Genomic DNA, 72089 nt, shown 5'->3' with positions numbered 1-72089 from the left:
GCTTAACCTACTATGTTACAGCCCTGCCCCCTGTTCCCACTTTAAGTATCATGGACTGGGAGGTTTACTTTGTGAATTTTGAATGCGCAGGAAGCACCCAGTGATCTCACTAAGGCACATCGCTCTAAGGTAGAATCTGGATCATGTCATTCTAGGGGTAAGCACTGCTGGACAGACCACCATTAGAAGGCAAATGGTCAAGTTCTAGAAAAATGCAGAAGAGCTGTCTACTTGATACCAAGTGGAGTAGTTGCCACCCTTGAGCAGGCTTCCATAAAGGAACACACTAGGATGCTGCCTGTAATCCAAGTCAGTATGTAGAACATGTTGTACCCTACTGAAATCTTTCCACTTTTCTGTCTTTTTATCGTGAACATGAATTTTCTTTCTGCATCCTCTTTTTTTCTATACATTGCTCCATCATTGTCCAATGTCTGAACATGCAGATGTCTTCCAACCTGTATTCTTACTTTGGGATATTTCCTACGTTTGAGACATTACATGTACCATTTTTCACAGCTTATTTCCCAGAATTGGTAAGCAAAAATAACTGTTTTGTGTGTTTAATTTTGTATTCCAGCACTACTTAACTCAGTTACTGAATCCCTGATTTCATTACACCATCCCAGTAGCAGTTGTAAATGATGCCAATTGTATATCTTTCTTTTTAGTAAGTTGTATGTCATTTTTTGACAATATGCATGGAGCCAAGGCTCGGATAATTACCTGCAGAAGTTGCATTTTTTCTTCAACTTTGTGTCCAATCTTCAGCCATAACTTCTGTTATTGAATTCTGCAAATACTCTTTAAGAATGAAAACTGATTCTTCTTTTTGTTATGTTTGAGTTGTTTTGTTCTTTTTAACAATTCTTAGATCAGTTAGGTGACATCAAGTGTTTTTCTTCCATTATTCTAACTAGTATTACATCTTTTCAGGGACTATAAACTGAATTAGATTGTATACATCACTTTGGCATTATGTAACCTATTTAAAAATCCTGTTGGATTTACATTGTTTCAGATTTCAAATGTGAGAATTTATTTCAACAACAGTGTCTTACAATTTCATTTTTCTGAATTGTCTGGCAGTATTTGATCAATCAATTTAAGATGTTCCTATAGAAGAAACAGAATTTTTCCATTTTTCCTGTTCTCTACAGGAGTTGAGAAAAGAGTTCCTTTCCTATGTGAAAGTTTGGTAAAAGTCATCTTAAAATTGTGGAACACATATAAGTACTGGGAATTATTTTAATAACTGTGAGGATATTTGGATTTTTCAAATATTTCTCAATGTATTGGACAAGATTTCTATCAGGAAATTTCTGAATTTCTTCTGTGTTCTTCAATGTATCACCATTAAATGATTAATATGTTCTAATATTACTATTTTTAATATCGACAGAGACCTCTTCAGCTGTCTTTGTGTATACGCACACACACACACATACACCCACACACATAGTGTGATCTTATTTTCATAGTGTTCCATCTTGCCTGAGGTTCATAAATTTTGCTTGTTTTCTGATCACCAACTTGAAATTCTTCCAATTTTTATTTACTTCAGTTTCCTTATAATGTCCACATTTTACCTTCAAGAGCTTGTGTTGAATTTGCTGTCACTGACCTACCTTGCTATGCATACTTTCTTTTTTTAAAGACAGAATTACAGAGAGAGGTAGAGACAGAGAGAGAGGACTTCTGTCTACTGGTTCAGTCCCCAGATGGCTTCAGTGGCTGGTGATATGCTGATCTGAAGCCAGGAGCCAGGAGCTTCTTCCAAGTCTCTCATGTGTGTGCATTGGCTCAAGGACTTGGACCATCTTCTACTGTTTCACAGGACATAGCAGAAAGCAGGATCAGTAGAGGAGCAACTAGACTAGAACCGGGGCCCATATGGGAAGCTGGCACTTCAGGCCAGGGCATTAACCCACTGCGCCATGGTTCAAGCCCTGCTATGCATACTTACTACCATGTATGTGAGCATGTGTTCTTTTGATATAATTTTTATACATGTGTGTACATGTGTAAGCATATGAGTATTCCTGAAGATTTATGTTTAGAGCAACAGTGACTTTCTCAAAGCTTAAGGTTAGCACTCTTCATGATATTTGATGAGTATTATCCTCAGGATGATATACTCTATGATTTCTAAGACAGTTTTTCACATAACACACAGTTTGTTTAGGGTTGCCCTTTCTCACTCCAAGCATGCTACACTTGAATTTGGTGAAAACATTTTTATTTATACATGCACACAGAACAAGACATGATTTTCCTATACTGAATTAGTACATACACTACACTAATCCCACGAGTTATACTCTGCTGCCATAACCTTTCACTATCAACAATAAAACCTTTCACTATCAGCAATAAATATTAGAATAATACTAAATATGTGGTGCAAATTACTACTCATACAACACAAGAAAAACTGTAAAATCTTTATGATACATGTGATGATAGCAAAGTACTGCTTCATGGAACAAATCTCAGAAATCCCACACTGTTTAATGTGGTGGATATTCTCCAATTTCTGATTCTATTCATTTTTTACCATATATTTCACCATGAACTCCAACATGGTCAGCCTTCCTGTGACAATCATTCTTTCACATGCCTTCATAAATACATAGAGTAGAGTGTCATGTAAAGTTTTACCTTTTGAGAATTATTACTGATTATAAGGATTAATTTCTAAGTGAAGGTGGAAGAATTTTCTCAGCAGTCATATTCCACATCTTCTTCTTTCCATGGAGAAGTTCCATGACGCAGGCACTGACTGACTTACCTGTTAGATTGGAAATCTCAGTATCAAGACAAGGTATGCAATCAAATCAAAAGGTAGGCTTTCCTTCCAGAGGGGTTTTCCTGAATCCAGGGCTGCAACTCTCACTACATACCTGTAGGCAGCCTATGGACAAGACAAGGCCGATCTTGGCTTGTGGAATTCCTGGGATAAGAAAGTCACGTACTCCCATCCTGAAGGAGAATGTTGATCAAGAACACTCTGTTAAAATTATCTGTGTTACAGGAGGCCCGATAAGTTGTTTGCATATATTGTTATCTTTAGTGCCTCTTTGAGCTTCAGCTGGTTATGTATAAATATCGCTGAGACACTGGAATAAATGAGCCTTGATCAGCTCTTTGTCTTGCCTCCATTCTCTGCGCCCTTGTCCCTCTTTTCATTCCTACTCCTTCCTTCAGGTTCTGTTCGGCTGATGTGGCAGGCCCGCACAGGTGGCGCCTGAACAAGGACCTGAATATGGAGGAACTATGTGAGGAATGCCAAAAAAAAAGAAGGACGCTGCAAGCTTGGTAATGCGGAGGAGTAGGTAAGTACCCACTACCTATAATCCTCAGTAAGCAACAGCACAATATGGGACAAGCACAAGGAAAAAGAGAGATAATTAAAGCCATTAAAGGTTTACTTCAGATGCAGGGAATGGGGTTAAAGAGCAAACTGTAGAGCAATTTGTCAGTGCTCTGGAAAGGATTAGTCCTTGGTTCACTGAGGAGGGAGTTGTAGATGAGGAACATTGGCATTTATTAGAAAAAGGGTTGAATACCCATTTGCAGACTTTCAGTCAAGATGATCTTCCTGTTATGATATTTTCTTTATGGTCTCTGATAAAAGAAGCATTATCAGCACAAAAAGGAAAGGCTAGTGTTTGATCGGCTGTACAGAATCTTCAGGAAACAATTGAGGAGGCACGCAGTCAGATATCAGAGGCAGGAGAACAGCTCTCTTGTGACACCGTGCCACAGAAATTAGCAAACCCAGAAGAGAAAAGTGTAGAATATGGACCATAGGAAAGGGACACTCTGGGTCCTTTCAGACAGGAGCCATGGCCTGAAGCTTCCCATATATCAGTCAGTTGAAAGAGGAGGTTGAATGATTGGAGAAACAGGTTTTATTGGAAAAGGCCAAACAAGATTAGTTAGACAATTCCAAAGTCTTCGTAATCAACAGGAACTTTTCCCCCCAGACCTTTCTTATTCCCATTGCCCTCTTGTTGGGGTTGAACAAGTTATTCAAAATGCTGTAATGGCAGGAGAAGATGGGGCTGAAGTATTTTTGCATCTTTCCCTGTGGAGGAATATCAGCAAGATGGGCAGAACATGAGGAAACATACTCCCGTATCATTTAAAATGTTGAACGAATTAAAATTTGCTTGTGATTCTTTCAGCCCTATAGCCCCATATACAATGACATTGCTACAAAGCTTAGAATCCATGGTACTTGCATCAGCTGGTTGGAAGACCATAGCTAGAGCATGTCTTTCTGGGGGAGATTACCTGGTATAGAAGTCAGAATTTTTTGATCAATGCCACAAAACTGCTTGACTTAATGCTCAGGGAGCTAATGTTGGCTGGACTTTTGATATGTTGGCAGGGCAAGGGGCATATGAGGATATCTTAGCTCAAATAGCACAGCCCATTGCTGTTTTTCAGGAGACAGCTGTGGCTGCACACCAAGCTTGGATCACTCTCCCCTCAAAAGGAGCAAACAAGGGAGAGTCACTTTCAAAGACCATACAGGGGCCTGATGAGACATATGCTGACTTTGTTAATCTCTTGTTGCAAGAAGCAGGAAAGATCTTTGGGGATCCACAAGCAAGAGTGGATTTTATAAAACCATTGGCTTATGAAAATGCCAATGTCCCATGTAAGCGGGCTATTCATCCTTATAGAAAAAAGACAGATTTGGATGGGTATATTAATCTATGTGCTGACATTGGACCTTCTTGTACTCAAAGATTAGCCATGGCTGCCTCTCTGCATGGTATGTCATTACAAGAATCAGCAAGGAGAGCTATGCCCAATAAATGAGGGTGATTTGAATGTGGGCAGTATGGACATGTGTGAAAAAAATTGTCTGAAAGTTAAAAATCAAAATAGGGATCTTCCTGGGATTTGCCCCCAGTGCAAAAGGGAAAGGCATTGGGCCAAAGAATGTCACTCCAAAACTGATAAATAAGGTAATTCATTAAAAGAACAGAGTTCGGGAAACTAGAGCAGGGCCAGCCCCAGGCCCCAGCCTGACAGAACTGACAAATCTTTGGGGCCATGACATTTGTTCAACAAAACACCTTAAATCAGTTGGTACCTTGCAGTTAGCCACTAGGGGGAGTGCAGGACTGGACCTCAGTACCCCCACCTACACAGACCTAATGCCCAAAATGGGAACACTGGCCCTCCCAATGGGTATCTGTGAGCTGTTGCCTAAGGGATTCTTTGGGCTTCTACTAGGAAGAAGCAGTACTATTATGAATAGATTGCAAGTATTCCCTGGGGTTATAGATGGAGATTTTATGGGGGAAATAAAAATTATGGCACAAGCTAATGGTACTGTTGTCACACTTTCTCCAGGACAGTGCATTGCTCAGCTGGTCCTTCTTCCTCTTGCCCTCTTGCCTTATTTGGAACCACATTGGCAAACTCTCATGGGGAAGGAGGTTTTGGGTCTTCAGATGCTTATTGGGTCCAGCCTATAAGAAAGGGCAGACTGGAATTTCAATTGAAATTCAATGAAATGAAATGAAATTAAATTAAATTAAATTGTTCTTAGGGTTACTAGATATGGGAGCTGATGTTTCTGTCATTTCTGCAAATAAATTGGCCTAAACGATGGAAAAAAGAATTAACTATGACTCAGTTATGAGATATTGGTCAGAGTCTGGGGTTAGAACAAAGTTCTGAATTGTTGGAATAGGAGGATGAAGCAGGTAATGCTGGAAACTGTCGCCCCTATATTTTAGCTTGGTTACCTGTTAATCTATGGGGACATGATATTCAAACTCAAATGGGGGCTTTAGAGTGTAGTCCAAATGAGACTGTTACCATTAACATGCATCAAAAGGTCATTTGCCAGGTAAAAACTTAGGCAAACAACAACAAGGTATCACGTCTCCAGTTACTTTAACTGTCAATCATGAACGGAGAGGCTTGGGTTTCCCTTGATGGCCAATGGTCAGCCTGTGTCCCATGCAGAAAAAATAAAATGGAAATCGGATAATCCTGTATGGGTGGATCAGTGGCCTTTACTGCAGAAAAAGACAGCTGCTACACAGATATTGGTGAAAAATAATTGATAACAGGACATATAGTTCCTTCTAATTCTCCTTGAAATAGTCCTATTTTTGTTATCAAAAAGAAATCTGGGAGATGGAGGTTGCTTCAGGACCTTAGGGCAGTTAATGCTACTATGGAACTTATGGGGGCCTTGCAACCAGGTCTACCACTGCCTACTGCTATTCTAAGAGACGCCTATGTTACGCTAATAGATCTAAAAGATTGCTTTTATACAATACTTTTACATCCAGAAGATTGTCCCTGATTTGCCTTTAGTGTTCCATCAGTAAATTTTTAAAAATCTATGAAAAGATATCAATGGAGGGTTTTACCTCAGGGAATGGCCAATAGTCCTACTCTGTGCCAACAATTTGTTGATGTCGCTCTTCAAAAAATTCGTGAAATATATAACAATTTATATATTGTACACTATATGGATGATATTTTGTTATCTGGCCCCGAGGAACCTCTGGTTATACAATGTTTGACAGAAATGAGAGAACAGTTATCTGCCTTTGGTCTTATTATAGCCCCTGAAAAAATGCAACTTCAATATCCTTATCAATATCTAGGCTTCTAATTGTATACACGAAAAATACTTCAACAAAAAGTGACCTTACAGTTGGATTCTTTCTGGACTTTAAGTGATTTTCAAAAACTTCTAGGGGATATTAATTGGCTTTGTCCCCATCTCTGCCTCACAACAGGAGACCTTAAACCTTCATTTGATATCCTGAAAGGAGATAGTTCTCCTACCTCCCAATGAGTGCTTACTCCTGCAGCATGGCTGGCCTTGGAAAAGGTTCAACAAGCCTTATCTCAGAGCTTTGTTTCTGATATTGATTATAATCAGCCTTTAATTCTTATTATTTTGATTACAGATTATTTACCCTCTGCTCTGCTGGGGCAAGAAGCTCCTTTACTTTGGATATATTTACAGGCTACCCCTAAAAAGAATGTCATACCATATTATAATGCAATAGCTGAGATTATAGCTAAAGGGAGATTAGAATGTAGAAAGATATTTGGGATAGAGCTGACATGTGTATGTCAACCATATACTGACAAACAGCTGATTTGACTCCTGTCTTTCGCCAAAGATTGGCCTCTTGGATTATCTTCTTTTTCAGGACAAGTTCATAATAACTATCCAGCAGATAAAGTATCACGGTTTTTATGACAACCTGTGTATTACCACAAAAAACAAGTTTTCAACCTTTAGAGAATGCTGCCTTGATATTTACCGACGGTTTCAACACTGGTCAAGCTTCTGTAATTCATGATGATCAACATACTGTTATGAACACCACTTTTTCATCTCCACAGCTAGTTGAATTAGCTGCTGGTCCACTTGCATTGCAGTCTACTTTGGATGCAGTGGTTAACATACACATCAATATCAAATATGTGTTCCTATCGGTTCCTCAATTATAAACCTGTTCATTTTTTCCTGAATCTTCTGCTGCTTCTACTTTGTTTTCTCACATTTCCACTATCATTCGAAAGTGTACTTGCCCTTTCTTTATAGGTCATATGTGAGCACATTCTGATCTTCCTGGACCTTTGGTAGAGGGCAATCATTTGGCAGATTCTGCTTTTCATGTATATTCTATCAAAATAACAACATAATATCACACTTTACATCCTTTAAATCCTCATACATTACGTTTAAAACATAAAATTGCTCAAGAACAAGCTCAACAAGTTGTAAAATCCTGTTCTACTTGCTCCATCCTGTTACCAGTACCTTATTATGGAATTAACCCTCGCAGTTTGTTCCCCAGTCAGTGATGGCAAATGGATATCACCCACTTCACGGAATTTAGTAGACAGAAGTATATACATGTTTCTACCAATACTTGTTCTGGATTTATTTTTGCTTCCTTACATAAAGGTATGCTACAAAACATGTTATTGCCCATTGCTTGTAAGCTTTTGCTTCCTTGGGAACCCCAAAATAAATCAAGATGGATAATGGACTTGCTTATATTTCTACTTCTTTGAAAATTTTTGCGCAACCTTTTTTATATCTCATGTTACTGGTGTTCCTTATAATCCTCAGGGTCAATGCCTTGTTGAACACACACATAATACTTTAAAGCAATATTTAAATAAAAAAAGGGAGAGTTTGGGCTTTCTGCCCATTCTCCTAACAAATGGCTCTCACATGTTTTATTCATTTTAAATTTTCTCACATTGGATAAAGATGGTCGTTCTGTAGCTGATAGACACTGGCATACACAAACAGCTGCAAAAAGAGCAATGGTGAAATGGAGGGATCCTATCACCAATCAATGGAATGGACCTGATCTGGTACTGGAATGGAATGTGGGCTCCTAATGGATGGGGTTTTTTTAATGCAGTTAATATGCTTTTACATCATTAGCCCTTGATAATTTCTGCAACTGCTCATTGGGCCATGTGACCCCGATGCTGACATCGGCAATGTTCATTACCTGAGAACTGCGATGACAATGTCATCCTAATCAGAGAAGACACTGCCTTTACCATGGCTATATCGGTAGTAGGAGTTCCTGGATTGGCTTATGGAAATAATCCTGGACTACGAAGGCATGCATGTCTGGTGACCAAAATAATCAATCTTACTGCTACTGCACTATCCAGTATAGCTGAAGAATTGGATCACGTTTGCTCAGGAACCCTTTTCTACCATGCAGCTATCAATTACTTGCTGTTGAAAGATCATATATGCTGTGAATCTGTGCCTGGGGGGTGTTGTTTTAACATTACTAACAATGTGCCATATACAGAGTCTGTTATTGATAAATTTAAGAGTGAAATACAACATATGTTCATTAACAAGCCCCTATCATTTGGAGAGTTTCAGAGGATCCATTGGTTATTAATGTTGGCTGGACCACTACTGCTTTTCCTACTTTGTATGGGAAGTTTTCCGTGTGTTTTACAACTTACGTTAACTTCACTACAGTCTATATGGACTGAGATCCATCATTTAAAACTTCTTGCTAAACCTCCTTTGTAATGAAAATAATTGATATTTGGCCAAATATCTTATCAATCCTTGACTCTCACCTAATGCCTAGCTGGAATGATCCTCAGAGCTGGGTAAGACACTCAGAATCCTGTACCAACCTAATACAGGGCTCTAGGCCAAGTCGCCAGTTACCAATGATGGTAAGTACAGAGATGACTGAGGGCAACCTAAGACAGAGGCCATTCTCAATAAAATAAAAAAGAGGAGATGTAGGCAGCCTTTGGACAAGTCAAGGCCAATCTTGGCTTGTGGAATTGCTGGGATAAGAAAGTCACATACTATGTACTGCCCAGCTGAGGCGCCCAGTGGTGACCTGGTGCTGGGGCTCCAGCTCCTCCAGCGGGGCTTGGCATGAGGCTGGCGCGGCTGCTGTGCAGAGCCACCGTGGCCGGCTCGGGCCCGGAGCTGCATGCCATAGGCCCCCGCAGACACCGCAGCCTTGCCTCGGACTCCGGCTCCGGCTCCGGCCCAGTGTTGGCGGACAGCGGCATTCTGGGCCAAGTCGACTTCTACATGCTTCTCGCCATCCCTGCTCTCCATGAAGCAGTTCCTGGACTTCGGATCAGTGAATGCTTGCGAAAAGACTTCGTTTATGTTTCTGCGGCAGGAGCTGCCTATTAGATTGGCAAATATACTGAAAGAAATAAGTCTCCTTCCAGATAATCTTCTCAGGATGCCATCTGTTCAGTTGGTGCAAAGCTGGTACATCCAGAGCCTTCAGGAGCTTCTTGATTTTAAGGACAAAGGCGCTAAAGATGCAAAAGCTGTTTATGACTTTACAGATACTGTGATCCAGATCAGGAACTGCCACAATGACGTCATTCCCACAATGGCTCAGGGAGTGATTGAATACAAGGAGAGCTTCGGGGTGGATTGTGTCACCAGCCAGAATGTTCAGTACTTCTTGGATCGGTTCTACATGAGTCACATTTCAATTAGAATGTTGCTCAATCAGCACCCCTTATTGTTTTGTGGGAAAGGAAGTACATCTCATCGAAAACACATTGGGGCCAGCACTGCGGCTCACTAGGCTAATCCTCTGCCTTGCGGCGCTGGCACACTGGGTTCTAGTCCTGGTCAGGGCACCAGATTCTGTCCCATTTGCCCCTCTTCCAGGCCCACTCTCTGCTGTGCCCAGGGAGTGCAGTGGAGGATGGCCCAAGTACTTGGGCCCTGCACCCCATGGGAGACCAGGACAAGTACCTGGCTCCTGCCATTAGATCAGCATGGTGCGCTGGCCGCAGCACACCAACGGCAAAGGAAGACCTTTTTATCTGTCTCTCTCTCTCACTGTTCACTCTGCCTGTCAAAAGAAAGAAAGAAAGAAAGAAAGAAAGAAAGAAAGAAAGAAAGAAAGAAAGAAAGAAAGAAAGAAAGAAAGCACATTGGAAGCATAAATCCAAACTACAATGTAGTTGAAGTTATTAAAGATGGCTATGAAAATGCTAGGCATCTGTGTGATTTGTATTATATTAACTCTCCTGAACTAGAACTTGAAGAATTAAATGCAAAATCACCAGGACAGCCAATAGAAGTGGTTTATGTACCGTCCCATCTCTATCACATGGTGTTTGAACTTTTCAAGAATGTAATGAGAGCAACCATGGAACACCATGCTGACAAAGGTGTTTAACCCCCCTCCCCATTCAAGTTCATGTCACACTGGGTAATGAGGATTTGACTGTGAAGGTGAGTGACCGAGGAGGTGGCGTTCCTTTGAGGAAAATTGACAGACTCTTCAACTACATGTATTCAACTGCACCCCTACCTTGCCTGGACTTCCCGCGCAGTGCCCCTGGCTGGTTTTGGTTATGGATTGCCCATATCCCGTCTTTATGCCCAGTACTTCCAGGGAGACCTAAAGCTGTATTCCTTGGAGGGTTATGGGACAGATGCAGTGATCTACATTAAGGCTCTGTCCACAGAATCCATAGAAAGATTGCCTGTGTATAACAAGGCTGTCTGGAAGGATTACAACACCAACCACGAAGCTGACGACCGGTGTGTCCCCAGCCAAGAGCCAAAGGACATGACAACATTCCACAGTGCCTAGTTTAGCTGGGGACAAACTGGCTTTTGTGTTAAATTTGGAAGGGATGGTATTCAGAACTACATTATACCAAATACTTCACATGTCATTCTTGCAGAACAAATGGAAGCTGAGTTCCACTTGTGCCTGGTAAACCTCCTAAAGATGAATCTCTACCAGTCAATGGGGCATACTTTTAAACACCTGTAGTTTTGGTCAATTTTTTCTTTCCATAGACTTCAGAAGTGTGCATGTCTGGGTTTCTATAGGAAGCTGTGTTTTTTTTAAATACTTTTAATTTATGTATGCTAGAAGCATTTTATAAATACTGAGTGTAGTTGGTTAGCCATCTTTCTGTGATTTGGCAGTATTCCTGCTATCCTTTATTGAGTAGTGACAACTGAAATAAGATGGTGACCAACTACAAATATACCATGTAAACCTAGGACCAGCTACCTTTCACTGCCTACATGCATTTGTTAGCTCTGAAATTAATTTATAATCTTAAATTTTTGTAAAAGATTGTGATGACTAGTTCCCTGTGGATTTAAGCCAAGATCACGGGCAATCTTTTCCAGTGTGCTGGTGATCAATGTAAGGGAAAATTTTATATTAAACATGACCTGGCAGTTGCTAAAATTATAGAGAAAAAAATTGAAGACAGAGCAGTAAATCCTTGAAATGGACCTAATCAGTTGACTGTTGGTGATCACCTGGGCAGCTTTTAAGAAGTTTCTCCAGGTCCTGCTGCAGACTTGCTGGATCAGCATCTTGTGGGCAGGAGCCCAGAGAGCTGTTTTTAAAACATTTCCTAGGTGAGTCAGATGCTAGTCTAGTTATGATACTACTTCTGTAGAGTGCATAGTGATGACAGTGTAGTTGACAAAGTAACAGCAATCTTTATGGTGGTTTCCACCTATTTCAAAGTCAGATTTCTGGACTCCAGGAGAGAGAAACTGAGTCTAGGCCTGGTGCAACTAGAAGAGTGATTGGAGACAGAACAGAGTGATTGTAAGAAAAGAGACAGATAACCAGAGTCAGAATCATAAATGCATTAAGTATTGACAAAGAATGCCTATTTTCTAAAATACAGATTTTTTTCTTTAACCAGGGAAAAGTCAACCTAGATTTATGAAAATCCTTTGCATCCATGTGGTAATTTGTAGTTTACAAATACTTCGATATATCATAGTCGCTCTGTTGGTCTTCAAGGCAGCTAGCAGGTGCACCACACTCATTTTCACACAGAGCCTGACCCAAAGTTGCATAGGATTAGAGCAAGAGCTGTGTTGTTAGTTGTACCTTATCTTTTTTAAAGGTGATAGATGCCCTGAAAATAAATTTTAAAGCAAAATCTAAACATTTAAAGAAAAGCACGCCACTTAAATGGGAGAACTGTATTTATCTGGAAAATGACATTGAGTTGAAACACTTTCTTTTGATCACACAAGGTTAACAATTCTGTATAAACCTGTAGGTTGGAAGGGCTGTTAAAGGGCACACAGTCTACCACCCTCACTGAAGAAATGAGGACCTGCAAACTCAGAGGTGGTATCCTTTGTCTAGGGCTTCTTATACCAGCGAATCTGACCAAATGTCGGAAACAGGTATCTTAGGCCGGCGCCGTGGTTCACTAGGCTAATCCTCTGCCTTGCGGCGCTGGCACACTGTGTTCTAGACCCAGTCAGGGTGCCGGATTCTGTCCTGGTTGCCCCTCTTCCAGGCCAGCTCTTTGCAATGGCCAGGGAGTGCAGTGGAGGATGACCCAAGTGCTTGGGCCCTGCACCCCATGGGAGAACAGGAGAAGCACCTGGCTCCTGGCTTCCGATCAGCGCAGTGTGCCAGCCACAGTGCACCAGCCATGGTGGCCATTGGAGGGTGAACCACAGCAAAGGAAGACCTTTCTCTCTGTCTCTCTCTCTCACTGTCCACTCTGCCTGTCAAAAAAGAAAAAAAAAACAGGTATCTTACATAAGCTATTGTTCCTCAATTATGGATTCTTTGAAAAACAGTAGAATATACTGATTTATATTAGTTTGACATGTTACAATTTTTTGGCTTTAAATTAAGCTTGTAATGATGAAATTTTTAGACTCTTTTGAATCAAAATGTTCACTTTCTTTCCTAAATGAGACATTTGTAATAACTAACTTAAACCTGACATTTTTACTGATAAAATATTTCCCCCTCCAAGAAAGTTTGTCCTCTCTTAAGAGCTAAGACATGATATTTGCAAAGGAAAAGTGAAATTATTTTCCTTTAGCATTTTTTAAGCTTTATACTTGGTTATTGTGGTAATGGACAGACGATTACATGCAAAGTATTCTGGTATATCTTTTACCAGTTGGTATCAAGCCATCTGAGCTATCTGAGAGGTTTTTCAAGATTCTTAGCTGTTTTGAGCACCAGGATTAATATGCAGTATGGATATAAAATGTTTCAAAGGACAGAAAGTGGACACCCACTAATTGTTAGAACCCAAGTGAGTAATGTGCCAACATTTTTAAGAAAGTGATAGAAAAAATATTCTGTGCTATACTTAAGTACTGGCTGCCTTTGGATGTCTTCATACTTAAAAGTGATCACTTTCTTGCACTGTGAAATTTTTACATGAAGATGTTAAAGGGGACGTCTACCTTCTTATTTTGTAAAATGTTTTCTATAAGGCAATAAACAAAGCATAGACCAGCAAAAAAAAAAAAGTCACATACTCCCATCCTGAAGGAGGATGATGATCAAGAACACTGTGTTAAAATTATCTGTGTTACTGGAAGCCTGATAAGCTGCGTGTGTATGTTGTTATCTTTTGTGCTTCTTTGAGCTGTAGCTGGTTATGTATAAATATCACTGAGACACTGGAATAAATGAGCCTTGATCAGCCTTGTTGTCTTGGCTCCATTCTCTGCACCTTTGTCCCTCTTTTCATTGCCACTCCCTCCTTCAGGTTCTGTTCCACTGGTGCAGCAGGCCAGCACAAGTACTAATAAATAAAAGTATCAGTGAGGCATTATTTGCACATACCAACTCAGGCCACCTGTTAAGATCATCAATGTGAAGGGAATAATATTGTTATAACTGGCTAGTATCCATCATCATAAAAGTGGAGGGCTCTGCGGACATAAGCCTACAATACTGTATCACACGAAATGCTTGGTTGCACAAATCATGTGGTCCATTATTATGGATTCTTGGAATCCATTGGCTTAAATCATAATGCAAAGATCGATGCCTTAACATCTATCTTCTATCAAAGATCTATGTACTCTCTTCCTACTGACTGCATTATTAAGGTAGAAGCCAGTTAGAAAGTGAGGAACATTCAAAAATTGGTTTCAAATAAAATTATGCTAGACCTAAAAAATATATTTAGGCCTGAATAATCAGAAAGGAAAAATATTTATCATATTTTACTATGGAAGGAAAACCTAAGGGAGGAGTCAGAATAACCTATATTTTGAAATATCTATATTTAAGTAGTTGTCTGAACACAAAAATGTTAACCGTCTGTAATGAAACATATACTGTCTTGGTCTATCTTTTATTTTCCATTGGATTTTTTCTAAAAAAAGCATTTCTATGGACCCAAAAACAAATGCCTTGCAGAAAAGTTGAGCAGAGCAAGAGGAAGAGCTCAAATAAACACAAGGGTGTTCATTTCACGGTATCAGTTGGGAGACAGTGTTTTGCCGAGGCTTATAGGATTTCTGAGCTGATCATAGTGGAGAAGAAGAGAAGACAATACCCTCTCTTTTCTTCTATGAGGAGAAGCAGTCTCTCATCCCACAATTCAGAGATAGGTGAAAAAGAAATGTGATCACGAGACCACAAATAAATTATCAACAAATTCTATGTGAGGTAAGGGATGGACAGGCCAGAGACACAGAATTTTATCTCACCAATTATCTAGGCATTTGTCTAACCATTTTCAGAATCCTCAAGAAATAACTAACAGGACAACCACAGAAAATATAAAGAAAGCAAAGGACACTTACACTTGGCATATGAATATGGGATTATTGATGCTTCTGTTAGTGATGTATCTATACATGGGGGGATCAGCAATCACCATATCTCCATCATTATGAAGGCTGTTTTGTAACTCAAGAAAGCACAAACTATCAACCAGTGAATACACAAGGAAGGGAACCTGCAGTAGGGGAATGAGAAAAAGCAAAGGAAGCATTTAGGAAATCTGTACAAAACCCTAGAACTCAATTGTAGAGGAACCTTCAGTGCTAGGCAGGTACACACACCTATTGTATTTTTCTGCATTCATGTATGCACATCTGTGTGTGTTTCTACTGGACGGGAGAGCTGAACCAATGCTCTTCAATCTAACTCCTTTCTGCCAAGCCACCTCCTCTTCCATGGGGTATGGAATCATTCTTCCCTGGGGCTCTGCAGCTGAGGTCTTGTGTCCAGGTGAAAAATACAAGATGAAAAACCTAATTTTGGCCCATCTTTTCTACCCCCAGGTGCTTTGATGATATCAAAGTCTATGGATAGCAAGATCCTAGAGACAAACTGCTATTAAATATGACACGAATAGACTGCCTCACAGGGTGCAATGGGGGCTGTCAGGTGAGAACCTGGAGGGGCCAGTCTCAGTCAGCACTTAGCCAAGAGCATTCCAGCATCAGATTCCCCAAAGGACAAAAGAGGAAGGGGCAGCCCCACACACCCAGTATCCAGGGCAGGCACAGAACATTTCCTTGTTTCCCACACAGATCTCATAGGGATCCTGTGCACAGAGAAACCCACAAGTACCAGGTTCCCAAGTACTGTGGCCCAACTCATCACTCTCAATTCAGAGATTCCTAATCAGTACATCAACATCAATCTATCTTGGTGTTCACATATCCATGTATGACACCTATCCCGAATGTTCTAGTATCCACACTAACTCCATGAAGATTTACACCTACAACCATGGGTATTTCTCATTTAAGCCCTTATGAGGCCATGGGAGCTAAGTGCCAAAGTCTCCATTTTTACCCTAAAGCAGAGAAATCAGCTGGAAATCATCTCTAGTCTCAGCACGATAACCACCAAGGGCAGGAGAACACCCTACAGATATCTATGTATCTGGAGTGCAAGTGGTTTTCAGGAATACTCTCTAGAATACCATCATGGAGAATACATGTCATTATTCCACTGCCAAAACTTGTGGATTGTGCAACAAAAAAGCAAGTTTACCAAAGTAAACTAGAAACTTTAGGCAAAGTGATGCATCAACAGTGGCTCATCAATTGTCCATTTTATCCTACTATCCTACTGTCATGAGATGTTATCAATAGAGGATAGCTAAAGGAGTTGGGGACACATAAGAAAATTCTAGTATTCTGCTCAAATACTTTGTAAGTTTAAACTGCTGTAAAACAGAAAGTCTAATAATTTTAATATAAACAGATTTTTCATCCAGTCACCACTGGTGCCTTGCCTTTAGTAAGCATTGAATTCAAATAGTTCAATTGTCTAAGAGCCTTCCATTTTCTATGAATAATTTGAGGTACTCTGGACATGTTGCATACATACTCTAAAATATCACAGAACTATTAAGTGTTAATCAAAGCTGTAAAATAACTTAAGAACCTAAAAACATGTGATTTGATCATCTACTGAACACATGGAAGAAATGATCACTCTGTATTTCCTAAACATAATCAAAGTAATACATTTACATACACACGTATTACACAATTGCTTTAAAATGCAAAGGAATCAAATACAAATTGACTTGGATATTAGACAAGGCATCTGCTAATGGCTACTCATACACAATTGAGTATGACTCAGGAAGTTTTCCTATGTTCTGAGACAACCCCATAAAGTTATGGTATCTCACACCCGAGTGCTTCTCAGGCTATAGGAGCTGAAGACACTGTTGGAGGGTTTGGGGAGAAAGAAGTAATTCTATGAGGAACTATCTACTGTGTTGGAGATGATGAGGACATTTGTAATTTAAGATACCTCAATTGGGGAAAAAGCTCTCAAAAGGAGGTTGGAAATAACCTGTTCTGATGCTTTTCCACTTTTAAGAATAATGAAGAGGAGCCAAGATGGCGGTAGAGCAACAAGATGTTCTCAGTCTCAAGGTGGAAAATAGTTAATTAGAAAAGGTGATACAGGCTGGTGACAGAACCACAAAAATTTTGAGTGGAGAAGCCCAGGAGTCTAGCAGAGATGGAGCAGGACCACACTGGGAAGCAAACAGCCACTGAGCCACAGCAGATGTGTGAAGAAGAACCCAAATGGGGTAACTGATGTGACACCATCCCCTCTCCCTGGGTGTACCAGGTGAGATGTAAGTTTATGATTCCCCAGACCTGCAGTTAGCAGTGGGCAACTGTTTGAAATTCCCAGAGGGAAGTTATGGGAAAGGACAGAGAACTAGGGCATACTCCTGCCCACCTATATCTCCCCCTACAATCAGACTGGCAGCCAGCTGGGAGAAGCCATAGTGTCTGTTTACATCTCTGAAAATAAACACAGTGCTACTATATTTACCTTCTGTGTGCATGTCCATTGAATGTGGGGCTACTTCACTGCACACCTGCCACCCAGAAACAAGGATAACAACATTTCAGAGTACTTTCCCCCACCACCACCACATGAGCTATATGACAGTGAGAAGTTCTAAAGACTGAAATCCCTAGTTCATTTCACACACCAGAGCGTGGCCAAAGTAGGCAGGACTTAGTGCACCAGAGCCCTTCTATCGGCCGCCATCACCATCCAGAAGGAAGCAGGACTTTCAGAAGTGGAACTACATATTTCCACTGGCAACGTAGACACATAGCAGAGGGAAATCTTGCCACAAGCACCAAGACACATATTAAAGAGGAAAGAAATTGGAAGTGCTGAAAAACAAGGGGTTAAATTTTAATAAAAATAAGGAAGATAGTATTAGCCCTAGAATGAAAGATTACATCTGCTCTTCATTAATAGAAGCAGAAGAGCAAGGGATTGAAGATATTCCAGAAACAGAATTCAGAAAACTAATCATCAGATTACTTAGAAGCAATAAGAAACACATTCACAACCTAAATGAAATGTGCTCCCAGGAAACTGAGATATTGAAGAGAAATCAGAATGAAATTTAGATGTGAAGAATTCAGAGAGTATATAACAATACAGTGGATAGTCTCAAAAAAATCCTCAAAGAGAAGAAGAAAGAACATCAGAACTAGAAGCTCTCCTCAGTAACACATAAAGAAAAGATCATAAAATGTGCCCAAGAGAAATGCCAAATCACATTCAGAGGGAACCCAGATAAACTCACCCCAGTCTTCTCATCACAAACCCTACAGGAAAGGAGAGAATGGCAAGACATATTCCAACTCTTAAGAGAAAAAACACGGTCAACCCAGATTACTATACCCTACAAAACTCTCATTTATGAATGCATGAGAAAAAGGATCTTTCACAGCAAATAGAAGTTGAAAGAAACTTTAAGTACATGCCCAGGCCTAAGTAACACGCTCAAACATGTGCTACACACAAACACAGAAACAGGAACATCACTGCAAAATGACATAATTAGCCAGCAAAAGAACAAGTGAAATCCAAAGTACATAAACAGAACGATTTACAGAAAAATGATAGGGCAAAGTCGGTACATAACAATAGTACCACTGAATGTAAATGGTCTCAACTCCTCAGTTAAAAGACACAGACTGGATGAATGGATTTAAAAAGAAAACTCATGTTTGCTGCCTACAAGAAACACATCTTACCAAAAAACATGCTTGCAGACTGAAAGTGAAAGGATTGAAAAAGATATTCCATGCCAACCGAAACCAAAAAGAGTTGGAGTGGCCATTCTAATATAAGACAAAATAGGCTTTAACACAAAGACCACCAAGAGAGAGAAAGAAGGACACAATGTAATATCAAAGGATCAATTCAACAGGAAGATGCGATCATTATAAATGTATATGCACCTAACTATAGGGAACCTGGCTATTAAAAAAATGTTAAAATATTTAAAGGGAGATATAGATCCAAATACCATAGGAATGGGGGACTTCAATACCCTACTCCCAGCAATGGACAGATCAACAAAACAGAAAATCAGTAATGAAACATCAAACTTAACACCATAGACCAAATAGACCTAGCAGATATCTACAGACCTTTTCATCCTACAGTTGCAGAATACACATTCTTCTCAGCAGTGCATGGAACTACATACTAGGCCATAGAAAAAGTCTCAGAAAATTAAAAAGAATTGAAATCATACCATGCATCTTCTCGAACCACAATGGAATGAAGCTGGAATTTGGCAACACCACATCAGGAAGATCATTCACCCAGACCAAGTGAGATTTATCCCGGTATGCAAGTATGGTTCAACATTCACAAATCAATCTATGTGATACATCACATTAACAAATCAAAGAACAAAAACCATACTATTATCTCAATAGATGTAGAGAAAGCATTTGATAAAATACAACACTCTTTCATGATGAAAACTCTAAGCAAATTTAGTCTAGAAGGAACATTCTTCAACATAATTAAGGCAATTTATGACAAACCCATGGCCAGCATCCTATTGAATGGGGAAAAACTGGAAGCATTCCCATTGAGATATGGAACCAGAAAAGGATGCCCACTGTCTCCATTGCTATTCAATATAGTACTGGAAGTTTAGCCAGAGCCATCAGGCAAGAAAAAGAAATGAGAGGGATTCAGATTGGTAAGGATGAAGTCAAAATACCCTTATTTGCAGATGACATGATTATATATATAGGGTAACTGAAAGACTCCACAAGGAGACTACTGGAACTCACAAAAGAGTTTGGTAAAACATCAGGATATAAAATCAATACACAAAAAACTGCAGCCCTTCTATACACAGACAATGCCAAGGCTGAGAAAGAATTTCTAAGATCAATCCCATTCACAACAGCTACAAAAAAGTAAATACCTTGGAAAAAATTTAACCAAGGAGGTAAAATATCTCTATGATGAGAATTACAAAACTCTCCAAAAAGAAATAAAAGATGATATTAAAAAATGGAAAAAACTTCCATGTTCATAGATCAGAATAATCATCATCATCAAAATACCCATTCTTCCAAAAGTCATTACAGATTCAATGCAATACCATTCAAAATACCAAATACATTCTTCTCAGATGTAGAAAAGATGATGCTGAAATTCATTTGGAAACCTAAGAGGTCTAGGATAGCTAAAGCAATCTTATACAACAAAAATACAACCAGAGGCATCACAATACCAGATTTAAAGACATACTACAAAGCAGTTATAGTCAAAACAGCATGGTATTGGTACAAAAACAGATGCATAGACCAAAGGAACAGAATAGAAATGCAGAAATCAATCCAACAATCTACAACAACCAACTTATATTCATTCAAGTAGCTAAAACCACTCCCTGGAGCAAGAACAGGGATTTCCACATGTAGAAATATGAAACAAGGCCCCTACATTACACCGTACACAAAAATCCATTCAAAATGGATTATAGACCTAAATCTATGACCCAATACCATCAAAGTACTAGAGAGCATTGGGGAAACCCTGCAAGACATCAACCTAGGCACAGTGTTCCTTGAAAAGACCCCAGAGGCACAGGCAATAAAAACCCAGATTAACAAGTGGGATTACATCAAATTGCAAAGCTTCTGTACGGCAAACAAACAGGGAAGTAAAGAAGCAATGAACAGAATGGGAGAAATTATCTGCAAACCACACAACTGATAAAGGATTAATAACCAGAATATATAAAGCGATAAAAAACTCAACAATAGCCAAGCAAACAACCCAGTCAAGAAGTGGGCAAAGCATGTAGACATTTCTCAAAAAATGAAATCCAAGTGGCCTACAGACACATGAAAAAATGCTCAGGATCACTAGCCATCAGGGACATGCAAATGAAAACCACAATGAGGTTTCATCTCACTCTAGTTAGAATGGCTCTCATACTGAAATCAATAAACAACAAATGCCAGTGAGGATGTGGGGAATAAGGTACCCTAATTCACTGCTGCTGGGAATGCAAACTGGTAAAGCCACCATGGAAAACAATTTTGAGATACCTCAGAAATCTGAATATAGCCCTACCCTAGGATCCATCCATCCCACTCCTTGGAATGTACCCAAAGGAAATGAAATCAGCAAATAAAAGAGACATCTGCACCTGTATGTTTATTGTAGCTCAATTCACAATAGCCAAGATATGGAATCAACCTAAATGCCCATTAACCAAAGACTAGATAAACTATGGAGCCGGTGCCACAGCTCACTAGGCTAATCCTCCACCTGCGGTGCCAACACCCTGGGTTCTAGTCCCAGTTGGGGCATTGAATTCTGTCCTGGTTGCTCCTCTTCCAGTCCAGTTCTCTGCTGTGGCCCAGGAGTACAGTGGAGGTTGCCCTAAGTGCTTGGGCCCTGCAACCACATGGGAGACCAGGAGAAGCACCTGGCTCCTAGCTTCAGAACAGCATGGAGCACCAGCCACACTGCTCCAGCTGCATTGGTCATGGGGGGGGAGGGTGAACCAATGGAAAAGGAAGACCTTTCTCTCTGTATCCCTCACTGTCCATTCTGCCTGTCAAAAAAAGAAAGAAACTATGGGATATGTACTATATGGAAAACTATTGGCAGTTTAAAAGAATGGAATTTGGTCATTTACAACAAATGGATGAATCTGGAAAATATCATACTTAGTGAAAGAAGCCAGTCCCAAAGGGACAAATGTCATATCTTCTCTCTGATCTGTGACAACTAACAGAGCACCTAAAAGGAAACCTGTAGAAGTGAAATAGACACTATGAGAAGCAATTACTTGAACAGCCCTTTGCTTGACTGTGGAGGGAACACTTATTATTTCATTTTATCTATTTCTTCATTCTTTTTTTCTTCTCTACTTAATACCATTAGCTAAACTCCTTACTTAACCTAGAATTAATCATAAATGTATTATCAATTGAAAATCGATTCCAGTTCAAAATAAGAATGGGAATGGAAGAGGGAGGAGCTGTACAGATCAGCACACATTCACACAGACGTACACCTAATCGTGAAGCTAAAAGTGTTCCATGGACTCCAAATCCCATTTAGCTGGGTGGCACTGTTCCCATCTTATGTGTAAAAGTGATCATATTAAGAATCAACTTGATCATGTACATAGGAATATCAGACAAAGGGATCACATAAATAAGAGCAAGTGCCTGATAATAACAATAGACAGAATTACAAAGAAGGGAAAGTTCCAACATGGGAAGCAGTCCACACAGCAGACACATAGAATGACAAACACCCTAAACAGCACTCTGACCTCAGAATCAGCCCCTGAGGCCTGACTGAAAACGGGATGAGAGAATTTCAGGCATGCAAAGCCAAGACATAGTGGCAAAAATGGTTCTGCATGAAGGATCTCTGTGAGTGAGACCCCAGTGGAAAGAAAATGCCATCAAAGAAGGATGCACTTTATGCTGAAGGGAGCATAGAACTTCCACTTCATATATGCCCCTGAATAAAAAACTGACAGAGTTTGTGAATTCAAAAGGCTTCCATAACCTTGGCAGCTCATGTCAAGAGCCTCAGGTGATCACTGACATCATAGCTAAGAGGTCAGTTGTTAAATCAACAACAGAAGTCACTGTGCACTTGCTCCCCATGCTGGACCTCTGTCCTTAATGTGTTGTACTACAAGAATTAAGGGAAAACTTGTCTTCAAACTGTGCTTCATGTCGTGTGTGTCTGTCTGGGTGCAAAGAGTGGAAATCTCTCTTAGTAAAGAGTAGGTCTTCTACATATGAAGTCAGTTGAAAATGAATCTTAATAGAAAATGAATGGGAGAGGGACCAGGAGTATGGGTGGGAGGGTGGTAAAGGGGACAAGGAACACTATAACCCTAAAAGCTGTACATATGAAAATTTGTATTCATTAAATAAAAACCTTGAAAAATAAAATAAAAATAAAAAATAATGGAAACTGGAGGTGGGCTGTGGTGTAGTATAGTAAGCTTCTACAAGCAGTGCTGGCATCCCATATGTCAATGGCTTGAGTCCTGGCTGCCCCACATCTGATCCAGTTCCCTGTAAAAGCAATAGGAACAAAACAGCAACAAAGTGAACATCCAGTTAAGAAATGAAAAATGACTTCAACACTCATTTTTCAAAAAGAAGAAACTGAAATGGCCAAAAGCACTTGAAAATAATGTTCAGGACCACTAGCCATCAGGGAAATGAAATCAAAACCACAATCAGGTTCCACCTCACCCGTCAGAACGGCTTTCATACAGAAATCAACAACCAACCTATGCTGGAGATTTGCGTGAAAAGGTACCCTAATCCACAGGTGGTGGGAATGTCAACTGATACATTCATTGTGGAATACAGTATGGAAATCTCTGAGAGCTGAAAAGAGATCTGCCATATGACCCAGACAACTGACTCCTAGGAATTAACCCAAACAAAATGAAATCAGCATGAAAAGAGGTCATCTGTACCCCCATGTTTATTGCACCTCAATTCAATATAGCTAAGTATGGAATCAACCCGGATATCCATCAACTGATGAGTGGATAAAGAAACCATGGTATACATACTCTAAGGATATTAATTAGCAGTAAAAAAAAAAAGAAATCGTGTCTTTTGTAACAATGAATTACTACAAGGAATTATCATTTTGTCATAAAAAATGTAAATACCTGCAATAATGTGGAGGCCCCTTGAAAACACCATGCAAAATGAAAGGTTACCTAAATCCACAGAGTCCAATACTTCATTTATATGAAACACTCAGGACCATTAAGATTGCTGGTTGTGTAACTGGCAAGACAAGGAACTGAATGTGAGAATTAATGAATAAGGAACCTGATTTGTAGTGATGAAAATACTTTAAAATATGACAGAGATAATAGTTGCACAGTAGAGTGAAAGGTCTAAATGTCATTAGATCACTTTAAAATTGTTATTTCTTTTGAATTACTTTCAGATCAAGATGTAAAATCACTTTCTTTTGTCTGGTATTGGCAAAAGTAAATCTAAAGCCAAATCAATAATAAACACAAATGAGCAGATGGAAAAGAAGTCTGCATAATCACGTCTATGTATAATGAAAACTTGGTGTATGATTATCACATCATTTCAAATCCATATGAAATGGTATAAAATTAAGGAGTTTCAGGACAATGCATTATACACATGAAAATGATTTAACATGTCTAATATTTGCACTGAAATATTCCAACTCTATTATAAAGCTCACATTAATAGTAAATGAATAATGAATGAATAAATACAGTAATGAATAAATAAAAACAGCAAACAGGGGCAGACGCTATGGCACAGCAGGTTAGCATCCTTGCCTGAAGCTTCCCCATTTCATATGGGGTCCAGGTTAGGACCCGGTGCTCCATTTCTCATCCAGCTGTCTGCTACAGCCTGGGAAAGCAGAAGAAAAAGGAACAAGTCTCTAGGACCCTGCACCAGGAACCCCTGGCTCCTTTCTTCAGATCAGTGCAGCTCTATCCAACGTGGCTAATAGGAAGTGAACTGAACAGATGGAAGACCTCTCTCCCTCTGCCTCTCCTCTCTCTGTGTAAACTCTTTCAAATAGATGAATAAATCTTAGAAAACAGCAAACATGTAACTCATTTTATTAAAATATGAATATTACAATGTCCACCAGGTGACAATGAAAACACACAAATGAAAAGCAATGAAAAGTTTCAAGGAGAGCATTTATCTGAGATCAGTTTGTGTTTGTGAACATGAAACCCAGGCTGAGAAATTTATACACAGTATTATTTTTGAAGAGAGGAGGATTGGGACAAGTGTGAGTGTGTAGTGGATATAACCACCACTTGTAATTATGACATCCCATGTGGGTGCCAGTTCATATCCTGGCTGTTCCACTTGGAATCCTACTCCCTGTTAATGATCCAAAAAAGCAGTAGAAGATGGCCTAATATGCTGACACTCAAATGGACAACTGAAATGATCTTGCTTTGACATGAACCAGCACTGGGCCACAGCAGATATCTTCAGAGTCTATCACCAGATGGAAGGTTTCTCTGATTATCCCTTCTTTTTCTGTAATTGGTGCTTCAGAACAAAACCATTTTAAGAGAAACATCAACAGTTCATAAGAAGGTTACATTCTGCAAGTTATTTTATAACATCAGAATGCAAAATCGCTTTTATAAATCTTAATCTCTAACAACTGAAAACTGTGAGAGCCTTAAGAGCTACACTTCAGAACATCTGTTTCCTTGGAAATTATTCTATCCCTGAATCCTTTCAAAGCATTCTTCTCAGGTCTGAAGAGAATAATGTAGCACTTTGGAACAAAGATGCAGCCCAGGAGCCCCACGCTGGAGGCCAAGATGGAGAAGACCTCCACAGCCACCATGACCTTCCCCTTGGTGCTGTGGTAGACAGGCAGGAAGGTCACCCAGACACTGCAGAACACCAGCATGCTGAACGTCAGGAACTTGGCTTCATTGAATTTGTCAGGCAGATTCCTGGCTAGGAAAGCCACAGTGAAGCTTGCCAAGGCCAAGGAACCCAGGTAGCCCAGGACACAGTAGAAGGCAGTGACGGAGCCCTTGTTGCACACCAGGATGATGTGGCCATGCTCAGAGTGTGCATCTGTGTCAATAAAGGGAGGAGAAGTCCCAAGCCAGAAGCCACAGAGAGCCAGTTGGATCAGGCAGCAGATGGGAATAATGGAGTTAGGTAACCCTGATATCAGCCAGTGTCTCATCCTTCTCCCTGGGGCAGTGACCTTGAAGGCCAGAAGCACAGTGATAGTTTTGGCCAGGACTGTGCAAACAGCCATGGTGAACACCACTCCAAACATGGTCTGCTGGAGGATACAGGTGGTTGTGTTGGGATGACCAATGAACAGTAAGGAGCAAAGGAAGCAGAAGATGAGGGCGATGAGCAGGATGTAGCTGAGACAACGATTGTTGGCCTTGACTATGGGAGTGTCTCGGTGCTTCACAAAGACCCCAAGAACAACAGCAGTGAGGACAGAGAAGCACAGAGCTGTGCAGACTAGGGTCATCCCCAGGGGCTCTTCAAAAGACAGAAAGGTCAGTTTTTTGTAGAAGCACTGGTCTCGCTCTGTGTTGGCATACTGAAGATCTGGACACTTCACACACTGGTCCATATCTGGTGAGAAATGTAATTAACATCATCTCAAGTTCAGTTATTCCTGATTCACAAGTACCTTCTAGAATACCTAACGTGGCTAGTTTAGGCAAATGGTCCTTATTTGATGTGAAAGAGAGCATATAAAATGACATATAAAATTATTGGTGATTATTTATGTCCATCTTCCTCATGTTAGCCAGTTAATACTTCATCTTCCTAAGTACCTTACATAATGATGAGTACATGCTCTTTTTCTCCTAACAAAGCCCTAAGGGCTACTCTCTGAACCTATTCATGGTGCTTTAAAAGCATACCTTAGCCTGTGTTATTTTAACACCACAAATTTCTTCTTCATTGTTTCTTTGGATTGGGAACTGATGATCAAGGTGCCAGAGGGTTCCATGTGTGGTGAGGGCTACTCTGCCCTTATACAGGGCATATTCTGCTGCATGCTCACTTGGAACAAGAGCAAGCAGAAGCCCTCAGTTTTTAAGTTTTTATTTAATGATTGCATTTTTCATACATTCACCTTTAGGAATATAGGGGTTCTTTTCCCTATACCCACCCTCCCACTCCCACTCCCATCACATTTCCTTCTCCCTCTTCCTATACCATCTCCTTCTTCATTATGGTTCATTTTTAGTTTGATTTTAAATACAGAGGACCAACTCCATGATAAGCATAGATTTCAACAGTTGGTATCCACACACACAGAACACATATAGAGCACCGTTTAGGAACAAAATTTGAAGTCAATTCTCATAGTACAACTCATTAGGGACAGAGGGCCTACATGGGACTAAGTACACAGTGACCTCTGTTGTTACTTTAACAATTAACATGTTTATGTATGTATGATGTCAGTGATCACCTAAGGCTCTTGCCATGGTCTGCCAAGCCTATGGAAGCCTTTTGTGACCAGAGACTCCATCGGTATTTGGACAGGGTCATACGCAAAGTGGTTGCTCTCTCCTCTCTTCAGACAAAAGTACAACCCTTTTTGATGACCCTTTCTTTCAACAGAGGTTTCACAGAGATCCTCCATGTAGTCTATTTTTTGCTGCAGAGTCGTGGCTTTCCATGCCTGAAATGAGCCCTTTTTTTAATGGTGCTATTCCCTCTGTACTCTCATGGCCTATTCAACCACCCAATGGTTGCAGTCTTTGTTTTAATGAGTATTCATTTATTTATAATTTACATGAAAGTCAGAGTTTCAGAAGGAAGAGGAGAAGCAGAATGGAGAGAGAGAGAGAGAAAGAAGGAGAGGAGGACAGGGAGAAAGGGAAAGAGGGAAAAAGTGGAGGGGAGAGATCTTCCCCCAGTGATTCACACCCCAAAAGACATTAATAGCTGGAACTGGGCTGTTTTGAAGCCAGTAACTGGGAGTGTCTTCTGGGCTTCCTGTATTGGTGTGAGCTCTGAAACTTGGGCCATCTTCAGCTGCTTTCCCAAGCATCAGGAGAGAGCTGCATTGGAAGTGAAGCAGCTGGGACTGAAACTCCTGACCAACTGGGATGCTACCATCCCAGCCAGAGGCTTAACCTATTATACAACAGCACCGGCCCCAGGTTCCCACTCTTAAAATCATGGACTGGGAGATCTAGTTTGTGAATTTTGGTTGCTCAGAAATCACCTAGCAATCTCACTAAAACATATCTCTTTAAGGTAGAATCTGGATTATGTCATGATAGGGGAAAGCACTGATTGACAAACCACCATTAGAAGGCAAATGGTCAGGTTCTAGAGAAACACAGAAGAGCTATACACTTGATACCAGCTGGATTAGTTTCCACCCTTGAACGTTTTCATCAAAGAACACACTAGGATGGTGCCTATAATCAAAGTCAGTCTGTAGATCACCTTGAAACTTACTGGCATATTTCCACTTTCCTGTCTTTTTATCCTTGAACATTAATTTTCTCTCCAGCCCTGTCTGTATCCTCTTATGTTCAATATATTGTTCCATTGAAGACTGATGTCTCAACTTGCAGATTTCTTCCAATTTTTAGTTAGTCTTACCTTTGGATATTTCATACTTTTGAGACATTACAAGTGCCATCTTTCATAGGTTTGTTTTCCAGTATTGGTAAGGAAAAGTACCTGCTTTGTACAATTTTGTATACCAGATCTACTTAATTCAATTACTGATTCACTGATTTCTTTTTTTTCTTTTTTTTAACTTTTATTTAATGAATATAAATTTCCAAAGTACAGCTTATGGATTACAATGACTTCCCCCCCAATAAGTTCCCTCCCATCCGCATTACACCATCCCAGTATCACTTTAAATGATGCCACTTTTAAATCTTCCTTTTTAGTAAGTTGAATGTCATTCTTTTTTGACAATATGCATGGAGCCAAACCTCCTGTGTAATTTTCTGTAGAAGTTGCGTTCTTTCGTCAACTTTGTATCCAATCTTCAGCTGTAATTTCCATGTTTTGTAGCATTCTAAAATACTCTTTAGGATTGAAAGCTAATCCTTCTTTTTGTCATGTTTGAGTGGTTTTGTTCTTTGTTTACAATTCATAGATCACTTAGATTTTATTAACTATTTTTCTTCAGTTATACTAATTAATATTGCATTTTTCATGTACTATAATCTGAATTAGATTTTATGAAACTCTTTGGGCATGATGTAGCTTATTTAAAAAATACTGTTGGATTTACATTGTTTGAGATTTCAAATGTATGCATTTATTTCAATAACAGCATCTTACAATTTCATTTTGCTGATATATCTAGCAGTATTTGATCCACCAAGTTGAGATGTTCCCATAGAAGAAACAGAATTTTTACATTTTTCCTGTTCTCTATAGGAGTTGAGAAAATATCTGAAAATTGTTTATCACAATTCAAGTATTGGGAATTATTTTAATAACTGTGAGAATATTTGGATTTTTCAAATATGGCTCAACATATTTCATAATATTTCTATCTGAGAATATCTGAATTTCTTCTATATTTTTCAATGTATCAGAATTAAATGATTAATAAGCTCTAATATTAGTATTTTTATATCTAAATAGACCTCTTCAGCTCTCTTTTTGTATACACACACACACACACAGAGTAATCTTATTGTTCGCACTGTTCCATCTTGCTGAGGTTCATAAATCTTTCTTGTTTATGATCACCAACTTTAAATTCTTCCAATTTTTACTTACTTCAATTTCCTTATAATGTCCACATTTTACCTTCAAGGTCTTGTGCTGAATTTGCAGTCATTGACCTACCTTGGTATGCATACTTATTTTTTTTTAAAGACAGAGTTACCAAGGGAGGTAGAGACAGAGTGAGGCCTTCCATCTGCTGGTTCACTCCCCAGATGGTTGCGGCAACCAGAGCTGTGCTGATCTGAAGACAGGAGATTCTTCAGAGCCTCTCATGTGTGTGCAGGGGCCCAAGGACTTGGACCATCTTCTACTGCTATCCCAGGCCACAGCAGAGAGCTGGATCAGAAGAGGAGCAGTTGGGACTAGAACTGGCACCCATATGGGATGCTGGTGCTTCAGGCCAGGGCTTAAGCCCACTGCGCCACAGTGCCAGGTCCACTATGCATACTTATTACCGTGTATGTCAGGTTGAGTTCTTTTGATATGAATTTTATAAATGTGTGTACATATGTAAGCATAAGAATGTTCTTGAAGATTTATATTTTGAGCAGCAATGACTTTTGTCAAAGGCTAAGATTAGCCCCATTTATGATATTTGATGAGTATCATCCTCAGGATGATATACTGCATGATTTCTAAGGTAGTTTTTCACATAGCACACAGTTTGTGTAGAGTTGCACTTTCTCACTCCAAGCATGGTACACTTGAATTTGGTGAAAGGAGTTTTACCTGTATAAGCACAAGGAACCCAGACATGAGTTTTCCTATACTGAATTAGCACATCCACCACACTACTCCCATGGACTGTACTCTGTTTCCAAAACCTTTCATTATCAACAATAAGTTTCAAAAAATTAGAATTATACTAAATATATGGTACAAATAACTACGCATACAACACAAGCAAAAACTGGAAAATTTTTATGATGCATGTGATGCATAGTTCTGATTCATGAAATAAATCTTAGAAATGCCACACTGTTTTATGGGGTGAATATTCTCCAATCTTGGTTTCTATTCATTTTTTACCATATGTATATCAGCCTGAACTCAAACACGGTCAGCATTACAGAGACATTCAGTGTTTTATATGCTTTCAAAAATAATATAGGGAGTGTATTGTGGAAAGTTTTATCCTTTTGTGGATTATTATTGATTATAAGGAATAATTTCTACCTGAAGGGGGGAAGACTGTTCTCAGCAGTCATATTCCACATACTTTCTTTCCATGGATAAGTTGATAATTTAAGAAACAGGTGGTAACTTCTCCAAGAGGCAGGCACTGACTTACCTGTCTGATTGGAAATCTCATTCTCAGGACAAGGTATGCAATCAAAACAACAGGCAGGCTTTCCCTCAAGAGGGGTTTTCCTGAATCCAGGGCTGCAACTCACACTGCATACCGAGCGTGGAGTCTGAGAAAAATCAGATGAGTGTTGGTCATAGTTCAGACTATAACTTAAGGTCCAAGTAGAGGGTTTTCAAGTCCTGCAAACTTATTCACTGAAACTGTAAACATCTGTTTCTGACACAATGACAACATTCAATTTGATTTTCTTAAATAGATTCAAAAGATGTGGTGGAAAATGTGTGTGTACTGTCCATCCTCAGACACTAAAAACGTAAGAAAGTATTTGCATTGGAAGTGGAGTGGTTTAATGTCTCTAAGTGTCTTTTTAATAAGCCATCCTGCACATACTCCCTTAGCAGTTGGGGGGTAACAATGTGTCGTGTGAACCTTATGATCAGTCCAACTTACCTCTGTAATTCCTGTGGCCCACTCTATCAAATTCTCAGAGAGAGACAACTGTTCACTCTGTGAAACGTATGGGGAAAACCACCCTACTTTAACCTTACGTCCAAAACCATATGGAAAATTCCAAAAGTTGAGAATGTCGTATTCAGCTTCCAAATTTTTCCTGTGATTCAAATTCACTAGGTCACCAGCTGGATTGGTAAACTGGAGATTCTTCAGAAATGGGTGCAACTGAAAAAATGCATCATATTCTCATGAAGACTGCCAAGCAATAACACATGAAACCCAGGTAAGAGAAAACCTCTCTTTGTCTGTAATCACAAATGAATGATAGAACCTGTTTAGAACCACCCAATGAATTGAAGTAAAAAAAAATAAACCTGATGAGAACTACATCAAGGTAAGTATGATTTCACTCATTTTTCTACAAAAACAAGTGGAATCAAAAATATCTAGCTGTGAGATTCAGACCATTTCCAACAGTGCAGTCCAAGCTACCAACACTCATTTTCTCAGTGTACCTTGGACAACTATCTGTAATAACGTTACTAGAATAAAGAACTGTGCAAATTATATGAGATCCCTTATGTTCATTGTAGATGAACATCCTCAGTAACATTTGGACCTGGAAATAATTACTGTACTGCTGAAGTTGAAAATGGAATAACACAGTCTAGGTATTTCACATGTCAAAATTAAATTGACAGAATTGGAGAGTATTTTTAAGTCACAGCACTGATGCTTATCCAAGAGACCTGCCCACTTTTCATTGGAGCCCTTTTGCTAATGACAAATTACAGGCAGAGGCTCATTTTTATCTTGTGTTTTGCAGAAAGGTTCCCAAGCTACTTGGATTGAACACCTGCAGAAACTCTTAAGGGGATCACTTCAGGAGTACATGTCAATAATGGAAACCAAGTCACCTGCCAGGGAGAAAATGCCACCTTTGACCCATTGTTCACTGGCTGCATTTCTAACTCTTGTAGAAGCATCTCATGTACACTGTGGGCCACAGCATACACAGCATTGTATATGTTGTAACTCCCATCACTCATGCTCATATCAAAATGATGTGGAGGCAAGGATTCCAAGGAGGCATTCAGTGGACAGTTCTGCAAAGTTTTACAGGATGTCCCAGTAACTGAGCAATTAAAAGCCAGCGACCAGAATCTGGAGAGGTAAGAGTCTTCGGGGTACTTGGAAGGGTTAGCTCTCTGAAGAAAGTTTTTGAAACCAGAGATCTCACTATGCTGGTGTGAAAAAATGAGAGTCCCATGGAATGAGTTGAGCAGGAAAGGTTTCTCAGAACTGGCAAAATCCCATTGTGAAGTGGTGACCCAGACTTTCCATGTCATTAACTGCCCCCATGATTGAAAGCTGGCGCCTATGAGTGACTCAGTGACACAGAAAAGAATCACCACATTTGCTGATGATTTTAGGATCTGTATATGAAATGTACTTTGGAATGAAGAAAGTGACTCTACAGTGGCTGGGATCAATTCCACAAAGTCTACACAGATGCCATTCTTCTGTAACTCTACTTTCAAATCAGACATAAACTGAATACCTTTTGGGAGGTCTGAGATGGCCAAACCCACCCAGGTCCACCCAAAATGGAGCATCAAGGAGGCCATGCCATGGGCCAGAGAAGTGTCTTTGGGTGCCAACTGATAGAGGGAAGGAAACTGACCACTGTCACTCAGAAGAGGTTCAAAAGGCCCAAGGGTCAGCTAAGGGAAAAGGCAAGAAATCTGTGTAAGGTTATTGTCATAGTGTAAAACATTATTCCTGAAAAAATTAAGCAGATAACGGAAGTGTCAGATTTTAGAATATTTAATTTTTATCATTTCCCAGTACATAAAAGCTTCCTAGTTCATGAATCATTAGACTCACAGGTTGCAAAAACATTTCTCCTTTTTACTCACCCACACTTCTTCTTCAGAACAAATGTGGCTAATCCACAAAATCTCTGCACGTCTTCTCTTTAGATCACATACTGTGTCAAATGTATAAGGTCTCTGTCATTTTAATTTTTGGATCTAAGTAAGGCACCTAAGATGATGTACTTTATCCCACTTTTTCACTACACACTCACCTGTGGAATTTTGTAGAGTTCCAGCAGTGTCCCCATTTGGACAGCAATGCTGCTTTCTGATATTACAGCAACAGACTTGTTCTGTTTCCTACATGTGTAATTAGGAACGTGCTTTTCCAGTCCCACAAGCCAGATGAAGGGGTTCTCCATCACAGTCATATGACTGTGCATGACATTATAGAGACCAAATCCCAAGGTCATGTTGGGTAAAAGATAGGGGTTTTTGTTGATCTCTTCAATAGCGAAAACCAAGGCCAGAACATACTGGTAGTTTTTGGACTGAAACCTGCATGAAAGGCACAAGGATCTTTAAGGGAAAATCCTCCAATCCAGATTATCATCAATTCTGTGATTACTGTGAGAGATGGAATGGTCATGGCCAAACATTCATATGTTCTAATCCATATGTGTAGATTTGCTGAGTACAGAGTGTGAACTGTTGTATTTGCAGGACAGTTGTCCTCACCAGAACCAAAGCTGCTACCAACTTTTACTGGTTTCCAAGCCTAAATGATTCTGAAAAATTAGATCTGCTTTTACATCATAATGTCTTGGGCATGTTATCCCATGGTTGTCCATGTAGCCAAAGAGCATGATCTTATTTTTGGATGCAAACCTCATCAATTTTAATCATCTCTGGCAACAGCTACCTCTTCTAAGTGTTTGTATTTGATATCTAAAGTAAATGCTACAACAGGCTCTGGAATGCCCTCTCTAAAGTTCATGCACACCTAGGAGTACACTCCAGTTGTCAAAGAAAGCATGACAAGGAAACGCATATCATCTTTAGCACCGCCTCTAAATGTTTCCTACATCCACAAACTACAATGATTCTTCATCTTACCACATCATTAAGTGCTTCTTGAAATAGCAGTCATACGATCATAAGGCTGCAGGTTGTAAAGGGAAAAGAGAGTACCTCAATTGAAGGCTATGTGTTCAAAAAGAGGGATGATATCACAGTACTGAGAATGGTAGATGGGAGTCTGTAATTGATCCTGAAAAATCTCTTCCCCATCATACTTACCCATCAACCAGCATCACAAGCCAAGAAAATAAAATCGAATTCAGAGATTGAAAGAAGGGAAATAGTGAAAAGGGAGGAGTACTTTAGAGAAGCTGGAAACACTCCCTGGGTGAACATGAATCACTGGGCTACGAGGCACCTGATGCTTTACAATTAAGCCAGTCATGCATTTAGAACACTAAACATATGTGAAAGTAAATCATTATGAGTGATATCAGTATTTACTCCAAACCGGCCTTCTTCACTCACGTTTTCCTACAATATTGAATATAAATAGCCTTACATGTGAAGGAAATGATGCATTTCTACATTTCATTATGAGTGATATCAGTATTTACTCCAAACAGGCCTTCTTCACTCAACTTTTCCTACAATATTGAATATAAATAGCCTTCCATGCAAAGAAAATGATGCATTTCTACTTTCTAGGATCTGACATTTCACAAAAAATGCAAATGAGGAGCCCCTTGTATTTATTTCTGATGTCCTGTGTGTTAATTCCTTATGAATAGACTAGGTCATGTACACTGCTTGTTAAGGGTCACGTGTTCTCCAGAGGAAGTGACAGTTTTTCAGTTCTTGGTCCTTGCTGTAACATAATATGGATATATGTATGCATATTATATATGTATTCTCTCTATATATCTATACATAGGTATACTATAACCATGCACACAGTAGCTATATATATAGTTTTTTATGTATATATAATTTGCATACATATTTGCTATCCAAATATGTCATTCATTCTTTGGAGAATGAGGAAATTTGAAAATCATTGCTATGAATCAAATAAAATTCAGTTTTGTATTTCATATATCTGTTTCTCTCCTCATTACTATGACACTTCCATTATTCCGCATCCTCTAAATTCTTTCTCCAGCTGCTGCCTTGTACCAAAATGTCTAGACGGCTCTTGGACACACTGGAATTTGTAAGAGTTTATCTCTTTTATGCTGTGTTCTTTATCTCTAAAAACAGTTTATCAGTAACTGTTGTATATTTTAAAGTTAGTGAATCTAACATTGGAGGGTATAGCACCTAAATCTATTGACAGTTCAGTATTTCTTGTTTTTCCAAGTATCATCAACAAAGATATTTTCCCTGAGTTTATTAAGATTTGATTATGATCTCCAGTTTGCATGGCATACATCTTGGAGGAACATAGCCTCTTTTCCTACTACTGGAAATTCACTATTTCCTCGTCTCCATCATTAAGGGTACACTTAAATGATGTGCTGCATGCATAACCAGGGGGAATACTACTACTAATGAATAAATATTTCATGAATTGGACCCCATGTACACATATCAAATTAGGTGAATTTATAAAAATCAATGTGAAGTGAGTAATATTGCTACACCAAGCTAGTATACATTAGATTTTTTTCAGCAGAGATATTTGGACAAATGCCTAAAATACTTAATCAGTTGCATCACCTTGGTGGCAACAACTATACTTCTCAAATCCATTGGCTTTAATGATACTGAAATGATCTATGTCCTAATACCTACCTTCTACCAAAGTTCTATGCAGCTGCAACCTACTTCCTGTAGCCTTACAGTAGAAAACAATTAGAAAATTGTCACCCTCATAAACAGGTTTGAAGAAAACAATTCCGCTGTCCTACAAGATACTATATTCTGCATGCATGAAATTTATATATGCTATATATGTATATGAAATATTTATATTTAGTTACAAATAAAGGATCTTCAAGAGGGGCAAAAACAGAATAATCCCCCTTAAGAAATCTATTTTGCCGAGAAAAGGCAGAATCAGGGAAACACTGTAAATGTAGTAGATTACAACCATTGAAATTCTTATAAGTATATTCATCAGTAAAATATAATTATTATATTTGTGCAAAGGTGTTGCCCTGAGATTACTTTTACATAGAAAAAAATTTTGAATCTTTTCTCCTTTACAACTGTAGAAGAAATGAAGTGTTCTCATGGCCCCAAATCTAGTACGTAGCAGAAAAGAGTGTGAGCACATGTGGAAGAGCTCATGTAACTCAGTTCATTCATTTCAGTGCATGGGTTCTGTAAGAATCTACTACTGAGGCACAATAGGCCCCGGAGCTGATGAAGGTGGACAGGGAAGGATAGGAGGATACCGACCAGACTCTGGTTCCCCCTCTGATGAGACAACATTTCCCTGAGCCATCCACGGTGCCAGGCAGAAAGAGATGTCTTCCTCATGCCCCAAATCAATTACCAGCAGTTTTTAGGAGGGACAGAAGATGGACAAGGCAGGGATACAGAACATATTTGCCTATCCATTTGCAGACCCAATAAAAAGTAGCTAATATGTAAATAAATGGAAAATGGTTATGGCAAGGAGAACTTACCATCTGAATCTGCGATATTTGCTGAAACTTCTCTCAATTCTGGGAACATCATATGTGTAAATGTGCAAAAAAGCAGCAACCTCAATATCTCCATCCTTGTAAAAACTCTGTTCCATCTGGGAATAGCAGTCGCGACCATCCTGACATGTCACAAGGAGATACAGCTGCAGAAAGAGCACGAGAAAAATCAAAGAAAACATCTGTGAAAAACCCTATGAGACAAGAGCACTGGAACATGCAGGGTCATGCAGGTGGAAACATAGTGTGTGTGTGTGTGTGTGTGTGTGTGTGTGTGTGTGTGTGATTGCTTGAAACAAGTCACTTTAATACTGCTCCATCTGACCTCTTTCCACCAGCTGTCCACTCATCCATGGGGGAATCTGATACTTTTCTGCCCCGAGGCTCTGTAGTTCAGGTCTTCTGTCCTGGTGAAAAACACAAGTAGAAAAACATGTTTGTGAATCATCCTCTTCACCCAGGTGCCAGGATTTCCTCCAAGTCCATGGATACAAAGACTCAAGGGAGAGACTCCTGCTAGTTACATTTGGTCCAAGGGCTTTGTCAATAAACCACTCCATGAACTTTTGGCAATTATGTACCAGGATTGCATCAGAGGGCATGGAGGGAGGCATCAGGTGAGGCTTTCAGTAAGCTTTCAGACCAGAAATCTCCAGTGTCACACACTACAATGACTCAAAGTGCAACAGGGCAGCCTCCCTCAAGCAGTGTTCTGGGAAGCCACAAATCACTTTGATAGCACATAGACTCCAAACCAATCCTGTTTACAGAGATTCCCACTAGGACATGTGGTTTTCAATCACTGTGAAACCAGTAATCAGCCTGAATTCAGATATGTCCATTCTGCATTTCTAATCACTTCATCTTTAGTTGTAAAACATAAAAAACTTCCACGTTGCTGTTAACCATGGTAATCCCATGATGATCTGCTTTTGCACCTACAACCTTGGTTGGTGCTCACATGAGAACCTGGGACTATTTGAGTACTTATACCTTTTTTACTCTAAGCAGACAATACCAGCTGGAAGTCACCTCTTTATTCCCACCACCACAAACACCAAGGGCAGAATCATGCATGCAGACACCTGTACTTCTTGAATGCAAGTGACTTTCAGGATGCTTATGTAGGACACCATCAGGGCAGCTAGGTACCATTAAACCTTTGCCAAACCACAGACTGTACAAGACGAGACTGAACAAAATGGATATCATGTCCTATAGGCAATAATGAGTGAAAGGAGCCAAGAGCCACCATAAAAAAATGGGGCTCCTGAGACAAACCGTTCCAGAGACGGCCTTGGGAAATGGGGAGTAAACCAGTTCACAGAGAAAGCAGTCAGCTACTAACCAGAGATACACAGAACACCTGCCTTGTAGATAAGCCCCTTCCCTACGCTTGCTCAAGGTTAACTAAGAAAGCTGCAGGGCACGTAGCCACCCCTTTCTGCTCTTCAATGACCCCCTCCCCTTATCCAAGCTTCCGTTTCTCCTCCTCCTCGACGACCTCCTCCCCTTGTAGTTGCCCAATAAACTTACGCCACCCTATGGTATGTTAATTTTGTGGTTTTGCCCTTTAAAAACTGTGTGAGATAGCTGCTCGGGGCTCCTCTCACTTGCTTGCTGCTTGCAGCAATAGAGGGCCCATTTGTACAAATGAAATAAAATTACCTCCTGCTCTATTGCATCGTCTGGTCCGGAGTCTGTGTTTCTGGGGTCGTCACAAGAGGACACCGCTTTTGGGGTCCTACATTTGGGGGCTCGTCCGGGATTTGGGGGACCCCAGACTCCCACACTCCATCGGCCAGATGGAGGTAAGTTTGCTTACTTGTGTATCATTGTAACTGTGGTTTGTACTGTTTGTCCTTGTCTGCCAGGACGACGTGGAATCCGTCCTGGGGCGCCTGTACAGGCTCAGTACTGACTGGACCGAAGGGGGAGACAGACGTGTCCTGAGGCCCCTGGTCCAACCCTGGAGGACGCTCCAGTGGTGGTCTGGGAAGGAGGGAAAGAGGGCGTTTCCCTTCTTCCAGGGGAGAGCCTGGCCAAACGGCCGCTCCCTTCTGAAATTTTGGTTTTGGTTTTGTCTCGGTCTGTTGCTGCGCGGCTTGTGATTTCAGACGTGTCCTGAGACCCCTGGTTCAACCCTGGAGAACTCTCCAGTGGTGGTCTGGGAAGGAGGGAAAGAGGGAATTTCCTTTCTTTCAGGGGAGAGCCTGGCCAGACTGCCGCTCCCTTCTGATAGTTTCGGTTTTGTCTCGGTCTGTTGCCGCGCGGCTTGTGATTTGTGTTCTGTGTGTCGCTGTTTTTGTTGTCCTTTATCTCTTACTGTCTCCCCCATCTGTTTTTATTGTTGTGTTTGATTGCTAGATGTATACTTGTATGAAAAATGTGTATTGTATTCTTATAATGTGTTAATTATGTCTACCTCTCAATGCAACTCTAGGGCCAAATGTAAGGACAAATTTTTGGGCTGGAGAGGCTTGTACCTAGATTTGGCTCTGGTAACCAAGAAACTTTGCTGCCGAATGACCTTCTCCTGCTCCTTGGGAGCCTGGCCAGTTCCCGGGGAGGAGGATAAAGGAATGTTTTCTGATAAACAGGTGGGCATGCTTCATGTCTCGGCTCTCTGGCCAAGACCCGAGATGGGACGCACTGCTTGCCTAAAATCTTGGCAATGAGCCACCCTTGTCCTTGGAGGCTTTAGGGGGGAGCCGGAGCAAGCCTCTGTTGCTGCTGTTTCATCCTGGGGGAACACGCAGTCAAGCTGAATGTTAAATGTGCCCGTAATGATTACATGATCAATTGGCTACTGTGATTGAGGTGTTCTGTGACAGTCCCTTTAATAAAAAATTAACAAAATGAATTAATAACAGGACATTCAGGACCTGACGCTCTGCTTGGTATGTCATTACAAAAATCATCAAGGAGGGCTATGCCTGATAAATGAGGGTGCTATAAATGTGGGCAACAGGGACATGTACAAAAATTGTACAGAAGTCAAAAATCAAAATAAGGTTCTTCCTGGGATTTGCTTCCAGTGCTAAAGGGAAAGGCATTGGGCCAGTAAGTGTCACTCCAAAACTGATAAAAAAGGTAATTCATTAAAAAACAGAGTTCAGGAAACTGGAAGCGGGGCCAGCCTCAGGCCCTCCCTACAGGGATCAGTGGACCATCTTGCTATAGTATCATTAAAGCAATGGAGCCATGTTTATTGCAACATTCTGTTAATCTGTGCTCCTTTACCATCTTTCCTGTAAATAATTTTAGTGTGCACTACAAGGCTTGCAGCGTATTTCTTGCAGATTAAAGGTAACTAAGTCTGTGCACAGCAGACAGCTAAAAAGTAATTTACTGTCACAAATTGGCGTAGTTGGCAGGATCTGCAAGTATGCAAAGCAATGCCTTTCTTTAAAAGAAAAACTGAAGTTGCATGTATAACCTGTGATGTTCCTGGCTGAAAAGACCTTCAGTTCGCCTCTTTGGTGAAGGAATGGGCTCTCTGCTCAGAATCGAGTGAGAATTGGGATGGCAAGTTACAGAGTGCACAGCCTCAACAAGTTATTGAGGTTTTGCTATCAGTGCCGGTGGAAAAGGGGGATGAACTATAGGCTTTGGGGAGGTGAGAATGGATTTTGTTATCTGCATACTGATGCATGTGTAAGCAATTAAAAAAATAAGTACAGGATAAATGTAAATTGGGAAAAAAAATGCTGCCCTTTAGAGTCAAACTGCTAGGTAGTGGTAAAAAAATTATATCAAGCTCCTGTACTGCTGCCAGGGCCAACTAAGGTTATTCAGTGTAAACAATACAGAATTCCAGGTGGATATGAGAAAATATCTAAAACAGTAAAAAAAATTATCTTAGTGCTGGAGTGATGATTCCCATAATCACTAAAAGAAATTATCTAATTTGGCATGTTAAGAAATCAGATGAAACCTGAAAAATGACTGTGGATTACAGGGAATTAAACAAAGTTACTCTCCCATTGACTGCTACAGTCCCAGATACCATCATTTTAATGTAAAAGGTCACAAACATAAAAGCGTGTTCTTAATAAGAAAAGTTAAAAAAAAGAGATACTTTTAAAAGGATATGATTTGTAAAAATTGTTTATCTTAATGGCTGGTTTATACTGGAATGGAAAAAAGGGGTGGGGGAGAAGAGAAAGGTTTGAGCAAGTTACAGAAGGTGTGAAAAAGTCGCAAAATGTTATGGAAAGAAGAAATCTTTGGTTATTTTCTTTGACATAAAATCAAAATCTAATCCTCTGTTAAAGCAATGAGTTAAAGTAATCTATTATGTTCTCTTAATGTCTCTGTTAAATTCTAACTGCTTAAAAACAGCTGTAAAAAGAGCGGTGGTGAAATGGAGGGATCCTATCACCAATCAATGAAATGGACCTGATCCAGTACTGGTATGGGACAAGGGCTCCTAAGGGGTGGGTTTTTCCATGTAACCAACATGCCTTTCTGCAATTGCTCCCTGGGCCGTGTGGCCCTGATGCTAACATTTGTATTTACAGCAGCGGATAGAGCACGTCAGTGGCATGCTTTACCTGAAGACTACAATAACAACGTCATCCTAATAGGAGAGGACACTGCCCTTGCCATGGCTGCATCAGTAGTAAGTGTTCCTGGACTGGCTTTTGAAAATAATCGTGGACTATGAAGGCTTACATGTTTGGTGACCAAAGCAATCAATTTACTGCTACTGTGCTATCCAATATAGCCAAAGAATTGGATCAAGTTCACTCAGGAGTGCTTTTAAGCCATGCAGCTAACAATTACTTGCTGTTAAAAAGATCATTTAAGTTGTAAACCTGTACCTGGGGGATATTACTTTAACATTACTAACAATGTGCCATATATAGAGTCTGTTATTGATAAACTTAAGAGTAAAATGCAACATATGTTTATTACTAACCCACTATTCATTTGAAGGGTTTCAATGGATTCATTGGTTATTAATGTTGGCTGGACTGCTACTGCTTTTCCCACTTTGTATGGGATGTCTTCCGTGTGTTCTGCATTTTATGCTGACTTCCCTATAGTATGAATGGACTGAGATTCATCATTTAAAACTTCGTACCAAGCCTCCTTTGTAATCAAAATAATTAATATTTGGCTGTATGTTTCATCTCTCACCTAATGTTGGGCTGGAATGGTACTCAAAGACGGGTAAGACGCTCAGCATCCTGTACCAACCTAAGACAGGGCTCTAGGCCAAGCTGCCAGAGTTACCGATGACGGGTAAGGACAGAGATGACTGAGGGCAACCTAAGACAGAGGTCATTCTCAATTTAATAAAAAATATATATATATAAAAACCCATGGCTGGCCATGGGCCCACATGCTAAGGCCTGGCTTGCTGATCATTGGCATTAGTCCTCATGCAACAGTATCAAGCCCTGGCCACCAGTGACCGTATTGAAACCCCTCATTAACGGCACACAATTTTAGGATTAAAATTAGTTCAAAGAGAAAATGGGGGAATGAAAGGAGCCAAGAGCCACCATAAAAAAATGGGGCTCCTGAGACAAACCATTCCAGAGACGGCCTTGGGAAATGGGGAGTAAACCAGTTCACAGAGAAAGCAGTCAGCTACTAACCAGAGATACACAGAACACCTGCCTTGTAGATAAGCCCCTTCCCTACGCTTGCTCAAGGTTAACTAAGAAAGCTGCAGGGCACGTAGCCACCCCTTTCTGCTCTTCAATGACCCCCTCCCCTTATCCAAGCTTCCGTTTCTCCTCCTCCTCGACGACCTCCTCCCCTTGTAGTTGCCCAATAAACTTACGCCACCCTATGGTATGTTAATTTTGTGGTTTTGCCCCTTAAAAGCTGTGTGAGATAGCTGCTCGGGGCTCCTCTCACTTGCTTGCTGCTTGCAGCAGTAGGGGGCCCATTTGCGCAAATGAAATAAAATTACCTCCTGCTCTATTGCATCGTCTGGTCTGGAGTCTGTGTTTCTGGGGTCGTCACAAGAGGACACCGCTTTTGGGGTCCTACAATGAGGATCAAAACTGACTAATCATTTGTGCCTGTATACCTGTGTGAGGTATTGCCAATAGAATAAATCTAACAAGGGGGGTAAGAAAGGGCATATATGTGAACTCTATTTTTCCACTCAAAAGTTTTTTAAACTCAAATTACTGTAAATGTGGTGCCTAATATTTTAAGTAAAACACATTTTTCATTGCTTAGCCACTTCTCTGATGCCATTAGGGAGATTTTGATTAGGGGTACACGCAAAGTGAGATGCAGTATAGGAACAAAATACAAAACAGAATTCAGTGACTTGCCTAAAATTGAAAATATAATTTCTTGATGAGTTAAACTTATTACTGATACATTGATGAAGCTTGTTGTCTATTCAGTTAAACAAGAAAAATAAATCTAACTCAGAGAGCAAGCATCCGCTGTTCTCTCTAATGTGTAGGAACTAAAAATAGAGTCAATCTTAATGCACTCCATTCACTGAAAATAAATTGGGAATGGAGAGGATGAATTCCATGCAATGAGGAGGCTTCAGAAAATTCATGGAAAATGTGTGTTATGAAACAGTTATGGACAATTTTTTTAAAAATTAGCACCCAGATTTATTCAATATTTTTGCTTAAGTGTTTCTTTCATATTTAACATTTTCATCTTCTATATCCTTAATGCTGCATTTGACATTTTTTATAGTTTGTGATGAATGCTTCAATTCTAGAACTTCAGACTTAATTCAGGGAAATATATATTCTAATTGCATAAACTTATATGGAATCTGAAATCATACATTTATGTCAAATTGAGCTTTAGCAACAACATCATAAAAGTTGATAATATTTTTTTCTATTTGAGACTTTTTATAATTTATATTGAAGTCCAATATCATGTAGGTTATTGCAAAGCAATTTCCAAAAATAAAAATACGTGGACATTTGAGTGGGTAGGTACAGAGTTCTCTGTGTGTACAGGGAACACACACATGAACTTACACTCATTCTACATCGAGAACACTGTCTCCAATGGACTATCCTGGACTATCTTCTCAGGCTCAATACACTTCAAATCAAAAGTAGAAATTGTCCCTTTTTCCCCAAATCCTCGCCAGCATCTGTTGTTGGTAGATTTCTGTATGTGAGCCATTCTAACCGGGGTGAGGTGAAACCTCATTGTGGTTTTGATTTGCATTTCCCTGATTGCTAGTGACCTTGAACATTTTTTCATGTGCCTGTTGGCCATTTGGATTTCCTCTTTTGAAAAATGTCTATTGAGGTCCTTGGCCCATCACTTAAGTGGGTTGTTGGTATTGTTTTTGTGGAGTTTCTTGATCTCTTTGTAGATTCTGGTTATTAACCCTTTATCTGCTGCATAGTTTGCAAATATTTTTTTCCATTCTGTTGGGTGTCTCTTCACTCTCCTGACTGTTTCTTTTGCAGTACAGAAACTTCTCAATTTGATGCAATCCCAATAGTTGATTTTGGCTTTGACTGCCTGTGCCTCCCGGGTCTTTTCCAGAAATTCTTTGCCTGTGCCAATATCTTGAAGGGTTTCTCTTGGTGGGAATGCAAACTGGTCAAGCCACTATGGAAGTCAGTCTGGAGATTCCTCAGAAACCTGAAGATAACCCTACCGTTCGACCCAGCCATCCCACTCCTTGGAATTTATCCAAAGGAATTTAAATTGGCAAACAAAAAAGCGGTCTGCACCCTAATGTTTATCGCAGCACAATTCACAATAGCCAAGACCTGGAACCAACCTACATGCCCATCAACGGTAGACTGGATAAAGAAATTATGGGATATGTACTCTTTAGAATACTATACCGCAGTAAGAAACAATGAAATCAAGTCATTTGCAACAAAATGGAGAATCTGGAACACATCATGCTGAGTGAAATAAGCCAGTCCCAAAGGGACAAATACCATATGTTCTCCCTGATCGGTGACAACTGACTGAACACCAAAAAGGAAACCTGTGGAAGTGAAATGGACACTATGAGAAACGGTGAATTGATCAGCATAGCCCTGACTGTTAATGAACAACTTAATACATTATCCCTCTTAGTAGTTTTTTTTTTGTTGTTTCTACTTAATATGACTGGTTTAATTCTATAATTAATACACAGTTATTCTTAAGTGTTGAAAAAAAAGTAGAAATTGCTATAAGTACATGGTAACATTAATGTCATAGCAAGCAGTAAAGGAAACTAAGAAAATTCGCAATGCAGAGGTGACCTGGCATGTCAGAACTCACTGTATCAATTCTCAGTAACTCCAAATTAGCTATGCTGGTATGTAAAGTCTACAACACTGCATTTTTAACCATTCTGAATTATGTCCCAGCCAAAAATCCCCATTTCCTCCAACTTCCAGCCATACTTAATCTGATGCAGCTCCTCTGAATATAACAGAACATGACACTTTGTTAGTGTTGCCATTTCTGGTAATCCATCAGGAATCTGTTTCCACCATTATCCATCTAACCTAGGAATAATACTACTGATTACTGAAGAGAGACCAAGATGGCTGAATGAGAAGGACATACTGTTATAATCTAGGAGGAGATATAAAAGTAAAAGTGGAAGAAATACATTCTCCTGGGATAGTTAGAGAGAAAACCACAGTGGGAATTCTATGGAAGGAAGAAGAATGCTGTGGATCAGTGTGGAAGGTGCAGACATACAGTATGTTCAAGGACACAACAGACAATTCCAGCAGCCAAGAGCCAGAGAAAGCAACAGTGTTGGAGAGGGAGGGGAGATCAGACTGCAGTGCCTGAGCCACTGGTTATATAATTGGAGGGAGAGATTTCAAGAGTCAACCACCTGAGAGAAAATTGGAGAATATGGCTACATATCCTTCCAGATACATGTTTCCAACATACAAATTAAAAAACAGAAGGGACAATACAAATATCATCCAAACTGCATAGAGGAATTGAACAGACATTGCTGCACAAATAGAAGAGCCAAAGGCCTTACCAAGGGTGCTAAACATTAGTAAACTTGGAATACTATTCAAAATCACACTGAGATATCACCTCACATCTGCTCGATTGGATACAATAATTTTTGTTTTAAAGATTTTGTTTGAATGGAAGATTGAGAGAGTGAATGTGAGTGATACAGTCAGAAAGAGAGAGAGAGAGTATCTTCCATCCCATGGTTCACTCTCCAAATGATCACAACAGCTGGAGCTGAGCTGATCCAAAGACAGGAGCCAGGGGCTTCTTCAGGTCTTCCAAATAGCTGCAAAGGACCAAAGACTTGGGCCATCTTCCACTGCTTTCCCTGGCCATGAAAGGCACTTGGATCCTTAGGGATCTTTGATAAATGTCTCCAACCATGATTATTATCAACTCCAAACTTAGAACTACTAGAGAATGAAGGTTTTGTGCAAATATGGGGAGGTTGAAATACTGCTCTGTAGCATGATCATAGTTGATGAGGTCTTTGGGTGCTAATAGCAATTTTTTATGGCTTACCTAGATGCTTTCTTGGAATTTTCAATATGAGACTGCGGAGAGAGTTTTTTACATCTCTCTAACAGGTGAAGACTGTGAGAAGAGGAAAGGAAAACTATCCTTAGTGGAGGCAGGAAATGTGTCCTAGACAAACACAAACCTCATGTATATTGATCCTGGCCTTACCAGCCTCAGCAATTCTAAAAAATAAATTTCTGTTCTTAGGTCAAAAAGTCATGGTATGTTATGACTAACACAACAAGTAAATTGGGATGAACGCTAGTTGCTCTCATTTGTTTCAACAGATGACTCTCCAAGTCCTTGGATTTTGTATTTGCAGCAAATGCCAGAACAGGCTCTGGAATATTCTGTCTAAATTACATGTACCACAAGGAAGAGAAGCTGATTTTCAAAATCAGTTTTTCAATCTTAGTTTCTAACCATTCAAAACTGAGATTGCCTTAAGACCTACAACTGAGAACATCCTTTTCCTTGGAAACTATCCTATCCCTTAAAAATTTCAAAGCATTCTTCTCAGGTCTGAAAATAATAATGTAGCACTTGGGAACAAAGATGCAGCCCAGGAGCCCTGCACTGGAGCACAAAATGGAGAAGACCTCCACAGCCATCATGACCTTCCCCTTGGTGCTGTGGTAGACAGGCAGGAAGGTCACCCAGACACTGCAGAACACCAGCATGCTGAACGTCAGGAACTTGGCTTCACTGAACTTGTCAGGCAGATTCCTGGCTAGGAAAGCCACAGTGAAGCTCACCAGGGCCAAGGAGCCCAGGAAGCCCAGGACACAGTAGAAAGCAGTCACTTAGCCCTTTTTGCATACCAGGATGGTGTGCCCATGATCAGAGTGTGCATCTGTGTCAATAAAGGGAGGAGAAGTCCCAAGCCATATGGCACAGAGAGCCAGTTGGATCAGGGAGCAGATGGGAATAATGGAGTTAGGTGCCCCGGAGATCAGCCACTGTCTCATCCTTCTCCCTGGGGCAGTGACCTTGAAGGCCAGAAGCACAGTGATAGTTTTGGCCAGGACAGTGGAAACAGCCACGGTGAACACCAATCCTAACATGGTCTGCAGGAGGACACAGGTGGTTGTGTTGGGATGACCAATAAACAATAAGGAGCAGAGGAAGCAGAAGATGAGGGCAATGAGCAGGATGTAGCTGAGACAACGACTGTTGGCCTTGACTATGGGAGTGTCTCGGTGCTTCACAAAGACCCCAAGAACCACAGTGGTGAGGACAGAGAAGCACAGAGCTGTGCAGACCAGGGTCATCCCCAGGGGATCTTCAAAAAACAGAAAATTCACTTTATTTGTACAAGCACTGGTCTCACTCCGTGGTTGCATCTGATGATCTGGACACTTCATACACTGGTCCATATGTAGTAAGAAATGTACAATGACATCATCCCAAGTTCAGTTATTTCTGAGTCACAAGGTTTTCCTGGAATACCCAAATGAGCTATTTCAGGAATATTCTGATTTGATGTTGAAACAGCATATAAATTACATCTAGGAAATTATTGGCTGTTATTCATGCCCAACTTCCTCATGTTAGCAGAGTTATTACTACACCTCCCTAAGTACCTTACATACTGATGGATACATTCTGTTTTTCTCATAACAAAGGTCGTTCCTTCTTAATCTTTATTACCAGGCACACATTTGTATACTTGTGATGTTTCCATCCCCAATTTCCTTGATTTACATTTTAAAAATAACCTGCTAAAAATATAAATTAAGATAACATTTTTAAATAAGGTAAGACATCAAATTTCAGCCTAAGTCACTTTAAGTAGTATGTAACTATTTTTCATGAACAGTTTATGAAAACATATTTGTTAAACAAACCCAGTAGTGGTATAGAAATGATGAGGCATTTTTCCATTAGCTCACAGGCCAAAGAAATAAAAGTACATGGTTTGCATCCTGGCTGGACTAGGCATAGAAACAGAAGTGTACCTCAGGGGCCGGCGCCGCGGCTCACTAGGCTAATCCTCCGCCTAGCGGCGCCGGCACACCGGGTTCTAGTCCCGGTCGGGGCGCCAGATTCTGTCCCAGTTGCCCCTCTTCCAGGCCAGCCCTCTGCTGTGGCCCGGGAGTGCAGTGGAGGATGGCCCAGGTGCTTGGGCCCTGCACCCCAAGGGAGACCAGGAAAAGCACCTGGCTCCTCGCTCCTACCATCGGATCAGCGCGGTGCGCCGGCCGCAGCGCGCCGGCCGCAGCGGCCATTGGAGGGTGAACCAACGGCAAAGGAAGACCTTTCTCTCTGTCTCTCTCTCTCACTGTCCACTCTGCCTGTCAAAAAAAAAAAAAAAAAAAAAGAAGTGTACCTCAGGTCCTAGGTCTCCTGAGTTTGAGCTATCTCAAAACTCCCACTGCCTGTGGCATATAGATGTGCACTGAAGCCCACAGGGAAGGGAGAAAGGTGAGGGTGGGATTAGCATGTGTCACCCATTCTCACTCAGCCTTCCACACCTGTAGCCTAGGACATATATTTGTCAAAAGGCACACACATAGAGTGATCAGTTCCCTTACTGGCTGTGTGCTAGACTGGGCCTCTGCCTGCTCAAATATATACTGTAGCTTAGTTCTTATACATAAGGAAAAATAGTAGTTCTATGCCTCTCCTTGCATCTAGTTTAATAGGCCTGATTTTGACAATGAACTTTCATGGTGAAAGCGTAAGCAAAGATGTTTGTACACTAGAGTGCCAGCCATGGCTACCACCTACATTGGTGACTACATGGGTGAAGTCACAAAGAAGCAGAGTGGGAGAATATAATTCTCCCCGGTAAAACTCTGAGGTATCTGGCAGTGGGGACCCTAAAGAGAGAATACAGAAGGAAGATGGGGGATACCAGAGACATGCTGTGACTTGTCTATGCCACGTGGGGACTGTTTTAACCCAGATCTAACAAACTAATTATCTAGAATTATCTGAGAATTCGAGTTTGTAGAAATTGTGGAAACTTGAAGAGGTATAGAAAGCATTTAGAAGGCAGCGGCAAGATGGCGGAATAGGAAGGGAGCACACTGATAGTCCAGGGAGAGACAGTTTAATAAAAGTGGAGATACTGCAGGTTCAAGGAAGAGTAGGGGAAGAAACAGCAGAGGACACTCTTCCAAAACTAGTGATCCACAGTGGACCTGCGTGGAGAACATGGGAGCTCACAGTTTGGGACACCAGCAGCAGACTCAACACACCAGCACTAGAACGCGAGGTGAGCCAAACCTCAATAGCCTGAGACACTGGCAGGCAGGTGGAAAGAGGAGACTAGAGGGAACGAGTACTGAAACCCCATGGGGAAAAGTTCACCGGGCTAACTAGAAGAGAGAGAGAGTGACCGATACGGACACGAGTTTCTCTCTCTCCACTCACCTCTCAAAGGCAAGCAAGACAAAGAGCAGGTGCCATTTTGGACATACGTCACAAGCAGGGCGACCTCAGGTCTGCACCAGCCCTCAGCCTAGCAGAAAAACCTGACTCTGGGGGGGTGAAATAACAGGAGATTAAGACCTAGTGAATGTGTGGTACTCCTGAACTGAGACTGTTAAAAAAGAGACCGTGGGGGAGAGAACTCACAGAATTCACGTTAGTACTCTCCAAAGATGCTACAATTTGGTAACCATGGCAACCCAGTGGGAGACTGAAGGGGAATTTGAGCCCACATTGAGGGCATGACAGATTCCCTGTGTGGTCCTTGGGAAAGAGCTTCCAATCTCTGGCTCCTGTGGGTATATCATTCGCCTGCTAACTACCTCCAATTCTGTTCAGCTGTGTGGAATTACTTCCCTTTAAAATCAAAAAAAGAAAGAAAGAGACAGAGAGAAATTTACCACTCCTAACGTGAGAGTGTCACCTGTGGCACACGCTTAACCCTGAGGAACCAAACAGAGCTCTCAGGCCACACCCATCTCAAGCCTCTAAGGCTCCATCAAAAGCAGACAGTCCAGTTAATCTAGAGTCATAGTATAACAAGAAAAAACACTACAGTGAAGAAACCAAAGAATATCTCCAATATGCCAAACAACAAACGCATAAACCAAGGTAACAAGAACAAGGAAGACACTATGACACCCCCAAATGAAAAAGACACCCCAATTCAAGATTATGAACATGATGAGATAGAAGAAATGCAAGAAGCAGATCTCAAAAAAATTGATAAGAATATTAAGAAGTTCTCAAAAACAAATTCTTGAACTACAGAAATCCTTAATGGACAAGATAGAAAATCTCTCTTGTGAAAATGAAATATTAAGGAGGAATCAAAATGAAATGAAACAACTTACAACTGGAAACTGTGATAGTGATGAGAAATCATAAGGAAATGAAGAATTCAATAGATCAAATGACAAACACATTAGAGAGCCTTAAAAACAGAATAGGTGAAGCTGAAGAGAGAATATCAGACTTAGAAGACAGAGCACAGGAAAGTATACAATCAAACCAAAGAAAAGAAGAGGAAATTAGAAATCTAAAAAATATTGTGGGGAATCTACAGGATACTATTAAAAAGCCCAACATTCAGGTTCTAGGAGTTCCTGAAGGCATGGAGAGGGAGAAAGGATTAGAAGGCCTTTTTAGTGAGAAATTAGCAGAAAATTTCCCAGGTTTGGAGAAGGACAGAGACATCCTAGTACAGGAAGCTCATAGAACCCCTAATAAACATGACCAAAAGAGATCCTCACCATGACACATTGTAATTAAACTCTCCACAGTGAAACATAAAGAAAAGATCCTAAAATGTGCAAGAGAGAAATGTCAGGTTACTCTTAGAGGATCTCCAATTAGACTCACAGCTGACTTCTCATCAGAAACCCTACAGGCTAGAAGGGAATGGTGAGACATAGCCCAGGTACTAAGAGAAAAACTGCCAGCCCACAATGTTATATCCTGCAAACCTCTCATTTGTGAATGAAGGTGAAATAAAGACCTTTCATAGCAAACAGAAATTGAAAGAATTTGTCGCCACTCGTCCAGCCCTGCAAAAGATGCTTAAAGACGTGTTGCACACAGAAACACAGAAACACGGTCATCAATATGAAAGAAGGTAAAGGAAGGAAACCTCATAGCAAAATATCACAGGAAGTTCAAAGCATATATTAGAAAATACCTTTGGCAAATGGCAGAGCAAAGTTACCATTTATCAATACATTGTTGAACATTGAATGCTAATGGCCTGAACTGTCCAGTTAAAAGACACTTATTGGCTGATTGGGTTAAGGAACAAAACCCATCTATTTTCTGCTTACAAGAAACACATGTTTCCAACAAAGATCCATACAGACTGAAAGTGAAAGGCCGTAAAAAGATATACCTGACGACAGAAATGAAAAAAGAGCAGGCGTAGCCATCTAAATACGGACAACATAAACTTTATCACAAAATCTGTTAAGAGAGAAAAAGAGGGGCACTATATAATGACTAAGGGATCAATTCAACAGGAAGATGTAATGATTATCAATGTACATGCACCTAATTACAAGGCACCAGTTTATTTAACAGATTTGTTAAGGGACTTAAAGGGAGATTTACACCCCAGTACAATAGTACTGGGGGACTTCAATACTCCACTCTCAGAAATAGACAGATCATCCGGACAGAAGATCAACAAGGAGACAGTAGATTTAAATGACACTATAGCCCAAATGGATCTAACAGGTATCTACAGAACTTTTCATCCTACAGCTAAAGATTTTACATTCTTCTCAGCAGTACATGGAACCTTCTCTAGGATTGACCACATACTAGGCCATAAAGCAAGTCTCAGCAAATTCAAAAGAATTAGAATCATACCATGCAGCTTCTCAGACCATAAAGGAATGAAGTTGGAAATTAGCAACTCAGGAATCCCTAGAGCATACTCAAACACATGGAGATTGAACATGCTCCTGAATGAACAACGGGCCATAGAAGAAATCAAAAGAGAAATCAAAAACTTTCTGGAAGTCAATGAGGATAACAGCACAATGTACCAAAACTTATGGGATACAGCAAAAGCAGTGTTGAGACGAAAGTTTATAGCAATAGGTGCCTACATCAAGAAATTGAAAAGGCACCAAATAGATGAGCTTTCAATGCATCTCAAGGATCTAGAAAATCTGCAGCAAACCAGACCCAAATCTAGTAGGAGAAGAGAAATAATTAAAATCAGAGAAGAAATCAACAGGATTGAATCCAAGAAAACATTACAAAAAATCAGCCAAACGAGGAGCTGGTTTTTTGAAAAAATAAACAAAATTGACACCCCATTGGCCCAACTAACTAAAAAAAGAAGAGAAAAGACACAAATCAATAAAATCAGAGATGAAAAAGGAAACATAACAACAGACACCACAGAAATAAAAAGAATCATCAGAAATTACTACAAGGACTTGTATGCCAGCAAACAGGGAAACCTATCAGAAATGGATAGATTCCTGGACACATGCAACCTACCTAAATTGAACCAGGAAGACATAGAAAACTTAAACAGACACATAACTGAGACAGAAATTGAAACCGTAATAAAGGCCATCCCAACAAAGAAAAGCCCAGGACCAGATGGATTCACTGCTGAATTCTACCAGACATTTAAAGAAGAACTGACTCCAATTCTTCTCAAACTATTCAGAACAATCAAAAAAGAGGGAATCCTCCCAAATGCTTTTTATGAAGCCAGCATCACCTTAATTCCTAAGCCAGAAAATGATACAGTATTGAAAGAGAATTACAGACCAATATCCCTGATGAACATAGATGCAAACATCCTCAATAAAATTCTCGCCAATAGAATGCAACAACACATCAGAAAGATCATCCAACCAGACCAAGTGGAATTTATCCCTGGCATACAGGAACGGTTCAATTTTTGCAAAACAATCAACTTGATACACCAAATTAACAGACTGCACAAGAAAAACCATATGATTATCTCAATAGATGCTGAGAAGGCATAGAGAAAGCATTTGATAAAATACAATACCCGTTCATGATGAAAACTCTAAGCAAACTGGGTTTGGAAGGAACATTCCTCAATACAATCAAAGCAATTTATGAAAAACCCATGGCCAACATCCTATTGAATGGGGAAAAATTGGAAGCATTTCCACTGAGATCTGGTACCAGAAAGGGATGCCCACTCTCACCACTGCTATTCAATATAGTTCTGGAAGTTCTAGCCAGAGCTATTAGGCAAGAAAAAGAAATTAAAGGGATACAAACTGGGAAGGAAGAACTCAAACTATCCCTCTTTGCAGATCATATGATTCTTTATTTAGGGGACCCAAAGAACTCTACTAAGAGACTATTGGAACTCATAGAAGAGTTTGGCAAAGTAGCAGGGTATAAAATCAATGCACAAAAATCAACAGCCTTTGTATACACAGACAATGCCACAGCTGAGGAAGAACTTCTAAGATCAATCCCATTCACAATAGCTACAAAAACAATCAAATACCTTGGAATAAACTTAACCAAGGACGTTAAAGATCTCTACGATGAAAATTACAAAACCTTAAAGAAAGAAATAGAAGAGGATACCAAGAAATGGAAAAATCTTCCACGCTCATGGATTGGAAGAATCAATATCATCAAAATGTCCATTCTCCCAAAAGCAATTTATAGATTCAATGCAATCTCAATCAAGATACCAAAGACATTCTTCTCAGATCTGGAAAAAATGATGCTGAAATTTATATGGAGGCACAAGAGACCTCGAATAGCTAAAGCAATCTTGTACAACAAAAACAAAGCCGGAGGCATCATAATACCAGATTTCAGGACATACTACAGGGCAGTTGTAATCAAAACAGCATGGTACTGGTACAGAAACAGATGGATAGACAAATGGAACAGAATTGAAACACCAGAAATCAATCCAAACATCCAAAACCCACTTATATTTGATCAAGGATCTAAAACCAATCCTTGGAGCAAAGAGAGTCTATTCAATAAATGGTGCTGGGAAAACTGGATTTCCACATGCAGAAGCATGAAGCAAGACCCCTACCTTACACCTTACACAAAAATCAACTCAACATGGAATAAAGACTTAAATCTATGACCTGACACCATCAAGTTATTAGAGAACATTGGAGAAACCCTTTAAGATATTGGCACAGGCAAAGAATTTCTGGAAAATACCTGGGAGGCACAGGCAGTCAAAGCCAAAATCAACTATTGGGATTGCATCAAATTGAGAAGTTTCTGTACTGCAAAAGAAACAGTCAGTAGAGTGAAGAGACAACCGACAGAATGGGAAAAAATATTTGCAAACTATGCAACTAATAAAGGGTTGATAACAAGAATCTACAAAGAGATCAAGAAAATCCACAAAAACAAAACCAACAACCCACTTAAGAGATGGGCCAAGGACCTCAATAGACATTTTTCAAAAGAGGAAATCCAAATGGCCAACAGGCACATGAAAAAATGTTCAAGATCACTAGCAATCAGGGAAATGCAAATCAAAACCACAATGAGGTTTCACCTCAACCCAGTTAGAATGGCTCACATTCAGAAGTCTACCAACAACAGATGCTGGCGAGGATGTGGGGAAAAAGGGACACTAACCCACTGTTGGTGGGAATGCAAACTGGTCAAGCCACTATGGAAGTCAGTCTGGAGATTCCTCAGAAACCTGAAGATAGCCCTACCATTCGACCCAGCCATCCCACTCCTTGGAATTTACCCAAAGGAATTTAAATTGGCAAACAAAAAAGCGGTCTGCACCCTAATGTTTATCGCAGCACAATTCACAATAGCCAAGACCTGGAACCAACCTAAATGCCCATCAACGGTAGACTGGATAAAGAAATTATGGGATATGTACTCTTTAGAATACTATACCGCAGTAAGAAACAATGAAATCAAGTCATTTGCAACAAAATGGAGGAATCTGGAACACATCATGCTGAGTGAAATAAGCCAGTCCCAAAGGGACAAATACCATATGTTCTCCCTGATCGGTGACAACTGACTGAACACCAAAAAGGAAACCTCCTGAAGTGAAATGGACACTATGAGAAATGGTGACTTGATCAGCATAGCCCTGACTGTTAATGAACAACTTAATACATTATCCCTCTTAGTAGATTTTTTTTGTCTGTTCTACTTAATATGACTGGTTTAATTCTGTAATTAATACACAGTTATTCTTAAGTGTTGAAATTTAACTGAAATGTGATCCCTGTTAAACATAAGAATGGGAATAAGAGAGGGAAGAGATGTGCAATTTGGGACATGCTCAAGCTGACTTGCCCCAAATGGGAGAGTTAGAAACATACCAGGGGACTCCAATTTAATCCTATCAAGGTGGCATGTACCAATGCCATCTCACTAGTCCAAGTGATCAATTTCAGTTCACAATTGATCATAATGAAAGTTCTAAGAGTCAAAGGGAGCACATAAACAAGTCTAGTACCTGCTAATACTAACAGATAGAATAAATAAAGGGGAGAGTGATCCAACATGGGAAGCGAGATACTCAGCAGACTCATAGAATGGCAGATGTCCTAAACAGCACTCTGGCCTCAGAATCAGCCCTAAAGGCATTCGGATCTGGCTGAAAAGCCCATGAGAGTATTTCAGGCATGGAAAGCCAAGACACTCTGGCAAAAAAAAAAAAAAAAAAAGAACTGCAGCCACACAAATCACTTTTAAATGGCTGACAGAGACCCAGTGTTTTAGGGAAAATGAGAGTGACTATGAAAGAGACATTCTGAAAAAAAGTGACAGCAGTCTGCATGCTCACCAGTCCAGTGAGATTATCCAACTTTGGATGCACATCACACAGGAGTTGCAATCTGAGTCACATTGGAGTTGCTCTCCAAGTAATGGCACCAAAATATTATGGGAAATGGTGGCACAAAAATTATTGTTACCTTGGTTCTTTGCCTCACGTGGAAGAAGAATTTCCAAGCGGACAGCAAAGAAATTTAAAAGTATTTATTAGAAACAAGGACCTCCAGCCAGAGTGGCATGGAGGGGGGCTTCCAAGAGAGGAAAACTGCGAAAACCCACATTCACTTGGGTGAACTTCTCAGGTGCACGAAAGCTGAAAAATGGAGATTTTCTTTGTTCATAGGTATGATTAAAGAGGAAGTACTCAGAGATTGGAGTAGCCATATTTGTGGTGTTTGAAGTAGAGAAGAGGAAATGGAAAAGGAGAAAGGGACTTTCCTGGGTGACTGTGTCAGAAGAGTTGGGATCTACAAAGCTCTCAAACCATGGGAGATTGTCAGGAAAATTAGAATATTCTAGTCTTCCACCATTTTCAAGCATTGTTGACAAAGTTCAGGGTTGAGATTGTATATTACGGCTGTCCTCTTATGTAGCATGCTATTTTTTCTCCCCCCTTAGCTGACCTTTTGTTCTTTTGAGCCTCTGTGATCATAGTCACTTTTCATTCTCTCTTGCAGATGGCATTAAAGAACACATCTCTGACCCTTGCACCTAGATGCTACATTTCAGCTCAGCCCATGTGGGACTGGCCATTTATGATCACCTGAAAGGTATTTGATTTATGTCAGGTTTGAGAGTTAGAGATAGACAGGATAGCATCTGTGAAGTGCTGTAGGATTAATCTCAGTCACTGAGAAGAAACATTAAGCAACAGCCTGGCCATATCAAATACTGATCAGGACATCATCAGCAACCGTGGTTATTCTTTTCTTTGACAACAAATTTCTGATAGTTGTAGCCAATGGAACAAGTGAGGTGGTCACACATTGTGGTTTTGAATAGTTTTCTAAGTTTACTGATGATTAACACGCTTGATAAGGCCTTTTGCTCATTTATCTCTGCAGAATGTCTGTTCAATTGCTATACCCATTGTTGATGATATTATTGTTGTTCCTTCTGCTTTTTTTAACTTTTATTTAATGAATATAAATTTCCAAAGTACAGCTTATGGATTACAATGGCTTCCCCCCATAACGTCACTCCCACCCGCAACCCTCCCCTTTCCCACTCCCTCTCCCCTTCCATTCACATCAAGATTCATTTTCGATTCTCTTTATATACAGAAGATCAGTTTAGCATATATTAAGTAAAGATTTCAACAGTTTGCACCCACACAGAAACAAAGTGAAAAATACTGTTTGAGTACTAGTTATAGCATTAAATCACAATGTACAGCACATTAAGGACAGAGATCCTACATGAGGAGTAAGTGCACAGTGACTCCAGTTGTTGACTTAACATATTGACACTCTTGTTTATGGCATCATATTTTTTTTTAACTTTTATTTAATGAATATAGATTTCCAAAATACAGCTTATGGATTACATTGGCTTCCCTCCCTCCCCAATGACTTCCCTCCAACCTGCAACCCTCCCCTTTCCCTCTCTCTATCCCCTTCCATTCATATCAAGACTCATTATCAATTTTCTATTGTCGCTCCCCCTCTTCGTGGAGGAGCAACACAGGACCCTGCGCTGTTCTTTCGTCTGCTCGGCCCTCCCCGGGTTTGCTGCTGGTTCTTCCCGGGTTGGCTACTATCCCTTCCACCTCCGTGGAAGGGCAGTTCCCCCTGGCCGCATTCCCCACTTCCGCAGGGGAGCGGCACACCGCCGGCCGGTTCTCTCGGGGGCTGCACGGGTTCCCTTTAGATGTTCCCCATAGATGTTCCTGGTGCATGCCGTCTCTCTCCTCCTTTATAGTCCTCCTCCGCCAATCCCAACTTGGCTGAGTACGCTGCTCTCCAATCAGGAGCAAGTCCTACAGTTAATTGGTTGAACTGGAGGCAGCTGTGCGGAAGCTGTTTACTTCTCTCCCAGCGCCATATTGTGGGAGAGCAGATGCATAGAATAAGTCCTAATTCGAGTAACTTAGTCCAGTCCGGATTGCTCCCCACATTCTATATATACAGAAGATCAGTTTAGCATATATTAAGTAAAGATTTCAACAGTTTGCACCCCCATAGAAACACAAAGTGAAATATATTGTTTGAGTACTCGTTATAGCATTAAATCTCAATGCACAGCACATTAAGGACAGAGATCCTACATGAGGAGTAAGTGCACAGTGACTCCTGTTGTTGACTTTACCAATTGACACTCCTGTCTATGCCATCAGTAATCTCCCTATGCTGCAGTCATGAGTTTCCAAGGCTATGGAAGCCTTTTGAGTTCTCTGACTCTTATCTTATTTAGACAAGGTCATAGTCAAAGTGGAAGTTCTCTACTCCCTTCAGAGAAAGGTACCTCCTTCTTTGAAGACCTGTTCTTTCCACTGGGATCTCACTCACAGAGATCTTTCATTTAGGTTTTTTATTTTGCCAGAGTGTCTTGGCTTTCCATGTATGGCATCATATTTTTAAAATATAAGTTGTAATGAAACTGGTTAAGCCACTGTGGAAGTCAGTCTGGAGATTCCTCAGAAACCTGAAGATAACCCTACCATACAACCCAGCCATACCACTTCTTGGAATTTACCCAAAGGAAATTAAATTGGCAAACAAAAAAGCTGTCTGCACCTTAATGTTTATTGCAGCTCAATTCACAATAGCTAAGACCTGGAACCAACCCAAATGCCCATCAACAGTAGACTGGGTAAAGAAATTATGGGACATGTACTCTATAGAATACTATACAGCAGTCAAAAACAATGAAACCCCGTCATTTGCAACAAGATGGAGGAATTTGGAAAACATAATGCTGAGTGAACTAAGCCAGTCCCAAAGGGACAAACATCGTATGTTCTCCCTGATTGGTGACAACTAACTGAGCACCAAAGGGGAAACTTGTTGAAGTGAAATGGACACTATGAGACACAGTGACTTGATCAGCTCTTGTCCTGACTGTTGATGTGCAATGTAATACTTTATACCTTTTAGTATTTTTTTTGTTCTAGTACTATTGGTTGAACTCTGTAATTAACACACAATTATTCTTAGGTGTTTAAATTTTCACTGAAAAGTGATCCCTGTTAGGAATTTGGAAAGCATTATGCTGAGTGAAATAAGCAAGTCCAAAAGGGACAAATACCATATGTTATCCCTGATCGGTGACAACTAACTGAGCACTGATTCCTTTTCGGCAGGTTGAGAATGTAATTCAGCTGGAGTTTTCCCATTTTTATTTTTATTTAAAAAATTAATGGTATATAAATGGACACTATGGGAACCGGTGACTTGATCAGCATAGCCCTGTTAATGAACAACTTAATACATTATCCCTCTTAGTAGTTTTTTGTCTGTTCTACTTAATATGACTGGTTTAATTCTGTAATTAATACACAGTTATTCTTAAGTGTTGAAAATTAACTGAAATGTGATCCCTGTTAAACATAAGAGTGGGAATAAGAGAGGGAAGAGATGTATAATTTGGAACATGCTCAAGCTGACTTGCCCCAAATGGTAGAGTTAGAAACATACCAGGGGATTCCAATTCAATCCCATCAAGGTGGCATGTACCAATGCCATCTCACTATTCCAAGTGATCAATTTCAGTTCACAATGATCATAATGAAAGGACTAAGAGTCAAAGGGAGCACATAAACAAGTCTAGTACATGCTAACACTAACCGATAGAATAAATAAAGGGGAGAGTGATCCAACATGGGAAGTGAGATACTCAGCAGACTCATAGAATGGCGGATGTCCTAAATAGCACTCTGGCCTCAGAATCAGCCCTAAAGGCACTCGGATCTGGCTGAAAAGCCCATGAGAGTATTTCAGGCATGGAAAGCCAAGACACTCTGGCAAAAGATCTCTGTGAGTGAGATCCCAGTGGAAAGAACAGGTCTTCAAAGAAGGAGGTACCTTTCTCTGAAGGGAGGAGAGAACCTCCACTTTGACTATGACCTTGTCTAAACAAGATAAGAATCGGAGAACTCAGAGGGCTTCCATAGCCTTGGAAACTCATGACTGGAGCATATGGAGATTACTGATGCCATAGACAGGAGTGTCAATTGGTAAAGTCAACAACAGGAGTCACTGTGCACTTACTCCTCATGTAGGATCTCTGTCCTTAATGTGCTGTGCATTGAGATTTAATGCTATAACGAGTACTCAAACAATATATTTCACTTTGTGTTTCTATGGGGGTGCAAACTGTTGAAATCTTTACTTAATGTATACTAAACTGATCCTCTGTAAAAAAAAAAAAAGAAAGAAAGAAAGAAAGAAAGAAAGAAAGAAAGAAAGAAAGAAAGAAAGAAATTATCAACTCCCAACTTGACTCTCACTGGGATTAAACATGACAATAGGTCTGATCTGATTTCATCATCATTTAAAAAAAATCATCTATTATTTTTCACTTTATGTTTCTGTGTGGGAGCAAACTGCTGAAATCCTTACTTAATGTATACTAAGCTGATCTTCTGTATATTAAGAGAATCGAAAATGAATCTTGATGTGAATGGAAGGGGAGAGGGAGTGGGAAAGGGGAGGGTTGTGGGTGGGAGGGACGGTATGGGGGGGAAGCCATTGTAATCCATAAATCGTACTTTGGAAATTTATATTCATTAAATAAAAGTTAAAAAAATAAAAAAAATAAAAAATAAAAAATTAATGGTATATAAAGCAAGGGCTAAAGCATCCTTGTTAGATACCACATATTCCCCTCTTCCCCCTTTTTGTTTAAATATTAAATTTTTCAAATACAAATGAGTACGTTCCACAATAGCCTGTCCTTGGGGGTTATACTGAATGCCAGTTAAGTGCACAATGCTAAAGTCCTTTAAAAAAATCCCTTTGGTGGAGTGCAGCATTACCCTGAGCTTCTTACAGGGCAATGGAATAATTCCTGTCACTACTAAAAGACCCATTAAAGAATTGGTAGCTTTTCCTATGGTAATTCCTATACCTTCCAAATCATCTAGGGAGTCCGGCAAACGCACATCTACTGCTTGCACTCCCATCTGTGGTGTTAATATTGTATAGTCAGTGGCTCGCAGCTCTGCACAACAAATGCCTGTTGTTCCCTTTGGGGCTGTCCTAACAGTTGCCCCTGCACCCATTGAGTTTTTGGGCCCCTGGGTGAGGGGGCCCCCATTCCATTTTTTTGCAGGTGCTGACCCTGATCCTTTTTGCCTCAGGTTAAAGTTTGGTACTATTGGATTACCTGCTTTGTCCATTTTAGAGTAACATTCATTTGCCCAAAGGTTGCCCTTACCGCATCAGGGGCAAAGCCCCGGTTGACGCCCTGGGGGCTTTTGAGCTGTACATTCCCTTTTCAAGTGGCCCTCCTTTCCACAGTTAAAGCATGTGCTCCCATTCCTGTTGTTACGCATCATCCTAGCCATAGCCACTGCTGCATGTGTGCCGGAGGCAACATCATCCAAAACATCCCTACAAATTTTCTAAAATGTGGGCATATCCTTATGTTGCCAGGGCCTTAGGGCCTCACGGCATGTTTCATTTGCTTGCTCATAAGCAAGTCTTCTGACCAGAGGCATGGCTTCATCTACTGTTTCAAAGATATTTTCTGCAGCCTCCAATAATCTGTTTACAAAATCAGCATAAGGTTCTGTAGGGCCCTGCATAATTTTAGTCAGACTGTGCTTAATCTCCCCCTTTTTTGGAATTATTTTCCAGGCCCTTCGGGCCAATTCTCTAACCTGCACCAAAACTTCATTAGGGCACCTTGCCTGTTGGTGTTCATCAATGAATGCTCCTTCCCCATTGAGCAGGTCCTCATTCCAGGGAGCTCGGCCGTTTCCAGCATTCTCCGCTGCTTGCTTTCTGGCCGGTTCTCTATAGGCCGCCAGCCAGAGCAGAAAGTCTCCTCCACCAACCACGGCCTTAGCTATATTTTTCCAGTCCTCTGGGACCAACCCCTGAGTCTCTATATTGTCCAGAACTGGTTTTGTGAAATTTGCATGCGGCCCGTACAATTGTACAGCCTGCTGCAGCTCCTTTAAGAGCTTATGATCCACAGGGGTCCATCCTCGATTACCCTGACCATCCAAAATGACAGGAAAGACTTGTCCTACCTGATGATATTCTTCCCAATTCGGGGGGGCGCCACGTGTTCCCCCAGCGGCTGTCCTCTCTCATTATAGCGGGGCCTCTGTCTATAGGCCCATCCTCAAGTAAGGAATCGTGCTCACAAGTGATAGATTTACTCAATGTGAGAGGTCACCAGGCTGATGCATTTTCTATTGATAAGTTAGCAAATCTGCACTGGCAACCAGGCTTATCTTGATAGTGCAAGGGTCCCAAGCCCAGATACGGAGGTGCGGATGGAAGGGGCTCGGTATCCCCCACCCTCACATCTCCTTCCTCACTAGAAGCCTCTTCATTCTCCTCACAACGGCTTCCGCTTATGGACTCCGTTTGGACCTCTTCTAGCCTTTCAGACCCCTCATCCAGGAGGCGCGCTATCTGTTCCGAGTCTGCTGGCAGTGCCTGATCCTTGACAGGCGTCCCCGCCGTTTTTAATAAGCGGCTCAGCAGCACAGTTCCGTCATGGACAGAGTGTTACCCATTACTGCTAAAGACAACTTCCGCCTTGAATCCGGCATTCATTCATAACTCCCGCCCTGTTACCGGCATTCATTCACAATTTCTTCATTCACCACTCCTGCCTATTACTGGCGTTCATTCACTACTCCCGCCTGTTACCGGCGTTCATTCAAACTCCCGCCTGTTACTGGCGTTCTAGTCCCCGCCTATTAGGGGTCTCTTATTGCCCGCTTTGGAAGCTATATATTTTCTTTCTTCCGTCTTCACCGACGGTACCGCGGTCTAGTCCTAGGCTTTATTCTACCCGCCTAGATTCCCGTGTAGGCACGCTTTTAGTTCTCTTACCTTCTTCCAGCAACCGCTCCCGATCAGAGTCACGGCACCACTTGCCAGACGCTCGCCCGCGAGAGTCCAGCGTAGTAAAGACACGATCGCTGCTTACTCGGTTCTCATGGAACTTTATTCATCCAGATGCAAGGCGAAAGAAAAGAAGCCAAGCCCTCCTCCCCTACACAATCCTATCCCCATTATATACCCTAGGTTCCCCTAGCAGGACGCTCCCAGCCAATGGCTAGTCTGTTCACATGCAGTCCACGCAGGCACAGTCCAATCAAGTTGAAGGGCACATAGTGCCTCAGGTCGAAAGTTCATCTTGCTCCATCGAGGTTGTTTGTGTGTCTTCAGGACATCCTGTGGTTAGCACTTCCTTGACTTGTTTTGCTCAGCAGCCAGCACTTCCTTAACTTGTTTTGCACAAGTTGTTACAACAGGCCATGCAAACAGCAAAGTGAGGAAGTTCCCACAGGTGGCCAGCCTGCGGTTCCCCACAGTACATATCCCATAATGTCTTCATCCAGTCTTCTGTTGATGGCCATTTAGGTTGATTCCACGTCTTAGCTATTGTGAATTGAACTGAAATAAACATTGAGGTGCAGGCACCTCTTTTATTTTTCTATTTAATTTCCCTTGGGTAAATTACAAGGAGTAGGATGGATGGGTCAAACGGTAGGGTTATATTCAGGTTTCTGAGCAATCTCCAAACTGTGTTCTATAGTGGATTTAACAGTTTGCATTTCCACCAACAGTGGGTTAGTGTCACTTTTTCCCCACATCCTCGCCAGCATCTGTTGTTGGTAGACTTCTGAATGTCAGCCATTCTAACTGGGGTGAGGTGAAACCTCATTGTGGTTTTGATTTGCATTTCCCTGATGGCTAGTGATCCTGAAAATTTTCCATGTGTCTGTTGGCCATTTGGATTTACTCTTTTGAAAAATGCCTATTGAGGTCCTTGGCCCATCTCTCAAGTGGGTTGTTTGTTTTATTGTTGTGACGTTTCTGGATCTCCTTGTAGATTCTATTAACCCTTTATCAGTTGCATAGTTTGCAAATATTTTTCCCATTCTGTTGGTTTCCTCTTCACTTTCCTGACTATTTCTTTTGCAGTACAGAAACTTCTCAATTTGATGTCATCCCAAATGTTAATTTTGGCTTTGACTGCCTGTGCTTCTGGGGTCTTTTCCAAGAAGTCTTTGCCTGTGCCTATATCTTGCAGGGTTTCTCCAATGTTCTCTAATAATGTGATGGTGTTGGGTCATAGATTTAGATCTTTAATCCATGTTGAGTGGATTTTTGTGTAAGGTGTAAGGTAGGGGTCTTGCTTCATGCTTCTGCACATGGAAATCCAGTTTTCCCAGCACCATTTATTGAATAGACTGTCCTTGCTCCAGGCATTGGTTTTAGATCCTTGATCAAATATAAGTGGGTTGTAGATGTTTGGATTGATTTCTGGTGTTTCTATTCTGTTCCATTGGTCTATCCATCTGTTTCTGTACCAGCACCATGCTGTTTTGATTATACTGCCCTGTAGTTTGTCATGAAATCTGGTAAAGTGATGATTCCAGCTTTGTTTTTGTTGTACAAGATAGCTATAGCTATTCAAGGCCTTCTATGCCTCCATATGAATTTCAGTATCATTTTTTCCATACCTGAGAAGAATGTCTTTGGTATTTTCATTGGTATCACTTGAATTTGTAAATTGCTTTTGGGAGAATGGCCATTTTGATTATATTGATTTTTCCAATCCATCAGCATGAAAGTTTTTTTTTTTTATTTTTTGCTATCCTCTTCTGTTTCTTTCTTTAAAATTTTTTAATTCTTATCATAGAGATCTTTGACATCCTTGGTTAAGTTTATTCCAAGTATTTGATTGTTTTTGTAGCTATTGTGAATGGGATTGATCTTAGTTCTTTCTCTGCTGTTGCCTGTGTATACAAATGCTGTTGACTTTTGTGCTTTGATTTTATATCTTGCTACTTTCCCAAACTCTTCTGTGAGTTCCAATAATCTCTTAGTGGAGTTCTTTGGATCACCTAAATAAAGAATCATATCATCTGCAAAGAAAGATAATTTGACTTTGCCTTCCCAATTTGTATCCCTTTGATTTCTTTTTCTTGCCTAATGGCTCTGGCTAGCACTTCCATGACTATAATGAATAGCAATGATGAGAGTAGTCATGCTTGTCTGATTCAGTATCTTTGGGAATGCTTCCAACTTTCCCCCATTCAATAGGATGCTAGCCATGGGTTTGTCATAAATTGCCTTGATTATGTTGAGAAATGTCCCTTTTCTACCCAATTTGCTTAAGAGTTTTCAACATGAAAGGGTGTTGTATTTTATCAAATGCTTTCTCTGCATTCATTGAGCTAATCTTATGGTTTTTGCACTTCAGTTTTTTAATGTGATGTTTCACGTTGATTGATTTGCAAATGTTGGATCATCTCTGAATACTAGGGATAAATCCCATTTCACCTGAGTCAGATATGTTGTTGTATTTGATTGGCTAGAATTTTATTGAGGATTTTTTTTTCATCTATGTTCATCAGGGAAATTGCTCTATCGTTTTTTTCTCTGTTGCATCTTCTTAAGGTTTAGGAAATAAGAAATGCTGGCTTCATAAAAAGGATTTGGGAGGATTCCCTCCCTTTCAGTTGTTTTTGAATAGCTTGAAAATAATTGAAAGTTGGGTTTTCTTTAAATGTTTGGTAAAATTAAGCAGGTAAACCATCCAGTCCTGGACTTCTGTGTTGGGAGGGTCTTTATTACTGCATCAGTCTCTGTCTTGGTTATGTCCTTATGGCTCAATTTAGGTAGGTTGCATGTGTCCTGGAATCTATCCATTCTTTTCTGTATTTCCCAGTTTGTTGACATACAGCTCTTTGTAGTAATTTCTGATGACTCTTTTTATTTCTGTGGTGTCTGTTGCTACATCCCCCTTTTCATCTCTAATTTTATTGATTTGGGTCTTCTCTTTCCTATCTTTGGTGAGTTGGTCCAATGGTGTATCAAATTTGTTTATTTTTCAGAAAACAGCTCTTCATTTTGCTGATCTGTTGTGGCTTTTTTTTTGCTTTCTATTTTGTTTATTCTCTAATCTTAATTATTTTCTCCTACTAGTTTTAGGTTTAGTTTACTTTGGTTTGTCTGGGTCTTTGAGATGTATTGATAGCTCATTTATTTCCTGCCTTTCCAATTACTTGATGTAAGCTCCAATTGCTATAAACCTTCCTCTTAACATTGCCTTTACTGTATCCCTTAAGTTTTGGTATTTTGTGTTGTCTTTCTTTTTCTTCCAGAAATTATTTGATTGCTTTTTTTATTTATTCTATGACCCACTGTTCATTCAGGAACATGTTCAGTCTCCATGTGTTTCCATATGTTCCTGAGTTGCTGGTTTCCAGCTGCCTTCCATTGTGGTCTGAGAAGTTGCTTGGTATGATTTCAATTTTTTTGAATTGGCTGAGACTTGCTCTATGCCCTAGTATGTGGTCAATCCCAGAGAAAGTTCCATGCACTACTGAGAAGAATGTGTATCTGCAACGGTAGGGTGAGTAGTTCTGTAGATATTTGTTAAGTCCATTTGGTGTCAATTAACTCTGCTGTTTCCTTGTTGGTCTTCTGTCTGGTTGATCTGTCCATTGCTGAAAGTGGAGTATTGAAGTCCCCCATTACTATTGTATTGGAGTTTAGGTCTCCCTTTAAGTCCCTTAACATTTATTTTAAATAGCCAGGTGCCCTGTAATTAGGTGCATATGCACTTATTACAGTCACATCTTCGTGTTGAATTGATCCCTTAATCATTACATAGTGCCCTTCTTTGTCTCTTTTAACAGTTTTTGTGTTAAAGTATATTTTGTCTGATACTAGGATGGCTACATGAGCTCTTTTTTGGTTTCTGTTGGCATGAAATATCTTTTTCCATTTTTTCACTTTCAGTCTCATACATCTTTGTTGGTGAGATGTGATTCATGTAGGCAGCAAATAGATGAATTTTGTTTTTTAATCCATTCAGCCAGTCTGTCTACTACCTGGAGAGGTGAGGTCATTTACATTCAAGATGACTATTGATAAGTAATGACTTTGCCCTGCCATTTTTCCAAAAAATTCCTACTTTTACTTTGAATTTATTTTGAACTTTTAGTGAGAGATTTTCTTCCTTTACCCTCTTTTGTAGTGATGATCATTTTTCTGTGTTTCTGTGTGCACAGAACCTTAAACATCTTTTCTAGGGTTGGACAGGTGTGAAAAATTAAATTTCTATTTTTTACGGAAGATCTTTATTTCACCTTCATTAATAAATGAGAACTTTGCAGGGTATAATATTCTTGGATGACAGTTTATTCTTAAGACTTGGACTGGGACCAGAGCTGTGACGCAGCAAGTTAACACCCTGGCCTGAAGTGCCGGCATCCCATATGGGTGCCAGTTAGAGTCCCAGCTGCTCCACTTCCGATCCAGCTCTCTGCTATGGCCTGGGAAAGCAATAGAAGATGGCCCAATCCTTGGGCCCATGCATCCGTGTGGGAGACCCGGAAGCAGCTCCTGGTTCCTGGCTTCAGATCAGCACAGCTCCAGCCATTGTAGCCAAATGGGAAATGAATCATCAGATGGAAGACCTCTCTCCATCCCCACCCCTCTGCCTCTCCTCTCGCTGTGTAACTCTTTAAAATAAATAAATCTTAAAAAAAGATTTGGACTATATCTCACCATTCTCATCTATCCTGTAGGGTTTCTGGTGAGAACCCTGCTCTGAGTCTAAATGGAGATCTTCTGAAAGTAATCTGGTTTTTCTCTCATCACATTTTAGATCTTCTCTTTATGTTTTACTGTGGTGAGCATGATTACAATGTGTCATGGCCAAGATCTTTTCTGGTTATGTATTAGGAGTTCTGTGTGCTTCCTGTACTTGGCTGTCCCTTTCTTCCTCCAAATTAGGGAAGTTTTCTGTTATTATTTCACTAAAAAAAAAAAAAGGCCTTCTAATCCTTTATTTTTCCCACACCTTCAGAAACTCCCAGAACCCATATATTGGGTCATTTTATAGGATCCTGTAGATTCCCAGCAGTGTTTTTTTATTTTTCTAATTTCCTCTTCTTGTCTTTGGTTTGACTATATAATTTCCTGTGCTTTGTCTTCTAAGTCAGATATTCTTTCTTCTGCTTCACTGATTCTATTATTAAGGCTCTCCAATGCATTTTTATTTGTTCTATTGAATTCTTCATTTCATTTTGATTTCCTCTTTTCTTTTTTTTTTTTTTTTTTTTTTTGACAGGCAGAGTGGACAGTGAGAGAGAGAGACAGAGAGAAAGGTCTTCCTTTGCCGTTGGTTCACCCTCCAGTGGCCGCCATGGCTGGCGTGCTGCGGCTGGCACACCACGCTGATCTGATGGCAGGAGCCAGGTGCTTATCCTGGTCTCCCATGGGGTGCAGGGCCCAAGCACTTGAGCCATCCTCCACTGCACTCCCTGGCCACAGCAGAGAGCTGGCCTGGAAGAGGGGCAACCGGGACAGAATTTGGCGCCCCGACTGGGACTAGAACCCGGTGTGCCGGCGCTGCAAGGCGGAGGATTAGCCTAGTGAGCCATGGCGCCGGCCCATTTTGATTTCCTCTTTAAGATCTCAATTTCATGGGAGAAATTTTCTTTCATGTTCTGATCGAATTTCAGTAGTTTGTGCATTTGCTTCTGATTACTTCTACGTGATCTTATGATCAATTTTTTGAATTCCATCTTGTGTTTCTTCCATCTCATCAACTTCACAGTCTAGTATTTTTTTAATGACACAGTTACAGAGAGAGAAGTCTTCCATCTGCTGGTTCACTCCCCAGATGGCCACAACAGCTGGAGATGCGCTGATCTGAAGCCAGGAGCCAGGAACTTCTTCTGGGTCTCCCATGTGGATGCATGGGCCCAAGGACTTGGGCCACCTTCTATTGCTTTCCCAGGCCATAGCAGAGAGCTGAATCAGAAGTGGATCTGCTGGGACTATAACCAGCACCCATATGGGATGCCAGTGCTTCAGGCCAGGGCTTTAACCTACTGCACCACTATGCCAGCCCCCACAATCTAGTATTGAAGTGTTATGTTCTTTGGGGGCATCATGTTGTCTTCCTTATTCTTGTTTCTTGAATTGGTTGGTTATTCAGCATTTGTGGAGATACTTGTTGGGTTGGTTTTTGTTTTTGTTTGTTTGTTTGTTTGTTTGTTTTTTGTTTTTTGTTTTTTTGCTTTTATCTTTGTACTATGACTCTGTGGATAAGTGGAATGTCTGCTTTAGTGAATATCAAGAGACTTATAGTGGGTGTGGCCAGGGAGCTCTGTTCAGTTCTCCAGGGTTAAGTGCATACATAAGATGACACACCCAGGTTTGGCATGAGAAATCTTATTTCTGCTCTTATTCTACTCAGCTGATCACCTCTCCTCCAAGGAGACCAGTGCCTGAGTACTAACCCCAGTGAGTATAATACTCATCTGCTCTGTCCCAAGGACCACACAAATGATCAGTGCAATCCTCAGTGTAAGCTCAGATTCTCCAGCAATGTCTCTCACCAGGTAACCAGGAAGCCCTGAGCATGTGGAGTCTCCCACTGTGACTGCCCAAAGTCCCAACCACACCGTGAGTCCTCCCACACAGCCTCAGTTTTTTTCACAGTCCCAGTACAGAAGCCTCACACAGTCACAAGATCCTAGTCCCCTGTTAGTTCTCCCCATCTGAGTCAGGAGTCTCCACTCAGCTCATTACTGGGTTCAGACATGAGCTGATGCAGCTGTTACATATGTCCAAAATGGCACCCACTCTATCACCTTGTTACTGGGTGCCATTTAAAGTGATCAGGAAGAGAGAAACATATCCATCCTGTCCTTTTCTTATTTTCTCCTCTAGTTTGGTGGTACGCTCTTACCTCACAGGGTTTCCAAGCCAGGTTCCCTCTAGGCTCTTCCTGTAGTTTTGTCACCAGTGGCTTGGGCTGCTGCAGTCTGATCTCACCTCACTTTCCAACAGTGGTACATAGGCTCTCAATTGTTGGAGTCCCAAGCCGTGGGTATCCATACCCTTCATGTAGGTCCACTGTGTCCCTCTAATTTTGGTAGAGTTTCCTCTGCCATTTTCTCCCTAACTCTTTCTACTTTTTTTAAACTATCTTCTCCTGGACCAGAGCAGTAAGCTCCCTCCCAACTCCACCATCTTGGAACCCACCCCTGTGCTTTGTCTTCTAAGTCAGATATTCTTTCTTCTGCTTCATTGATTCTGTTGTTAAGGCTCTCCACTGCATTTTTATTTATTCTATGGAATTCTACATTTCCAAGAATTCATTTGATTTTTCTTAAAGTTCTCAGTTTTGGGGGAGAAATTTTCTTTCATGTCATGTATGGATTTCATCAGTTTGTACATTTGCTTCTGATTATTTCTATGATCGATTTTTTAAATTCCATTTCTGGCATTTCTTCAATCTCTTCATCTTCACAATCTAGTATTGAAGTGTTGTGTTCTTTTGGGGGTGTCATGTTGTCTTCCTTATTCTTGTTTCTTGAATTGACATTTGTTATTCAGTATTTGTGGAGATACTCATTGGTTTCTTTTTTTTTTTTTCACTGTGGTCACTTTTATCTTTGTGTTATGCCTCTGTGGATAGCGGAGTGTCAGCTTTCAGTGAATACATGGAGGCATGTGGTGGGTGTGGCCAGGGAGCTCTGCAAAGTTCTCCAGGGTGAAGGGTGTATCTAAGGTGCCATAACCAAGTTGGGTGTGGTAAATCGTTTTATGAGGAGGTTTCTTCTGCTCTGTTGACATAGACTCAGCTCATCTCCTCTCCTCAAAGGAGAGGAGTGCCTGGGTGCTAGCCCCAGTGGGTATAATATTTGTCCATTCTGCCAAAAGAACCATACAAAGGATCTGGAAGTCCTCAGTATAAGCAGATTCCCTATCAATGTCCCTCACCAGGGAACCAGGGAGCCCTGAGCTTGTGGATCCTCTCACAGTGACTGCCTGAAGTCCCAGCCACACCCTGAGCCCTCCCACATGGCCTCAGTGTTTTCACAGTCCCAGCACACAAGCCTCCCACAGTCATGAGCACCCAGCCCCTGTAATTTCTCACCAGACTCAGGAGTCTCTGCTTAGCTGATTGCTGGGCCTGGACATGAGCTGGTGCAGCTGTTATGTATGTCCAAAATGGCTCCTGCTCTTTATCAACTTGCTACAGGATGCCATTGCAGGGTCATCAGGGAGAAACACGCTCCCCCTTTTTTTTCTCCTCTAGTTTGGTGGGTACTCTATCCCACATAGAGTTCCAGGACAGATTCCCTTAGGCTCTTCTTGCAGCTTTATTCCCAGTGGCTTGGGCTGCTGCAGTCTGATCTCACCTCTCTCCAAAGCCGGGCAGAGACTTTCAGTTGCTGAAGTCCAGATGTGTACATGCCCACACCCTCCATGTAGATCCACTGTGTCCCTCTAATTTCCATAGAGTTTCCTCTATTTTCTCCCTCTTCACTGAGACTGTGCCCTCTTCATCTTTTTTAAACTATCTTCTCCTTGACTAGAGCAGTAAGATCCCTCCCTACTCTCCCATCTTAGTAGATCTCTTATTTGCTCATCTTTCTCACTGTGTCTTACTCATTTATTTCTCTGTCTCTCTTTTTATGTGTATATAGAGAGAAAGAGTCAGAAAAGGAAAGATATTGAGAGAGAAAGAGACATTCTTTCCCTCTTCATTTCTCTCATTCACTTTCTCTCTCTTTCCATACTCATCTCTCTTTTTGTCCCGCAGTACATCTCTATTTCTCTGGGTTTCTTGCTCTCTTTTTATCTGTTTCTACATCTCTCCAGTTCTCTCTCTCCTTGTCTCTTATTTGCTCATATTTCTCTCTGTCTCTCCTTTATTTCTCTTCATTTCTGTCTCTCTCTCCATGAGTCAACAGAGTTTCAAAGAGGTTAAGCTACTTCCCTGGCATCCGCAAGCTGGAATATGACAGAGTTAAGGTTTGAACTCAGATCTAGTGTACTCTGAAATCTATGTTGTAGGTTCCACTCTGCAGCATGTTTTTGGTAACCTGGTATTTGGAAGCAATTAAGCCTTTGACCATTGGTGATTCCAGCCAAGGGTGATGAAAGGCATATAGCATGAAAACAAAGAGAGGTTAAGACATGGTCTATAGCCACAAAATAGCTTTATCCACCTTGTGAAACTGAATGTGTCACATCCTAGGGGTTGGTTAGCTGAGCTGGTGCTCACTGAGGGTTGATGAATTGGCAATTTTCAAAAGAAAAAAGACC

General features: G+C 40.5%; 1 protein-coding gene and 1 pseudogene across 1 annotated transcript; one reads left to right on the top strand and one right to left on the bottom strand.

Moving 5' to 3' along the window:
• Nucleotides 1–9442: 9442 nt before the first annotated feature.
• Nucleotides 9443–11144, top strand: LOC100349217 (pyruvate dehydrogenase (acetyl-transferring) kinase isozyme 1, mitochondrial-like; annotated as a pseudogene).
• A 14196-nt stretch (nt 11145–25340) lies between these two features.
• LOC100349981 (vomeronasal type-2 receptor 116) lies at nt 25341–69878 on the bottom strand. Its single transcript, XM_089316298.1, has 11 exons — nt 69807–69878; nt 62829–62940; nt 61426–62022; nt 48823–48914; nt 36604–36767; nt 33223–33508; nt 32051–32857; nt 31131–31358; nt 30663–30786; nt 28358–28360; nt 25341–26275 (listed from the first exon to the last, which is right to left on the bottom strand). Exons 1-11 carry the CDS (start codon nt 69876–69878, stop codon nt 25341–25343), a joined length of 3420 nt encoding a protein of 1139 aa, XP_089172424.1.
• Nucleotides 69879–72089: the final 2211 nt, after the last annotated feature.

This window comes from Oryctolagus cuniculus, chromosome 16 (assembly GCF_051225735.1).
Source record: "Oryctolagus cuniculus isolate XC-2025 breed Fujian yellow rabbit chromosome 16, ASM5122573v1, whole genome shotgun sequence".
NCBI lineage: Eukaryota > Metazoa > Chordata > Mammalia > Lagomorpha > Leporidae > Oryctolagus > Oryctolagus cuniculus.
This window is presented reverse-complemented; position numbering and strand designations above follow the sequence as displayed.

Excerpts from the sequence above, each read along its gene's own strand:
- LOC100349981 (XM_089316298.1), bottom strand. The coding sequence starts at position 69,878 with ATGAAGGGTATGGATACCCACGGCTTGGGACTCCAACAATTGAGAGCC. Across the intron at positions 33,509-36,603 it reads AAATATCGCAGATTCAGATG|GTTTCAGTCCAAAAACTACC; the intron begins GTAAGTTCTCCT and ends CCTTTCATGCAG. Across the intron at positions 30,787-31,130 it reads GGGCCACAGGAATTACAGAG|ACTCCACGCTCGGTATGCAG; the intron begins GTAAGTTGGACT and ends GATTTTTCTCAG.